This window comes from Petaurus breviceps, unplaced genomic scaffold (genome assembly GCF_028583685.1).
Source record: "Petaurus breviceps papuanus isolate PSGF00001 unplaced genomic scaffold, PetGlider_PUasm1.0 90847, whole genome shotgun sequence".
Classification (NCBI taxonomy): Eukaryota; Metazoa; Chordata; class Mammalia; order Diprotodontia; family Petauridae; genus Petaurus; species Petaurus breviceps.
Window position 1 is genome coordinate 15673668 of NW_027187360.1, and position 72089 is coordinate 15745756.

At 38.4% G+C, this 72089-nt stretch overlaps 1 protein-coding gene across 3 annotated transcripts; it reads left to right on the plus strand.

Moving 5' to 3' along the window:
- Nucleotides 1-9082: 9082 nt before the first annotated feature.
- On the plus strand, nucleotides 9083-49812 carry EDN3 (endothelin 3). 3 transcript variants are annotated; one of them, XM_069072496.1, is made up of 6 exons: nucleotides 9083-9253; nucleotides 9381-9658; nucleotides 10559-10874; nucleotides 39831-40007; nucleotides 41874-41965; nucleotides 46132-49812. In XM_069072496.1, exons 2-5 carry the CDS (start codon nucleotides 9607-9609, stop codon nucleotides 41932-41934), a joined length of 606 nt encoding a protein of 201 aa, XP_068928597.1. In that variant the 5' UTR covers nucleotides 9083-9253; nucleotides 9381-9606; the 3' UTR covers nucleotides 41935-41965; nucleotides 46132-49812. The 3 variants fall into 3 exon arrangements, with proteins under 3 accessions (XP_068928597.1, XP_068928598.1, XP_068928596.1); XM_069072497.1 differs by lacking the exon at nucleotides 9083-9253 and having other exon boundaries at nucleotides 9290-9658; nucleotides 46137-49812; XM_069072495.1 differs by lacking the exon at nucleotides 9083-9253 and having other exon boundaries at nucleotides 9291-9658.
- Nucleotides 49813-72089: the final 22277 nt, after the last annotated feature.

Genomic DNA, 72089 nt, shown 5'->3' on the forward strand with positions numbered 1-72089 from the left:
CACACACACACTCACACTCCATAAAACAACTCTGTGAGGGAGTCGTAGTGAACATGAAAACTTGAAAAGTAATTAATATTCTGAAAGATCTGTGACTTTATCATTGTTAATTCTTTTATCTCCTATTCAGATTCCCACTCCCAACCCTGGGTATATTAGCAAATGATGTTCATGAGCTAATGTGACCCCCAAAATTGACTTTCTGGTGTCCAATGCTCTGGTGCTGGGTATATAGCTAAGTCTGTATTTGGAGCCTTTTCAGTTTGGTAGAATTGACCATGGCTTCAGCTTAGCTGCCATAGCCTTACAGAACTCTAGGGTCACCTCTGTGCCAAGATGAGACCTCAGGCGAGGACCTTGAACAACAAGGGATGTTCATCTAAGGTAAAATTCAGGAAACATTCTTAAGAAAGTTGTTTTTAGTCAAAGTATATGAAGGTACTTTTCACAAAGTGTCACTTGTTGACTTGGGGGGGAGAGAGACAGAGACAGAGAGACAGAGAGAGACACAGAGAAAGATAGATCTGTAGAGTCTTGTGGATGTTAAAGCTTGAAGAAACTTTAAGGACCACTTATTCTATTACTCTCATTTTACAGATGGGGAAACTGAGACCCAGAGAAAGGAAGGAATTTGCCCAAAGTCACACAAAATGTAGTAGAGCTGAGATTAGAATTTAGGAGTCTCTTGAGATCTACCGAGTCCAACACTTTGGTCTCTACCCAAACAGATGAAAAACAGACTGAAACATTTGCCTCTTTCTAAAAATAGAAATTCCTGTAAACAATTCATTTTTTAAGTGACTAGGTGGCAGAAGTAGGTAAGGATTAGTTTATTTTCATTTTAGAGGAATTAAAAACTACAATCAATTATATAAATCGCATATGCAGAAAGATGATGTATGGACACGTAATCTATTTTGGAAGGGTTGTAGTAGGATAGCACACTAGTGCCCTGTTGGAGATGCTGTGAACTGATCTAGTCATTCTGGAAAACAATTTGGAATTATGAGAAAAGTCGCTAAAATGGCCATACCCCTTGACCAGTGGATCTCAATGCTGGGCACACAGCCCCAAAATGTCAAAGACATAAAGAAAGATCTCATGTATGTTGAAATATCCATAGCAGAACTTTTTGTGGTAGTAAAAAACTAAAAACGAAGTGAATGACCATCATTGGGGAATAGCTGAACAATTTTGGGAAGAGAATTTGGTGTGATAGTACTACACTATAATAAATGACATAAATACAGAAAAACTTGGGAAGATTTGTATGAATTGATACAAAGTACAATAAGCAGATCCAGGAGAATATATATACATACATATTGTATGTATATATATACATATATATTGTATATATATATATATATAAAATTACTGGATTAATGTAACTGAAAATAACACTAAAAGACAACTGAACTAAGATTAAATACAATGAGAAATCTTGCATCTGAAGGACAAATGATGAAACACATTTTCTTCCTCATGTTAGAGAGGTGGGGCATTAAAGCTATAGAATGTCACATACATGGTCAGATATGATCTACTGTATTGGTTGGCTGTGCATGATTATCTTATTCCGGGGGGGGGTTCAGTTTTATATATATGTATTTATGTATGTGTGTATATATATATATATATATATGAAAATAACTGTTAGGAAAAACAAAATGGCAACAAAAGTAATTCATGAGACTGAGGATTCAAAGAGAAAGAGGGGATTGCTAAATTGTGGAACTATATATTTTAACAGAAGAATTCAGAGACAACAATTATGATGCTTTAATTGAATATATAGTAATGTGTCAGATGTACTCATGGATTTTCTTTGAGTATCTATGGTTAAATTCAGAAATCACATATGATATCTTCCTAGAGGAGAGACAAGTTACATCCTACAGGATTTGGAAAGATTAAAACCTTTTTAAAAATCATATTTTAAAAATGTGTCCTATCATTTTGCACTGTGACCTTTCATCAAAGATTATGGGAATGAGGGAAGTTAGTAAATTAAGAAGATAATTATTCTTCATCAAGATGCAAGAGAAAAAAAAGACTGGCAATTATTAACAGTTAAATCTGTGCTCCTGTGTCAGTGCTGTGTTATTTTAAATCCCTAGTTCTGCTAATTTGGAAAATATATTGAAGTGCGATTTGTGTGTCTGGTTAGAAGCCAACTCACCTAAGATAACACACATGTACTAAAAGGTTTTTGAAGGAAGAAAAAAAAGCTGAGAATGCAAAGGCTATGGGGTCAAGGCCTATGAATCTATTAAGAAACAATTACTAAAGTCTATTATGTACAACGCCCTTTGAGTGACAAAGATGCATTAAGACATTCTTAGTCAATAGAATGTAAGCTTCTTGAGGGAAGGGATCCTTACATTTTATTTTCTGTGTATCCCCCAGTGCCTAGCATAATGCAAGCTCTCTTTCAACTTTGTAGTCTATTTTCCATTGTCTACATATATATGAGAAGATAACTACAATGGAAAACTATATATATGTGAAGAGTTTGAGCTGAGCAGAACAAACAGGAAATATTGTTTAAATTCAGAAGAAGGAAGAGTTGAAGTACAGTTTTATGTACCAAACAGAGCCTAACATCTGTCCCTTTGAACCTGTTTCTTTTGAGTTGGTGTTGTCTTTGGTTCTTTTGCTTACCTGTTACATTCAATCAGTTATCAAGACCTATTGATTCTGCCTTTTGTTTTTTTTTTTTTTTTGGCTTTTTGGAGGGGGGAAGGTAGGGCAATTGGAGTTGTGACTTGTCCAAGGTCACATGGCTAGTTTTTGTGTTAAGTGTCTGAGGCAAGATTTGAACTCAGGTCCTCCTGACTCCAGGGCTAGTGCTCTATTCACTGTGCCACCTAGCTGCCCCTGATTCTGCCTTTCTAAGAACTCCCACATCCCTTCCACTTTATTCCCAGTTTCTATCAATCTAATGTCAACTCTGATTATCACCTGTCTGGACTATTGTAATAACCTCCTAAAAGGTCTCTCTACCCCTATCTTCTCCCCATCCATCCATCATATAGCAGTTGCCACACTGATCTATATGCACAGAGTTGTATGTACCACTCATCTCTTCAAAACCTTGTAATGACTATAAACTACCTACTACCTAAATTTCAAAGTCATTGGCCTGTAATTCTATGTTCTTCATGGCCTAGTGCCTCTTCATCTTTCCAGCATTACTGAACTCCCTAAAGTTGCTTGTACATGACTTAAACTTCTTTACCTCTATATGAACAGAGCATCTCTACTCAGACTTTTCCCTATCCTTCTCTCACTTCCTCTTTCTGTTCAATTCCTCTCCATCCTGTAAATCTCAATCCAGATATCACCTTCCTTGATAAGTGTGTTCTCCATCTTGGACCTCTCTTAGCATTTTGCTATGACCTTTATCATTTATCATTTATTTTGTACTATTAGTATTCAATAAAGAAAGTATTTATTGAATGCTGCTATGCTAGATGCTGTGTTGCAGCTTGAGGATCCAAAGACAAAAATGAAACAGTTCTTGTCCTTAAGGAGCCCACATTCTAATAGGAAAAAACTGTATTTATACATGTAAGCATATGCAAAATTTATGTAAAATAGGGCCATTTCCTCCCTGTGGTATGATAATAAATGTTTAATAATCAACTCTCTGTGGGGGTGGGGGCGTAGGAGCAGGGAATGTGAGCAGCATATACTTTTAAGCTTAATCTTCATTATTACATTTTCTCCATCACTTTCTTAAATCCAGACAACCAAAAAAAGATAAATTAAATCCTGAGCTGTAGCATTTGCTGAGTTTTAAATGCCCACACTGAAAATTTAACAATGGGATTTCTCCAGGTGCCTCCAGTTTTTCCTCTCATAATTCCAAATTGTTTTCAGAATGATTGAACCCACTCCAGTCAGTCAGCATTTCTGTCTTCTCACAGCCCCTACAACACTGATTCCCTCTTTTGACATTTTTGCCCATTTCCTAGATGTGAAGTGAAACTTCAGAGTTGTTTTAATTTGCATTTCTCTTATTGTTGGCTATTTGAAACAATATTTCCTGTGGTTAACAGTTTGAAATTTCTCTTTGGAGAATTTTCTTGTATACTCTGACTACTTATTTATTGAAAAATAACAGTTGGGCTGTCCTTTATTATTACAGGGAATATAATTCCTTATAACCATACTTTTAAAGGCATTAAAAACATTATCTTACTTAGTGCTTATGATGATACTTCATAGTGGGTAGACAGGCATACCAAGGTAGAACAACTTGCCTGAAGTCATATTGTCATTTTGGCGGACTAGAACTTTGATCTCAATTTTGCATGCCATGTTTTTCCCTCAAACCATGCTGTTTTCCTTAACTGCAATCACATAATTATTCTGAAATAGAATTGAATGTACTTTTGCCTCCCTAGCTAAAATCTTCTAGATAATTTATGTTTAAAATGATAAAAGTGACTTAGTTTGGCCTGTACATGAAGAGTTCCAATTGATTTTGTCTTAAAATTTAGAATTTAGCACATTCATTTCAAAATTGAAGAAACAGATCAAGGTGAAGTAACAGAACTGGAAGCTTTGCATTGGAGGCTGTAAGGGGAATTAAGGAAGGCTAACTGCTTAAAGGCAAACCAGGTCTGATTCTGAATGACATTCATTGTTTATTGGAAAGGTCCTCTCTCAATGACTAATGTGAAGAAATAACTTTGGGTTGCAGGACTATTATAAATTGAAGAGGATATGGGAGAAAAAAAGAGGGAGGAAGAGAAGTGACAGTGATTGAAAATCAAATAATCAATTTGACATGTAGCCCTTCAGAGTTTGCAAGTCAAATCGCTTCACATGCATTGCTATGTCTGCTCTTCTCAATGATACCATGATGTAGAAATTGAAGGTATTATCATGTCCATTTTATAGATGAAATTGAGGTATAGAGATCAAATGTTCTTCCTAGAGTCACAATGAATGAAAAGAGAGCTAACAGTAGAAGGCAATATCAGTTGCCAAATGAATGATATGGCCAATAAGGGAAACACCATTTTCCTCAGCACTCTCCCTTTGTCTCTCCTCTGCCCTGGGGCAAAGCCCCAATTCATTCCCCACTAATAAACTTCTGCCTGTTACCTAATAGGAATGTTACTAGAGTCAATGAAATCATAAAAATAGAATTCTAGGCAAATCAGAGCCAAAGAGGTAGCTAATTCATTGGTCCTACAATGTCATAGATCATGGCCCACCAAAAAGACTGTCAAAATTTTTTCTGTGTGTTTCTGATATGGAGAAGTGTTTTCTGGACATACTATCCCTCAATCTACTTGGATCCCAGCTTCTTCTTGTCCTCCTCCTCCCCCCCACTCCTCCTCCTCTTTCTCTTCCTCTTTCTCCTCCTCCTTCTTTCTCCTTCTTTCTTCTTCTTACTTCTTCTTCCAGCAAGGGGTGGGAAACAGGAAACTAGGCAGAGGGATGGAGAGTCACAGGGTTATAAAGTTAGGAGACACCTTAGACTTCATTTAGTATAACCACTCCCCCCGCCATTTTACAGCTGAAGACATTTAGGCCCAGAGAGGTTAAACAGCTTGTCCCAGGTCATATTGGTACTGAGGGACAGAGATTAGATTCCAGTAACAGGGTGTTGGTGAGACCACAGGATTTCAACGGGAATTGATAGACATTGGGGAATAAAAGGGCCAGGCTGCGTCATCCAATATGTTCTCCTTCAGTGAAGTTATTTTCACTACTTCCCTTCCTTTACCTTCTTATACCTATAGGTAACCAGGCAAGCAGAAACTAGAGAAGGTAAAATCCAACCAAAGGTTTTGATCCAAGTAGGCATAGCCATGGGAAAACACCACTCAAAACTTTCAGTATTTCTGAGTGAATGTCTTGGAGAAATGTTTCTCAGACTATATTTTTCCCCTTCAGGAACTCACAGCAGAAAGAACACTAGACTGAGCACTAAACATAGGCTCAAATCTCAGCCATACTACTTATTGGTTATATGGTCAGTAAGATACTTAATTTGGGCCTCAGTTTCCTTAACTGTAAAAATTATAAATAATGCCAGTATTACCTACTTTAAAGAGTAGTTGTGAGGATCAAATAAGATAGTGTTTTAAAGCTTTTTACAAATTTTAAATTACTCTATTTAACAATTATTATGTGCCAGCTGGGTGGCACAGTGGAGAGAGTATTCAGTCTGGAGTCAGAAAGACTTGAATTCAAATCCAACCATAGGCACTAACTGTGCAACCCTGGCCAAGTCACTTAACTTCTCACTGCCTCAGTTTCCTTAACTTTAAGATGGAGGTAATAATATAGCCCCTTCCTCACAGGGTTGTTATGAGGATCAAATGAAACAATATTTGTAAAGCACTTAATGAATGCTTGTTCACTTCCTTTATTCATTATATATATAATATATATATATATATATATATATATATATATATATATATATATATACATATCACTATTAGTGATTTTCCTAAAGGATAGGTCTGACATATCACCTCCCTAATTCAATAAACTTCAGTTGCTCCCTATCACCTCTAGGTTCAAATATAAAATCCTCTGTTTGGTATTCAAAGCCCTTCATAACCTGGTTACCCTCACCTTCCCAGTCTTTTTACATCTTAACCCTATCTCCCCTCACCACCAATGTACTTTTCAATCCAATGACACCAGTCCCCTTGTGTTTTTCAAGCAAGAAACTCCATTTCCCAACTGGATATATTTTTACTGACTGTCCCCCATCCCTGTAATGCTCTCACTCCTCATCTTTGCCTCTTGGCTTCTCTAGATTCTTTCAAATCTCAGCTCAAATCCCACCTTCTCCAGGAAGCTTTTTCTAATCCCCCATAATTCTAGTGCCTTTCTTCTGTTGAATATGTCCAATTTATCCCATATATACATGTATACATGTCTGTCTATCTGTCTATCTATCTATCTATCTATCTATCTATCTATCTATCTATCTATCTATCTATCTATCTATCTATCATCTATCTATCTATCTATCATCTCTCTCTCTCTATCTATCTATCTATCATCTATCTATCTATCATCTCTCTCTCTATCTATCATCTCTCTCTCTCTATCTATCTATCTATCTATCTATCATCTATCTTGTTTGTACTTGGTTGTTTGCATGTTGTCTCCACTATTAGACTGCTAGCTCCTTAAAAAAATGGACTGTCTTTTTGTCTTTCTTTGTATCTCTAGAGCTTAGCATAGTGCTTGGCAAATAGTAGGTACTTGATAAAAATTTATTGGCTATATAACTATTATTATATGAATTCCACTATAGCATATGCTTGTCTGTAACCAGATAAATGCATTTCTTGGAGTTATTTTTTCTTGGGGTAGGGGTTATCATGAAGAATACTAGTAAGTGTGGGAGGCAGGATTTGAATACCTCTACTCTTTGACACTAAATTCAGTACACTTAACCATATACCAGGTTAAAAAGAAAAAAAGAGAAGTTCCTTTCCCTATTAGTACACATATTTAGAAGTGATCAGGAAAAAAAAAAACTTTCATTCCTTCACACTTTCCAACTTTTAAAAAAAAATTGCAAAAAAGCCAGTGGACTTTAATGACTTTGCATGTTTATGTTTGCTTATTGTGCCTTAAGAATCAACAGGCAGAGAGCTGTTTCAGTTCTGTTGTCTTCAGCTTCAACTGGTCTTCTCAGTCATCAGAGGCATGCTTTGTTCTTGCCATGTGTGAAAACGTTGATTCACAGCAGGGCTTACATTGCACGAGACCCATCTGAAACAGACAGAGGTACAGTTTTTCTGAGTTGTGTGTAACAGTTGCTTTATAACCACTACTGTGGTGAGAACAAAAAAAGTACATAAAATCCCAGAAAAATCAGAACCATTTACCTGGTTAGAACAGTGACTGGTACATAATAAGTACTTCATAAAGCACTTGCCTTGCCTTTATTATAAGCATATTATGATATTCAGTTCTTGAACTACTTCCTTCGGAGAATTTAGAACAAAGTGCTTTGTAAACCTTTACACATTATCAAAATGGGAGCTACTATTTTATCATTATTTTTTCACAGATTCTCAAAATGGAAAGCTAGTTTTATGCTTGTTTGGATAAGTATGAGAAAAGGTCTAGCAAAGGGTTTCTCATATACTATGCTCTTAATAAATGCTTGTTGAATAAATTGAAAAGATGATACAGGCAGGGGGCAAAACACCAAAAGCTGGGTATATTTCACTCTTGCAATTTGGATTAACTCAATAATCACTTGGACAGAATCTATAACTTTCTTGGAAATGTGGAGATTCCTTAACAGAGATTCTTAACCTGACTAAGGAGTCAGTGGAAACATTTCTCACTAAACCTGGAACTTTTAATATCTTGATAGTTGTATTTCTACTGGGTTCCTTTGTGATCCTATGTATTTTATCTTATGCATTTAAAAACATTATTTGGAGGAGTCTGTAGGCTCCCTCAGGCTGCCAGAGGAGTTCATGACACAACAATGATTAAGAACTCCTGCCCTAACCATAGTCTGTGCCTCTGCTTTTTCCCTAGCTGAACCCAATACCTGTTAGATGACTAACCTTAAAGACTTCAAGGGCCTTTTGAAACTGTCAGTGCTGTATGTAAGCACATGGTATGTCCTCAGAGAAAGAGGTGAACAAAGAAATCTGCTTTTCTTAGGTCTGGAGTTCTATGTATGACACTATGCTCCAAAATCTCAAACAAAAGAGGCTATACCTTAGGTTAATACTAGAGCATCACATTAGCAGGGAAGAGGGCAGGTTCAATAACTGAATGCTCTAAACTTGGGAATCAGCAAGGACAGAGCATTGCATCTGGATCGAGAAGACCTGGATTTGAATCTCATCACTTCAACTGCTTGGGCCTCAGTTTCCTTATCTTTAAAGAGAGGTTGGACTAAATGATATCATAAGTTGCTATGAACCAGCTGAATCTCGGTGTGTGTGTGTGTGTGTGTGTGTGTGTGTGTGTGTGTGTGTGTGTGTCCTTCCGGCAGCTGTCTCTGCTCAGACCCCCCGGAGCCCCCGCCCCCTTTCCCAGGCTCACTGTGCAGGAGAAGCACCAGGCCTCCAGTTACTAGTGTTAGCCCTCCCACTCTCCCAGTTCTGTTGCCCTCGTCCGTGCAAGCCCGCCGAGTCCCCAAGGCAGCTGTCCTGGCAAGCTGGGAGGCGGCCGCGGGTGCCCCCGACTTTAAGACTCTGGCTGAAGCTTCAACCCATCCTTTCGGGCGGGGGAGGTGAGGGTGGAGAGGGTGTGTGTTTGTGGGGAGGTGGGTAGGGAGGGACGGAGGGAGGGGGGTGGGGAGAGAGGGAAGAAAAGAAATATTTGCAGAGCGGCGAAGAAATGAACAACTTCTTCTGAAGGTTTCATATGACGACTTCAGCGCCCTCCTGGGTTGATTCTGGACTTAGAGAGACTGCACATATCCGTCTTCTCCGGACTGGCTCTAATCACATCTGGATCCCAAGGGCATTAGTGCGCAGCGGAGCCCCCGGGAGCTCCGCAGCCTCCTGCAAGGGGCAAATTCCTTCAGTCCGGGGCATATCCCTCGCTTCCTCTGACTTTGTGCCCATCGGCTGATTTGGGTTCATGGAGCTCGGGTTGTGGTTCCTCTTTGGACTTACAGTGACCTCCACCGCAGGTAACTGGACTTAGTGCAGCTTGCTCTCTTATCCTCCTTCCCTCCCTCCAATGCATACACAGGGACAGCAACCCCCAAGCCCTCAATCACCTCGGGTAGCCCGGGTTCATTGCTGGGAATGGGACCTGGCCGCAATGGGGCAGGCAGAGCAGACCCCATGTGGAGAAGGATTCCTTTTAGTTTTCCAAGAGGCGCCGAATACGGTTTTGTTTGGTTTCAGTCTACTAGGCTAGTGCAATGCTGCAGAAACTTTCTTTTGGGTGGGAGAGGAAGATCGAAAGGGAGAGGGGATACATACACAACTGCTTTCCCACCTACTCTGTAGCCGGGAGCCAGACTGCTCCCTGAGGTCTCCTGGAAAGAACCCCTCCCCCGTGCGGCCAAACCTGGAAAAGTTGTCAAAAAGTCTGAGGCCCTGCGGGCAAATTGATTAGGTTCTGGGAGCTGTCCTCCCGCTGGACCCGGGTGCTTGGGGACTGAGGTGGGCTTGTTCCCTGTCAGACAGGTGGGAGCAGAACACTCCCCGGAGCTGGAGGTCGGGTGAAACCCCTGGGAGGGGGAGAAGCTGCTGGGAGAAAAGGAGGGCATAAGATAGGAACCTCTAGGGGGATAAGGTGAGGGGAGAGAGAAGGGCTTAGTCTGGAATGAGTTTTGGGGAGAAGGAAGAAGATGGGGAGAGAGGGGAGGGGGAGAGAGAGAGAGAGAGAGAGAGAGAGAGAGAGAGAGCTCTAGGGGTTATGAGATAGAAGAGGCTGAGAAAGTGTAGAGCATAGGTTGGAATCCCTTGGCTGGGGTCGAAGATATTTCTGGGAGAGAGCAGGTCGTAGGTGGCATTCCCCTCCGTGGTAGTAAAAGGATCATTCTGGGAGCCGCTCTGCAGGCTTTCTCTCTTTCCTGCAGGGTTCTTGCCTCCTAGGGCGCCTCTCCTGGAGGCAGCGGCAGCTGGAGGGGGCGGGGGCCCCAGGGTTCCCGAAGCCCGGGAGAGCGATGGAGAAGAGAATGAAGCAGCGGCCGTCGCGACAGTCACGGAGCTGAGCCTGAATGGGGCCGGGCAGAACAAGGGCTTGGGCGGGCCCAGGGAGCCCAGGCAGGCATCAGTCGGGGCAGGAGGGAGCCCTGCGCGCAAGAGAGAAAAGCGCTGCACTTGCTACACTTACAAGGACAAAGAGTGCGTGTACTATTGTCACCTGGACATCATCTGGATCAATACACCAGAGTAAGTGGGGGGGGGGGGTGCAGGTTTGGAGGACAAAGTGGGCAACCTTTGAAGGGCTGGCAGCGTAGACTGAGGGCCCAGACTTCAAGTTCCAATGTTCATGCCCCTGTTATGCCTCTCCCAAACCCCCACCAAAAATAGTTTGAAACAGAAACAAACTGTTTGCATCCTTTCCCCTTGCCTGGATCTCACTAGAAGCCCTGCACTCTCTTCTGTATGGGATCTCCCTCCAGGCCCTGAAGCACCTACCCCTATAAAGAGTCTGTCCTACTTCAGGTCCCATGTGTTGTGCCCTCCCAATGGTCCTTAGCTTTCTGGCAGGATCAGGATCACTGGGGGCCCAGAAAATACCTCCTTGCTATAGTTGGAAGCTTAGACCCTTCCCTTATTCATTTGGGAGGCCCCTGGGTAGCCGAAGAGAAATTCAATCTCCAAGTTTCTGGTCCAGTGGAAGGGTGAGACCTGCCTTCAAGTGAAATGAGACTGAGCAGGAGGGGGTTAGATACCTGATAAGTCCCTCTAAGCCTCTTTTCTGAGAAAGAGGAAGTCCTGAAAGCTATCTCCTGTCCCAGAGGGTAAGTGGTGCCTTCACCACTCTTGACCCTGGGGGAGCTCAGATGGTTTTTGAATTCTTTGAAAGGCAGCCAGCCTGCCATCCAGTGCATGGAGTACAATCAGGCTGGTGGCCTGGAAGCCCAGGAATGAATCTAAGTTAGCCAGCTAGCATTCTGGATCTCTAAGTGTGTGTTACACAATCCGGATATAATTCCATTAGAGCATCTGGATGGCCTTATATCCAGGCTAGCCACCTTTTTTCAAGAATGTTTTTGCTTATATATAATAAGATGATTGATTCAGAGTTTAGAGATCTTAGAAATCATCTACTTCAATTTAATTTTATAGATAAATCGAGGCCCAGAGAGGTTAAGTGACTTGTCCCAGGTGACACAGGTAGCAAGTAGTTGAGTTTGGATTCAAAACCATGTCCTATGACTGCAAATAGTCCTTCCCATTACACACACTGTTCTGTCTTTAAGTCTCAAATAAGTCACCAACAAGGTAGCTCCCATATGGTTCATTCATTCAACAATTATCTATTAAGTGACTGTGCCAGGCACTGCAGATACAAAGACAAAGATAAAACAATATTTTGTTCTTAAGGAGCTTACACACTATTGGAGAGAAATACAGTATACTTAGAAAATCAAACGCAAATTAGACATAATGTAATTCCAGGGGAAGGACACTAGGGTATGGGGAGAGAACAGCATGCTATGACCAATATTGTACAGAAGTTGAAAGTTGCCAATGGTGGAATCTAAGGATTTGTCTCAGTTTTTCTTTTCTTGGTGTTGTAAAGAAAACCTGTTTTTAGAATCAGAAGTCTTGGCTTTCAGTCTCAGCTCTGTGTGATTGGTAAATCTTTTGACTTCCCTGGGTTTTTAGAATCCTCTTCAATAAAATGAGGAGGTTGGTATTAATTAACTCCAAGAGTTTGCCAAACACTAACATTCTATGATTCTGTTTTTCTCTTCAACACTCATTGCGTTTTCCTAGAGTTCCCAAATATTGAAGAGTTAGTTGGATTGCCTTCTGTATGACTTTCATGGTTGAAACACGGGAAGATTCTATGTCTGAGAAAGTCCGTTTATTGTTCTGCAGTTCATATTTGCTTATTGTTCAAAATATAATATAATAGGCTACAAGCATTATTAATCAGCTCATTTTGTAGATAAGAAAAGTAAGGCATGTAGATTTATAGATGGCATAGTCTACCTGTTAATTCCTTAGCTTTGAGCATAATAATTGTACTACACTATCTTCTCTATGTGAAAGCTGTGGGAAAAGGGACAGTAGTGAGTTCAATGCCTTCACCCCACTGGCTCTTCTGTTATTCTCTCTCTGCCTTTGTATCTCTGTCACTCTGTCTGTCTGTCTCTGTCTCTCTCTCTTGGTGGGGATGAGAATACTTAGCATTCAAGTCCAGCTTTGCAGAAATATGCTTTCTTGAATACATAGAATTTTCCCGAATCTCCTTGGGACCTTTATTTCCTCGGTATAACTAATTATCTTTGGAATCTCACCTGTAAGAGACTTTTCCTGCTCTCTCTTAATTCCAGTGCCTTCCCTTTAAGATTATCTCCACTTTATCCTGTATCTATCTGATTTTTGTATAGTTGTTTGCACATCATCCATATATATTTGTTTGCAATCATCTCCCCCATTAGATTATAAGCTCCTTGAAGGCAAAGCAGGGATTTTTGTTTGTTTGTTTTTTTGTAAATCCAATATATAGCCCTGTCCCTGGCACATAATTGGAACTTAATAAATGCTTGCAATCGACTTGACTTAATGATACAACAACAGCAACAGCAACAACAACAACAACTACTACCACTACTACTACAAACTACTATTATGAAGGCAAAATGACAGAATGATTACAGGGCTGGATTTGGAGTCAGAAAGACCTGAGTTCAAGTCTTGTCTATGACATATTTGAGTTGTGTGAGCATGGGCAAGTTATATGACCAAGTAACCCATGCAACTGAATTTATAGACAAGTTGCTGATCTGTATCAGTGGAATTCTATACCTAGGATACATGTTGAAATCACAGGTCTAGACACTATACCCACTAATACCCCCAATATTCTCACTGTAATGTGAAGATGATTCTCTTGAGTCTATATTAGTGGAGCATGAGTTCTTACAAGTTCTATCTAATGGGGGAGATGATTACAAACAAATATATATGGATAATGTAATGATAATAAATCACATTTTTAGGTTGTATTTTTGTTCAGTCATATCTGACTCTTCATGATTTTATTTGGGGTTTTCTTGGCAAAGATACTGGAGTGGTTTGTCATTTCCTTTTTCCAGCTCATTTTGCAGATGAAGGACTTCAAACTGGGTTAAATGGCTTGCCCAGGGTCACATAGCTAGTAAGTGTCTGAGGTCAGATTTAAACTCAGGAAGATGAGTCATCCTGACTTAAGGCCCAGCACTCTGTCCACTGTGCCACCTAGCTGCCACATTTGTATAGAGTTTTACAATTTACAAAATCTTTGTGAGGCAGAAAGTGCAACATTTTTATCCGAACCCTTTCTGCTTGGGCAATCTCTTCCCTTGCCTTCTATGACACTACTTTTTCTAGGTTCTCCTTTTTCTCAGCCTCCTTTGCTAAATTTTCATTTAGCCTCTGCCTTCTAAACATGAGTGTTCCACAGGGCTCTCAATTCTACTGTCTTCTCTTCTCTCTGTTCATACAAGCTCCCGTGAGTTCAAGTACCATTTTTCTGTAAATGACTCCTAAATCAAATCTAGGCTGCTACTCTCTCTTGAACTCTAGTCATGTATCTCCTCCAAGACATCCCAAAGGCATCTCAGACTCAACTTATTTAAAATGGCATTGTCTCCCCCTGCAAACCTATTCCTCTTTCAAACTTTCCTATTTGGGTTGAGGGAACCACCCAGTCACCCAGTTTAATAACCACAGAACACCTGTCTTCCTCACTACCCATATTCAGTAAGTTGACAAGTCTGGTCAATTCTTCTTCCATTATATTTCTTGCATATATCCCTTTTTTCTCCAATCAAATAACTCCTACACTAGCCCAGACCCCTATCACCTTTTGTCTATACTCCTCAAGTAGCTTCCTAATTGATTTTCTTATTTCCAGTATCTCTCTCTCTCTTTTTTTTTTCTTAAGCAATCGGGGTTAAGTAACTTGCTCAAGGTCACACGGCCAGTTATTTCTGGGTGTGGTGCTGAGTATCTGAGCCCAGATTTGATCCAGATCATCCCGACACTGGAGCCAGTGCTCTTACTCGCTGAGCCACCTGGCTGCCCCTCTCTCTTTTTTTCTAATTCATCCTCTGTTTAGCTGCCAAAATTCTTTCTAGGCAGAAGTCTGACCATATCATCACCTTACTCAAAAATCCTCAGTAGCTTCCCATTTCCAATAGAATAAGATGCATTTTCACAAGCATGGTATCTAAAGGCCTCCAGAATTTGGCTCCCTTCTCTCTTTGTAGTCATTTTTATATTATTCCCTTTGATCAACTCTACTTTCAAGCTGAATACACCTAGAATACATCCTTTTCCTTTACCAGACTTTCTAGGTAGACCTCCTTATTACTTTCTCGTCAAATACACCTAGAATACATCCCTTCTCTTCTCTACCAGACTTACTAGGCAGACCTCCTTACTACTTCAGAGACTTCTGGAAATTTCCCCTTTGACTGTATGTACTCCAGACTTCTTCCATTGTGCCCCAGAATCCTCTTTATCCTGGAATCTCAGTCAGCACTGGAATTCACATGTTGGAAATACCGGCTCTTTGGCCTCTCCTGCTAATTGAATGGATCCTTCCAGAGACTCTATTTAAGGAAGGTACCCCAGTCAGCCAGGTTTTGTTTCTCTCCAGGTACCCTCCAGACTTTTTCCCTCCTACTTTTCAGCTTCCTTTTATATGTTATCTTCTTCCATTAGAACTTAAGCTCCTTGAGGTCAGGGACAGTCTTTCTTTCTACTTGTATTTTTTTCCCCAGTACAATGCCTGACACATAGTAAGCACTTAACAAATGCTTATTGATTGTTGTTCAGTCTAAATTCTCATTTTTGTTCAAGGGTCATCTCAGATTCCACCTTCTTCATGAAGCCTTTCCTTATGTCCCTGAATTATGAGCACTTTTCCCCAGTGGTTTGGGGGTCAGTAAGCTGTATATAAATAGCTCTCTGGGCTACAGATTGACTTAGAAAACCACATATTAACATCATCTGTTTTATTATATTTTTATCTATTTTGTTAAATATTTACCAATTACATTTTAATATAGATGTGGCCTCAGAAATATATTTGATACCTCTACTCTTTCATGCCTTAATTTACCTTCATTTTACTTATGTGAGTACATATTTTATCCTCCCAGTAGAATATTAGCCCTTGAGGATAGGGATGGGTTCTTGCCCTCAATCCCTGACACAATGCCTAATAGCAGGTGATTCATTTGTGTTTGTTTTATTGACCTGACTTGAATTCTCCTTTTTGAGATAAGGAAACTGAGTTTCAGAGAGGTGAAATTACTCGCTCAGAGTCACACAGCTAGCAAAGTGATGGTGCTCTGATCTCAAAACCAATCACTTGTCTACTTTATCACCCTACTTTCCCATGAGTCTCAGCCAGGACCTTCTCACTTAGCATATCAATTTGAACTTTAGTAATTAAATATGAACTTGTATTTGATAGTATGAGAAATAATCTTAAAGGGAGAGAAAGGCCTAGTATTTCAATCCAACTTGAAGCCCACCTTTCTTTCCTGAGTGAAGGAAATCTCTTAAATATTACTCTATCATCCAACCCATATAATTTTGCTTCATCTGTGAAGCCTTCCGTGATAACCTAAGCAAAGATTGGTTCTGCTCTTCTTTCCCCCATTCAACTCTCAAAGCCCTTTTATCTACCTTTCCTCTGTGTTCACACTCTACATTGTGTCATATATTTGTGAAAAAGGCATATGAACAGAATAGCTCTAGGTTCTAGGTCTGGAAAGAGGAGCTTATCTATTTTTTCAGGTACTGGGCAATAAAATTATTGGCAGTGATATCCGGTTTGATTATCAGAAAGTTAGGCATCTCCAGCCCCTCCTAGCAAGGGTACACAGTCTATTATACCCACTGGGAATATTTCTGTTGCCCTTTGGGTCACCTGAAATCCTGATTCCTAGGAACTCCTGATGTTCCAATGGTTTACAGCACTATCACTTTACAGAGCGCAATAAAATATTTCTATAGACAAAAATAGCTAGAAGAGTTAATGTTATATTTCAGCTCTGATAAAAATTTATTAAAGTGCCTGTTGTGTTCTAGGTGCTATTAGAGATTGTAGTTCAGTTTTGTCTGACTCTTTGTAACCCCATATCATGCCAATCCTGTCCATGGTGCTTTCTTGGAGTGGTTTCCTTCTTCAGTGAATTAAGGCAAACAGAGGTTAAATGACTTGCCCAGGGTCACATAACTAGTAAGTACCTGAGGATGGATTTGAACTCAGGTCTTCCTAACTACAAGTCCAAAGCCCTATCCATTGGATCACCTACTTGTCTGCTGGGAAAAATACAAAATTTGAATGACATAGTCCCTGCCTTCATGGGGCTTATGATCCAGGATGGAAGTTGACATACATGAGTAACTATGTTGACACAACTATGATGATACAAGTTGAGGGGAAAGGTTGTTATTGATTTGGGCAGAGACAGGCCCATGCATGGGTCAGCTAAAGCTTCTTGAATGAGTTGGGATTTGGCCTTTAAGCTCAATATTCATTTGTATAATATTTGCATTTGCATGAATGCCTAGTGCCCTTATGTTATAATGATTTGGGAGACCCTTATTACTTATAGCTTAGGACCAAGAAAGGTCCTTGACCTACTGGAAGGTAGGGGAAGAGAAGGAGGCTTTGGGGCTTCTCTCTCCCCACCTACTACCCCCTTAAAATGGCCCAAGGCTGCTACATTTATAATTCTTCTTTCAAACCCAGATTAAATCTGCCTCCTGGCTCTTTTCTACTTCAAGGTTCCCTTTGATTTTCATTTTGATCTGATTTTATTGCACTTTCAAGGATTAATAATTTCATGTAGGTGGATAGTGGATACAGCACTGGGTCTGGAGTCAGGAAGACCTGAGTTCAAATCTGGCCTTAGACACTTACTAGCTGTGTGATCCTGGGAAAGTCATTTAACCCTGTCTGCCTCAGTTTCCTTATCTGTAAAATGATTTGGAGAAGGAAATGGTAAACCACTGTAGTATCTTTGCCAAGAAAACCCCCAAATGGGGTCATAAAGAATCGGATGTGTCAGAAAAATGACTAAAGAACAGCAACAACAAAATGTCCTCTCCAGGTGTTAGTGACAGTCCTATGACCATTAGCAAATTACTTAGCTTATACCTAAAATAGGGTTGGTGATATTTATCTCATAGTGTTTATGTGGTGTTTAAAGGAGATAATATATATATATATATATAGTGACTGTTATATCAGTTGCTTGTGCTGTCATAAGAAATGCCACCAGTTTCTCATGGGCTGTTGCTATAGCTGATTTTTTTTAACCCAACTGCCAAGCCTCCCTAAACTAGACTGGTTCTCAGATGTGTACTCACTTGCTAGGTCCTGCCAGAGTTTTTATTAATGAGTATAGTCTTCAAGAGCCCTGGATTACCCTAATCCACAACTGGAGAATAATGTTAGCAGAGGAATCTAATTACCAGCATAGAAATGTTGGGGCATGGGTAGAATTATCCTAGACTGTCCTGTCCTTCCTTAACAGAAACACCTCCCTTTCCCAAGGGACACAGGCAATCAATCTAGCATTAGTCAATACTTGTTATGAGCACTTCTGTATACAGGCAGAGTCAGGAGCTAGGTGTTTGGAAGAGGAATCCTAAGGCTAGGAGAAGGGATAAGAAATTAATCTATATTCATCTGAATTCTTTACTGGTCTTTACATCCAGTAGAACTCACCTACAGAGGAATCAATCATTTTAATAATGTCAAAGAGAGTAAACAAATATACAATAGTGTATTTGAAATCTTGTTTTATCATTTCAAGATATCTTCTTTTCCTGAAATGAAATCACCAGTCAATCAATAATTAACAAACATTTATTAAACATCTACTCTGTGCCAGGCACTATGATAGGCACTGTGGAGTTGGTTCAGAAAAAAGTTTATTTACCTCTGCCCCCTCTCTCCTTCTATTTAAATATTGAGGAGTAGCCACAATAATAACAGAATCATTTACGTAGAATTTTAAGGTTTGCAAAGTGCTTGGCATATTGTCTCATTTGATTTTCACAATATTCCTGTGAGGAGGGTACTGCAGATATCCCCATTTTACACAGGAGAAGACTGAAACTGGGAAGCTAAGCGACTTGCCCAGTGTTACATAGCTAGTAAGCATTTGAGGTAGGATTGAACTGGGCTGTCTCTACTAAGCCACCTAGAAAATGATCAAAAAGTCACCATTAGCAAATGAGCTTCTTGGCCAATAGAACTATAGTAGTTTGAGCTCAGTGTTTTGAAATGAGATAGTCACTTCTATCAAAAACCCTCATTCTCAATGGTTAGTACTCTGTTTAAGGCAGTGATTCATGAAGTAGGTAAGGACCTAGCCCTGTCCTTAATATCAGTTACAAGAGAAGTTACTGATGCCAATAGGACTCAGATACATAAAGGGATGGACTGAACCTCAAGTGTCATTAAAAGATTGTTGAATTGATTAGGGAGCCATTCTCTTTCCTTTCCCCAAAGCCCCTCATCTGTTGTCAGATAGTCATTCATTCTTAGTCATTTACTTTGGTAATGTGCTAACTTTTGGGCAGGATGTTTACCAATCTATCAATTTGGGTGCATTCTCTTATACAGGATTTCTTAACCTGGGGTCTATAAACTTTTTTTTTTGGAGGGGGAAGGCAGGGCAATTGGGGTTAAGTGACTTGCCCAAGGTCACACGGCTAGGCCGGATTTGGACTCAAGTTCTCCTGACTCCAGGGCTGGTGCTCTATTCGCTGTACCACCTAACCACCCCTGCTCTATAAACTTTTAGAAAAACATTTTGGTTACTTTCAATACAATTGGTTTCTTTTTTAAAACTTATGTACAGTTACCCTCTTCACAGTGTCCCTACAATCTGGAAAATTCATATAAAATTTTTTGGCCCTTCATACCAGAGAAGTTTTAATTTTTCTTTTTCTTTTATGGGGTGTTTACATTACCTTATTGTAAAATTTGGGTTAAGTATTTGGGCATAGGCTATAAGTAGGTCAATGTTAAGTAAAAATATTATGCACATATTTTATGCATTTCTGAGTTTCTAAACTTTTTCTGTGTCACATGCTGGCCTTTGCATGTTGTCTGTAGCTTCTGCAAAACATTCCAAAAATTTCCATTTAATTTCTTATGCCAACCTGCAATATATTGGAACTATGATGGGAAAAGTCATGATGTAGGAGGGATAATTTTATTTTGTTTTATGAATTTATTCTGAGAAGGGATCCATAGTCTTTACCAGTCCGACAAAGGGCTTCAGGATACACACAAAAAAGATTAAGAACTGTCTTATGAGATCTTGTTAATTGTCCCCCTCCCTTTTCACTGTCTCCTTCCCATACCCCCTCTCTCCCTATCTATACCCTGTATCCCCTTCTGCTTTTCTGTCCATTTCCTTTACTCCCACTTTGGCACATTTCTTTTTTATCAATTGTCTTAGATCATGGCTCCACCAGTAACTTGCTGCTGTGAGCTTGGACAAGTCCTTTCCCTCTTTTGGCCTCCATTTCCAACCTATAAGATGAGAGGGCTGGTCTAGGTCATTTCTAACTCTGTCAGTCTATGATCTAGTGAATGAAGAAGACAGAGGTTTAGAGTGCTCTATGTTTGATGTTTCCAACAGGAAAGACATTTTGTCTTTTTCAACAGAAAAATAAGAAAAGAACCTCTCTAATAAAACATGTGTAATTCTTATTTTAAAACATTCTCCCACAAAATAACTTCCTGCGTGACTGTCTTTTCCATGTTGTGCTGTCCTACCCTAATCTGAAGTCAGTGATCAGGAGGAAGAAAGAAAAGGAATCCTTTCTGACAGCGTGTAGGACACTGGGCTGAGTTCTAGTTTAAGTGGCAAGGGTGGCAGAGCCCTAGCTGATCAACTTAGCTCTGAAATTTCACTCTTAAATTCATTCCTTTGGGAATAAAGACCAGAATTTTCTTCTAATTAATTACCTCCTTATTTAAGCAGACTAACTCAGGTAGTACCGGGATTAGAGCATAGTTGCTGGGGGAGGTAGATTTGAAGCTACTGAACATTTTCTTTTTTTTTTCCTTTGCTTTTTGGAGGGAGTAGGGCAGGGCAATTGGGATTAAGTGACTTGCTCAAGGTCACATCACTAGTAAGTGTGTCAAGTGTCTGAGGCCAGACCTGAACTCAGGTCCTCCTGACTCCAGGGTGGGTACTCCATTCACTGCGCCACCTCGCCGCCCCACTACTCACCATTCTCTACTGGATACTCTCTTGTTTCTGGGTTTCTGTCACACTGCCCTCTTGGTTCTCTTCCTATTTGTTTGTCTTTCCTTCTCAGTCTCCTTTGTGGCACCATCACTCATATTGTGTCTTCTAACTGTGAGTGCACTCCAACTCTCTATCTTAGATTTTTTTTTTCACTTTTTACACAGTCTCTCTTGGGGACCTCATCAGTTTACACAGGTCTAATTATCATCTCTCTTCCAATGAATGCCATATATATATCCAATTATAATCTCTCTTCTGAGCTATAGATCCACGTTGTCAACTGCCTATTGGGCATTTCAAGCTGGATGTTCCGTTGCCATCCCAAACTCAGCTTGTCCAAAACAGAAATTCTCATTCCTCTTACCCCCATCCCCAAATGAATCCCTCTTAAAAACTTCCCTGTTTTTGTTGAGGTCACCACCATCCTTCCAGTCCTCCAGAATTGCCTCCTTGGAATCATCCTTGACTTCTCACACTCTCTTATCTCACCTATTCAATCAGTTGCCAAGTCTTTTGGATTCTACCTCCACAATATTTGTCCTCACCACTCAAACAGATACAATGCAGGCTCTTTTCGCCTCTTTTTTTTTTTTAAAGCAATTGGGGTTAAGTAACTTGCTGAAGGTTACATGGCCAGTTATTTTGTGTGGGTGCTAAGTATCTGAGACCAGAACTGATCCCGGGTCTTCCAACCCCAGGGCTGGCTGTCTTACTCACTGTGCCACCTGGCCACCCCTCTTTTCACCTCTTGTCTATTGTAATAGTCTTCTAATTGCTCTCCCAGCCTCCAACCTCTCTCCTCTCAATCCACATTCCACATATCTGTTAAGGCAATTTTCCTATTCCTTTTACTAGTAGGATAAAACAAACAAACAAACAAAAACTCCTATGATATTCAAAGTCCTTTACAACTTTCTAGCTTTATTATACATTACAACCCTCCACAAACTCTTTGGTCCAGCTAAACTGGTCTTGCTGTTCCTCACATATAGCATTCTATCTCTGGTCTCTGTTCCTTTTCATTGACTGCTCCCCATACCTGGAATGGACACTTCCTTCATCTCTCCCTCTTAGAAGTCCTAGTTTCCTTAAAATCTCAGCTTTGGTGCTACTTTCTATATGAAGTATAGCTGCTTGTATTTTCCCTATTCTATTTCTCTGTCTCTATCTCTATTTTTTTCCCATAAATATGTATATACAATATACATATGTATATTCTTACATGTATATTTCTAATATTTTAGATATACTTACATATGCACATTATATTTCTCCTGATAGAATTTGAGCTCCTTGAGGGCGAGACTGTTTTATATTTGTCTTTCTATCTCTATGCTTAGCACAATACCTGGTGTTTTAGAAATCCTTGATGATTGATACAAAATGTACCAATCAATGATACAAAGTGAGCTCCATAAGGACATGGACCTCACAGTCTGGTGAGGGGTAAGATTCAAACACAATTATAATACATAATACTGTCTAATAAAAATTACCCTCAAAAGAGATAACACTTGAAACTTCTAAGAGGCTGTCAGAGAAGAGAAAGGATAATAACTAACTTAGAGAAATATAGTCTAGTGGAAAATTAAAAAGTGGGAAGCCATATACCAAAGGCAAATTCCATGACTTCAAAGTATCATTTCAGGCCACCCTTGCTTCTAAGCATAGTGTGGTAATAGAAAGAGACTTTCTGCTTTCTGGTTCTGGTAATTATAACTATGTGGTCACAGACAAGACATTTAGCCACTCTGACTCCCCCTTTCCTCAACTGTAATGTAGGCCCCAAAAGATTTTTAAACTACCTATCTTAGTGACTTTAACAACAAAAGCGGCTTGTTAAATTATGAAAATGCTATAGAAATGAGTTAGTATTGTATGTTGCTAGGAAATATACAGGGTACCTTGCTAGGTACAGATAGTATATTTGCAGAAGATATGAAGTTGAAAGATATAAATCTCAAAATAGATCTCAATGATATCTCAACAGGTTAAAGCAATGAGTTAAATATAATAGATGGAATTTAATGGGGATAAATGTAAAGTCCTTCCTTTGAGTTAAAAAAATCATTTGCCACAACTGATATGAAAAAGATCTGGGGGATTAGTGGGCTGTTAGGTTCATATGTATCAGCTGTATAGTGTGACATCCCCCCAAAAGCTAAAGAGATCAAAGGCTGCAGTTAATGGTGCCTGCATGTTGTCTAGAAAAAAAAAAAAGATGGCAATAATCCTGCTGTACTCTGCCCTGATAAGGCTGTACTTGGAGGATTACAATTCCTTCCGGCACCACAATTTCGGGAAGTACTTTGATTAATGAGAATAAGTCTAGAGGCAAGCCATAGGACAGTAAAGGATCATGTACATGACATCTGAACATTAATTGAAGGAGTAGGGGTATGTTTAACCTGTAGAATAGAAGATTCAGGGGAGAAGTAGCTGTCTTTAAAGTTTAGGATCATAGTTCTGAACTGGAAGAAATCTCTGAGATTGTCTCATCCAATTCCATCATTTTGCAGATGAGGGAACTGAATCCTGGGGTGGTTAAATGACTTGCCTAAGGTTCCACAGGAAATAAACACCAGAGGCAAGATTTGAATCCAAGTCCTTTGACTTCAGAAGCAATGTTCTTTCCACTGTTACCATGAAAGGCAGAAAGTTTCAGGGGACAGATTCTGCTTGACATAAGGAAAGCAGTTTTCCAACAATAACAGCTGTTCAGAAGAGGAATGGACTGCCTCAGGAGGTAGAGCTGTCTCTACCACTAGACAATTTCAGAGCATGGATACTGGAATACCCTGTGTCAGGAAAAGAAGCCATTCCTGCCTAGGTATGGGTTGGACCTTATTTCTTCCAAGGTTTCTTCCAGTTCTAAGATCCTGGAATTTACTGAAATCTTGATAGGTACTTGGTAGATATTTGATTGATTTTTTTTACATGGGAACAAGAAAGGGATTATCAATTTTGTATTGCAATTATATAAAATTTTGTGTACATTCACATAGACTAATCCGATAAGGAAAAAAAAATCTACAATAAAACCCTAGTATGGCACCTGCCCACAAAATGTATATTGTATAGGGTCAGATATGACTAATGTTCAGGGTGATATTTCTAGGACTGCTATTAATAACAACAGTAAAATCTAACAATTATAGCACATTAAGATTTGCAAAGTGTTTCACATATATTATATCATTTGAGTCTCACTACAACCTTAGGAGGTATCTTGATTTATTAGAGCAGAGGGCCAAGGAGGCTTGGGACAAAGATTGTAGTCCCCATTATTCATGTAAATCCAAATTTTGTTCTCAAAGGTTTCTAGGCAGGAGACTGCAGGTGGATAAATCTAAATCTATATCTACTGAAAGCAAATGAACAACAACAAAAATACTCTGCTAGTGCTAGACTGGCAGTGTCATCTTTATCCTCAGTATCACAGAATCTCTTTGTGGTAAGGGGATTTAGAAGGCCCTCTAGTCTGGCCTCTCATCCCATGTAGGATTCCTCTCTGTAGCACCCTTGCCAGGTCTTCTGACCCCTGCTTGAATATTTTCAGAGAGAGGAAGCCCTCTATCTAATGAGATACCTTGTTCCATTGTTGGACAGTTCTTGTGGGTAAGCATCCAGAGGAAGGCAACCAAGATTGAGGAGACCATGAAGTTCATATCAGTGAGGATCATTAAAGGGAGCAGGGATGCTTAACTTGGAGAAGAGATAGCTCAGTGAGGACCTGAGAACAATTTCAAGTAACTGAAGATCTGCTACATAGAAGAGGGATTAGAATTCTTTGATTTGGTCCCAAATGTTGGAAAGGCACAGATTTATGTTTGACATCAGGGAAAACAACAGTAACAGTAATAATAACATCAAAACTTCTTAGCAATTAGGGCTACTCCAGAGCTCAGTGGGCTACCTGGAGAGCCTCACAGGAGGTGTTCAAGCAAAGGCTACGTGATCACTTGTCTGGAACATTGTACAGAAAATTCTCTTTTATGGTATGAGTTGGACTTTTAAGGTTACTTCTAACTCTGAAATTGCAGGTTCATAGATTTAAGGCTGAAAGGTACCTTAGAGGCCATCAAGTTGAGCCCTTTAATTTTACAGATAAAGAAGTGGAGACCAAGAGAGATTTGCTTGTCTCACAGCTAGTAGGTGTCTTTGAGGAAGGATTTGAACCCAGATCTCTCTGATTCCAAGTCTAGTTCTCTAATCATTCTAAATCCAGTGTTTTTCATCAGCTACAAGATTTTGTGACTGAGTATATTGAAAGATCATCAAGGATAAGAATTCTGAACATTAGTGAGCAAGGGAATGTAGATGCACCTTATTAAAGGGATGAATTGTGGGAATATAGAAACAGAAATCAATATGGTTTCATCAGAAATAGATTATATCAGACAATTTCCTTTTTTGGGGGGAGAACAGGTGATTAACTTAAAAAATCAGGAGAAGGCCTTAAATAGAATATTTTAATTTTATAAAAAGATTTAAAAGTCTCCCATCATATCCCTTTAGACAAGGTTGAAAGATGTGGACTAGAGGACAATACAGATAGGTAGGTTTGTCACTGACCGAACAGTCAGATGGAAAGAAGAATAGCTATGGACTGACATTAACCCATTTTTGGTGAGAGGTCTCTGGCGGAGTAGCACAGGGGTTCGGTTGGACTTCATGCTGTTCAGCATTTTAGTTGTTTTACATGAAGGCATGGTTATAAAATTTGCAGATGATATCTATATCTATCTATCTATCTATCTATCTATCTATCTATCTATCTATCTATCTATCTATCTATCTGTCTGTCTGTCTGTCTGTCTGTCTGTCTGTCTGTCTGTCTATCTGTCTATCTGGTATAGCTTTCATTTAGATAATAATTAGACTCTAAAAACTCTTTACAGATGGGAATTGTAGCTTGGCTGTATCTATACACACACGCACATAGTAAGTCCTTAATACATACTTTTCATTTATTCATGTGTCATCTATCAAGATAGCTTTTAATGGGGACAGATGCAAATGTAAAATCCTACATGGCTTCCAATATCAACTCTAAAGTACAGCATAGGGAAACATGTCATTAGAAACAGCAGTTTCTATGAAAATTTTCTGGGGTTTGTGGTGAACTGCAAACTCATTATGAGTCAACAGTGTGACATGGTGGGCCAAAGGATAATTGTTTTGACATTGAAAAATTAGAGGGAGCCTGTGGAAAGATGTTTAAGATAGGAAAAAAAAACTAGAAACCATGCCATACAAGAACTATTTGGAGAAAATGGGATTTTTTTTTAGCCTCAAGGAGTGAAAACTTGGGATGGAGGATATGATACCTTTCTTCAAGTATTTGAATTTCTGTCGTGGAGAACAAATAGTCATTTGATTTGCATGTGGTTCCAGAGTGCAAACATAAGTACAAATAGGAAGAAATTATAGAAGCTAGTTTGGGATGTAGTAGGAGTTATATGGAAGGATATTGTATTGTTTTTTATTTAGCTACAGTTTGGAGCAGATGACCTCTGAGGCCCCTTCAGACTCAGAGCTTCTGTGATTCTTTGATAGATGTAGACACAGGAAATCATATTGAGTATATGGTGACCTCAAGATGCTCTGTAAGACAGATTCCTGATATGATCCTTGAATAGATCCTGGATAATTGTAGGCTTTGCTTAATTGAAGTTGTATTGTACATCACAGTGAATCTTACTCCTGCAACCTACATGACTCCTCTTTCTTGCTTAAGAATATGGAATTTAGTCTGTGATTTGGAATTCAAGGCACCATGGTGCAGAGAAAAAGAAATCAGTAGGCTTACATCTTGGTTCTAACATTTATTTAGAAATGCCTGCTGTGTGACCTGAGAAAAGCCACTGAAGGCTCTTAAATGCCTCATTTTCCTTGTCTACATAATAGGGATACTAAAAGTGCTATAGAAATAGGAGTTTTAGTTAATATTACTTATGACCCATCACGAAGTGCTATTTCCTGAAATTATAGGCATTGTTGGTGGTCATAATTGCAGCTTAGAGGTGATGAGACTTTAGAGTTCATGGGAAGGCTTCCTAATGAGATTACACACTTCTGTTTTGGATCCCATAGACTTAAAACCTAGTTCTTTTCTCAGTTCACCATAATTAGATCTGGAAATGCTCAGGAGCGAATATGAAGCTTGGCTCCAATACAACAAGTTCAACATTGCATAATAGTAACTGTCATTTGTATAACACATTATGGCTTACAAAGAGCTTTACTTAAGTTATTATTTTGTTTGATCCTCAAAACAAACACAGAGGAAGGAACTGATGCTCAGATAAGTGAAGTGATTTGCTCATGGTTACACAACAAGTCAGTTGCAGACCCAGAATTCAAACTCAGGCCCTCTGCTTTTTAGATTATTGTTCTAAATTAGGCAGGAAAGCAGTTTCATGAATTTAAGGAAAACCTAGCCACAGAGGTTAGGAATGATCATGACCTCCAAAGGAGACTTTGGCTCTCTCTTAGCATGAAAAGAAAATTGGCAGGGAATTAACTTGGCCTTAGATCTGAGGTCAAATAGAAGATTCTGGTAGCTCTTGTGTGTTTTGTTCCGGCCATCAACATTTTAAGACAAGGGAAACAAAGCTTCCTATTAAATAGTCTTGTAGTTCTTGCTCGTACTAGGCAACAGCTTTCCTTTATGTTGTATTACATCCTGTCATGTGAAGGGCTCAGTTGTGGAACCAAGCAAACTGATTTAACATTAGAGCTCATCTTTTTAAGTAATATTTTATTAATTGGCTTAATTTCATTCAAATGAAGGAGCTACATTAATTCTGTGCTAGTATTTTTCTTTTCCTTTTCTTTGTCTTTTTCCTAGGTTTGAATCTGAGCTCTGGAACATATGAGGTATGTGACTTTGGTTAGATTACTTAGCTTCATTGGCTTCTCTATGTGCACCATGAGTGGGGTTGGACCAGGTGATCTTTAGGCTCTCTCCCAACTCCCAAATCCTCTAATTCTTCTTGTTTGCCACTGTTATGATACAGTTTGATCCGCACACTAGTTGTAGTGACTTTGTGACTTGAGAAGACTATCAGGATGAATATTTTCTTTGTTGATGTACTTGGGGCAGAATTAATAATAAATGTCCAATAAATAACTGTGGAAGAAGAGGTAAAGAAAAGACAGAGTTTTAACTAGTGATTTGTGTACCTGGGAAAGTACAAAGCATACTTGGAGTATAAATCATAATCTCTGTTGGTGGGAGGGACAGGATACTACCCAATGAGAGGGGACGTATAGATCCTGGGATATTAGTAGAGGGTTCAGGAGACCTAACTCCAACCTGCTATCTTATAGTTTTCTATCTGAACTATTTTTTTTGTCTCCCTAACTTAATGTTCAGCTCTATTATTTCTACACTGTGCTGTGGATGCCCTCTAAATTTAGCATCTGGGGACAAAGTGTAGTTCACCCCACCTTAGTTCCACCTCTGCCAGACCCAATATGCTACTTTAACAAACAGAAGTTAACCAACCAACAAGCTATTATTAATGCTTATTATGCACCAGTCATTGTGTTAGGTGCTGTGGATAGAAAGACAAAATGAAAAAAATTTTTCCCTGGAGAAGGTTACATTCTATCAGAAAGATATATTTCATTGAGAAAAAAGCCAAGAAAGTAGAGTCTTATTTATTAAAGACCCTTTAATTTTTGTTACCTCCTTTAACTCACTAACTGAGTCAATGCTATAATTTATTCAGACCCACAAGTGTGAGAATGGGATTTTGTCACTTTGTCAAGAATACAAAACAGAGTAAAAGAAATAATAATTTTAATGGCATATTTTGGAAATTCTATTTTTTTGTTTCTTTGTGGCTTGGCATAAAGCCTAGTTCTTCCACATGGACATGTTTTGTATGAATTGAATGTGGCTAAGTGATGAATTTACTTCTTTTTCTCAACCTCTTTCCATTCCTAGTTTTCATCATTGCTCAGCTCAAACACCTTAAACATGAAGTCTTTTTACACCAAATTTCCCCAGCTCCTAGAATCTTTTCTCCAAAGCTACCTGCATTTGTTTTGTATATATGAATACATATGTCCCTAGATTATAAACTCTTTGAGGGCAGGGCCTTTTCCACTTTTGTATTTAGTTCTGAATAAAGTATCTAGCATAGAGTGGTGCTTAATAAATACTTGCTGATTGATTGATTAGAATGCCAAATATAAATTACAAAAGAACTAGAACTTTATAGGATTTTAGAATTGGAAGAGATTTTACATACCATCTAGTCCAATCTCTCCATTTTACCAATAAAGAAGCTGTACCCCAAAGAGGTCAAGTGACTTGCCCAGGGTCATGCAAGTATGATTTGAGTGAGGTTTTAAACCTGGATCTTTTGTCTTTAATCCAGTGCTCTTCTCGCTGTATCGATTACATGCTAAATCATGATCCCAAAGCTCTGGAATATATCTATCTTAAGAGAGAGAAAAAACTGTAGGATTTTTTGCTTCTATTTGATTTTCACTTTCCATTTGAATGATTTAAAAAATTCATGATGGGTTTCCTAATATTTTTAAAGAACGTTTATCTTTTGCAGAGTCTTTAAAATGTGGCAGTATGGTAGTTTATATGTAGCCCATAGAATAGTGCCCATATGGTTTCATACTCATCCTCTAAAAAATACCTGATCCCCATATTATCCTTTGTTTCCATTTCTGGGAACTATTTTGAGCTGCATCTGTCTGCAGCTTTGCATAAAGTTATAATGAGGCCATACCAGATAGGAATGAATGTACATGCTTATGTTCGACCTGGAATTCTTAAGGGTCACTGGGGGTTGGGTAGAGAAACTTTAGCCCAACTCACTGGGCTGCATTTATATCCTAGCAGATGTAAGGAAAAATCAATTAATCTGTAGAATTCAGTTTCAGGGCAATTTTAGAATTCCTTCTCCCATAGCTATAATTATGTGTGTGTGTGTATATGTGTGTGTGTGTGCACGCACGCACGCACGTGCTTGCTTGTATGTGTTAAACTTTTCTAAGTTGTAAATTATCAAATAATTTCACGCTATAGGATGAAATAGAAGCTTTTTAATATTGTTTATGTCTCTTGTGGATCATGCCTGATGTGTCTCTCAGTTGTCCTTGAATGGTCTCTAGTGTTCATATCCCTGGGTACCAGGGAGTTAATAGGATATTAAATTCTGTGACTAAAATATTTTCACATTCAGTCACAGAGGTCTTTGGTAATATGACAATGTAGGCAATAGAGGTTAAAATTTCCAAATATAGGAGTGAGGCTTATGTGGAGGCCATCCCTGGGAGTGGGTTAGAAAAGCAGTATAACCTCACTCAGTCATGGCCTTTGGTGTCAGAGAGGTTTAGGGGCAGTCCCTTCTGTGAAGGTTCTGTCAGTGGAAGATTCTAGAATAATAATACTTGAGTCCAATTCCTTCTAGTTAGAACTTGGCCAATGAAGATTTTTCCGTATCTACAACTTACTGGTCTGGAATACTGTTATCATGCTGCTTCTGTCAAGAGGTATTTCATACCTCTATTCAAGGCTATATTGAGGCCAAATTAATCTCGGAGACTCCTGGAAAGCAGGTGAACGTTAAGAAATTAGTGACTCTTTCAGTTACTATCATAGCCTATATATTTGGACATTTTAATATGAGGATGGGAAAAGTGAGCATTTTGTACCCCTGCCCCCATCTCCTAACTGATGAAACTCTCTAGCATTTCCTTCTGGGACTGAGCAGACAAGGCCACAAACAGCAGGGCATTCTCTAGGTCTGTTGTGCCAGGAATAAAGCTTTTTCTGTTTTATAGACAATACAATTTCTGACTCACATACTTCATTAAGAAAAAAAACAACAATTTTTTTTTCAGACTAACAGTGATAGATACAGGTAATTTTTGTTAGAAAGCTATTTTAAAAGGTACTGATTTTGCATAAAGAGCAAAAGAGTAAGAGGTTCCAATTTTGTGATAGAGTAGCATGATTTGGTTGAATGGGATGAAGAAAAGGCAAATCTGTTTTTTGAGGGAGTGACTGGGACACAGTATCTTGAGGATGTAGGAGACAGCCAGTTAAGTCCAGTTTTCGGGCATTGTCTGCTTAGAGATGACTGAGTTTCTGTTTAGCATTCTAGGTACAGTGCCCAGGTTCCCAGTGAGGAAGAAGACTCTGCATGTCTTGATTTCTCAGAAATGAGCACTGAGTATAGTGAAAGGTTGTCATTGGTGGGGCAGCATGGTACGGGGGAAAGAACAGTGGCTTATGAATCAGAGGACCTGGGTCCAAATCTCATCTCTGATGCTTAGTGCATGTATGATCTTTGGGAAGCTACTAAATTGCCTTGGGCATCCCCCAACTCATTTCTAAAATGAGGAAGTTGGATAACATGCTTCCTGTGGGCCTTTCCAGTTCTATATTTGTGCCCTATAACCATCATCAGAGGAAGCTCAGCAGGGTATAGCAGTGGGAAACCTTGGATGGTACTACACAGATAGCGAGGTAGGGCAATGGAGAGACTCCTGAACCTAGAGTCAGAAAGACCTGAGTTCAAATCCAGCCTCAGATGCTTACTAGCTATGTGACCATGGATAAGTCACTTAATACCAGCCTGCCTCATTTTACTTATTTGTAAAATGAGGATAATTATAACCTCTACCTCCCAGGTTTTTTGTGAGGGTAAAATGAGATATTATTTACAAAGTGCTTTGCAAACCTCAAAGTCTTATGTAAATACTACTTTGCTGTTGTTGTTGTATGTAGGAGATGGTCCAGAAGTTTCTGTTGATTTCAAGGCAACTGAAAAAAAATACAGCTTGGGCTTGTGGGTGGGAAGATGCTGGCTGATTGTTTGGATACGAAAGCAGATCGAAGGAGGCTGGTGTCTGGAGAAAGCTGGCTGATGAAATAAAACTGCTGTTTGCAAAGAGATAGTGTTTTATGATAGAGCCCAGGCAAGAGTTGGGTGAGGCTTATGGGTGTGCCTTAGTACTGTGGTCTCTTTGGATTAGGCTTTGGACATTTTATTCTCCTGTGCATTTTTTGGGCTCTGTTGATCACTTCTCTGGGGAAGGGCAGTCAGGGGAGTTGAGGTATGTGTCTGTAGGGCATTATGTCACCATGTTGTTTGCTGCCTTAGATTTTCTGAACATTTTCTCTTAGAGTTTAGATTGTGATAAAAGATATTGACAAGTCCCTAAGGACATTATCTGAACCACTCCCCTCCCCTAAGGACTCACCTGTGCCAGAGGTCACTGGGCCCAGGCAGTCAGAGGTTGAGATGCCCTGGCAGGGGATCAGAAAAAAAGTTTACCCTTTTCCCTTCTCCCATTCCCCATGATTACAAATTTCTTTGTAGAAAGAAATAAAAAGGATCCTTATATTATTCTATAGTGTAGAGGAAAGAATACTAGATTTGGGATCCTAAGACCTGGGATCAAATCCTGATTCTATCACTTTCTAGCTGGGTGATCAAGGATAAGCCACTTCACTTTTAAGAGCCTTAGTTTTTTCATCTACAAAATGGGGATAATAATATACTCTATATTTCACAAAGTTCCTGTGAATAAAGTACTATATAAAAGTGAGCTATTTTATGAATATACACACACATATACTTTTTTTTTGCCTTTTTTTTTTTTTTTTGGAGGGCAATTGGGGTTAAGTAACTTGCCCAAGGTTACATGGCTAGTTTTTTTGTGTGGGTGTTAAGTGTCTGAGGCCAGAACCGAACTTGGGTCCTCCTGACTCTGGGCTGGTGCTTTACTCACTGAGCCACCTAGCTGCCCCACACACATATACTTTTAAGAAGAATTTACAGAATCCTAGAGTTGGAATGTACTTTAGAGATTGTGCTTGGAAAAGAATTCACCTCTATAACACGCACTTGAGAAATGGTCATCCAACCTTTGCTTCAAGCCTTCTAATGAGGGCAAATCTTCTATCTCCTGATGCAGCCCAGCCCAGTCTAGATAACTTTAATTGCTAGGAAATTTTCCTTACATCAAGCCTAAATCTATCTCTTTGCAATGTGTAACTGTTAGTACCAGTTCATCCTGTTGGGGATGAACAAACCTAAATCTGTCTTCCACATGGCAACTCTTCAAATACTTGAAGACAGCTAGCATGCCCACTCCCCTCAAGTTTTCCCTTTTACAGTCTAAGCATCTCTACTTTTTCAGACATCCTTTTATGGCATACTCTTAAGGCCCTTCACCATCCCAGCTGTCCTCTACTGGCTCCTCTCTAGCTTATCAACATTCTTCCTAAAATATGGCACCCAGAACTGAAAACAACATCCCAGATGTGGCCTGACTGGGGCAGAGTGTGGTGGGACTCTCATTTCCCTGGTCTTGAGGCACTGTACCTTTCTTGATGCTGCCTAAGATTCAGTTAGCTGTCTTGGCTGCCATATCACACTATTGATTCATGCTGAACTTGTAGTGTCCTAAAACCTCCAGACCTTTTCTCAGATAAACTATTGTCTATCCATGCCTCTGCTAGCTTAGGAAAAAAAATACACTTGAGCGATTTGGCCATGGAAATTTACCATGTGTGTTTAATAATATTTTTGTTTGACTGGGTGGCCTATTTTAGGAAAATTCAATAAAAGGAAATTTCACCATTCTCATGAATTAAATAAATTAATTCAAAAATAGCATGATGTAGTGGGGGAAAGCAATGGATTTGAATTCAGAATTACATCTAGGTGTAAATTCTGACTCTACTATTTAATACTTATAAGACCTTAGACCAGCTACTTAGTTTCTCTGGGCCCCAGTTACCATTTTAAAGTGAGGGGATTGGACTAGATGACTTTGAAGGTCTCTTTCAACTCTTAATTTTGACCTAGTATGTCAAATGACCTAGAGTTGTCCATAGGGGGACACCCTTTAGAATCCCTCTCTGCTTTACTAGACAGTCTGATAATCTTTGTAAGTTATTGGTCAGCCCTCCGATGATCAACCTTTCTGACCATAGTAAGGATGGGCTTTGGATGACAGAAATGTGTTCAGTTTCTAGGTTTGGCAAGCATTTGGGTATGACAGAGCTAGTATTCTGTTGATACAGTCAATGAGAACCCAAGGTCACCTTGATACCACAAGGAAACATCAGGGCAAGATATTAGTGATGAAAGATGTCTAATAATTGACAATGAAAGATAAGTTTCATATATATGTATATATATATACATATATATATATCTACATAGTTGTCTTCTCTCTCTCATCTCTTGCAAAGTATTTATTTTACATGGTCTTTTGTTTGACTTTTTTTGCTCGTTTCTCTTTTTCTGCTATTATACCCCGGATACAAGTAATCCTGAATTTGAATAGATACAGACGATACAAGACTTTACAGTCTTCGCACATTCCTAAGCCTGATATGATAGGGCAGATATCGTAATAAGCAGCATGGGGTAAAGAATAGGATTTGTTTGTAGTTTAAATTCCTACTCTACCACTTACTGTGTGACATTGAGTAAATCACTAGTAGGTATTTATAAATAACACACATCTTTCATTGTCCATTATTAATGATCTTCCACCTTCACTAATATCTTGCTCTGATGCCTCCTTGTGGTGTTCAGGTGACCTTGGGTTCTCAAGAGCTGCACAAGCAGAATGCCAGCTCTGCCAGATCCAACACTTCAAGTGTTTCCAGGCCTAGTAACTGAACATGTTTCTGTCATCCAAAGATCGACCTCAACTAAGGTCAGAAGGGTTCATCATCAGAGGATTGACCAATAGCCCATAAAGATCATTTAACTGTCTATTAAATCTCTGGATCTGTTTTCTCTTGTGTTAAATTAAGGGGTTGGTCCAGATACCTTCTGAGGTACCTTGCAGCTCTGGCTCTATTTAGTCCCATGTCCTAAAAATGGGCATGCCCAACTACTTTAAATGGCTGGTATATGCTTGCAGTTACCTGTTTGACCACTAGGTGGTGGTTGGACCCTGGTAAGGGGAAATAGTATTGGCATTGGAGGCTGTGGCTGTTCAATTAGTAAAGGGAGCTTTTGGGGATCAGGAAAATGAAAAGTGGTGAACAGGGACATGTCAGATTGTGGGATTTGTTTTATTTTTTTGTTTTTGTTTTGTTTTGTCATTCAATTGTTGAGTGAATGGAGTGCAAGATTTGGATTTAGGAAGAACATAAATTAAATCCTATCTCAGACACTTCCTGTCTGTGTGACAATGGGCAAGTCATATAACCTCTCTCAGCCTCATTTTCCTCATCTGTGAAATGGGGATAATAGCACCTATTTCATATAGTTGTTCTACAATGAAATAGCATTCATAAAGTGATTTCTAGACCTTAAAGTGTTATATAAAAATGCTAGTTATTGATAGTAATAATATACACAATTGGTATAATTCTCACACCTTTGAAGTGCCAACTATTTTCTAAAGATGTTGCAATGGATTAAGAATGATAGGATTGGAATTTCTAGTAATATCCTCCCTTTCCCAAAGAAACTCTTGCAGAGCTAAGATGCATTTGAGTCCACAGGAAGCCATTTATTGGTTTAAATATTCTGAGTTGACAGTCAACCAACAAATATTTGTTGCCCACCTATTATATTCTCAGCTCTGTGGCAAGTGCTGTGGAAGCTACAGATGGAATTGAAGACATGGTAGTCTCTTGTCCTTGAGAAACTTGTAATCTTGGATTTTTAGGTCAATTTTTAGGCCTCTTTAGGTCAATGTTTTTTCTTCTCTTTCCTTAGTTGTTCCTAACTAGAGCTAGAATAGTTCTGTGCACCTAGTAGGTGCTTCATATGAGATGTATGTTGAGTGATTAAATGAAAAGGTCACAGGAATAGTGTATGCTTCATTTTTTGAAGCTGTCAGGAATAAAAGGGATTGCTTTTATAGACTTTGGAGCTAGAAGGGACATTAGAGAATATTAGGCTGATTCTTTCCTTTCATCGATGAGAAACTGAGGCCAAGAGAGAAACCAAGAAGCCAAGAGAGAAGAATTAACTTTTCCAAGAGAGCATAGTAGCCAAGTTAGAATTTAATTATATGTCCTCCAATTTTAAATCCATTACTCTTTTCATCACCTCATGATTTTTTCCAGTATGATTTATATGCAACCACTCATTTGAATATAGTTCATTTGCATTAATGAGAAAATGCCAAAATTGTCTATATTAATTAATAGTATATTTCTTGTTTTTTTTTTCTTTGAAACATATGAAAGGGTTTTATTCAAGTTGATCAGCTCTAGACTAGTGTTTTCAAAGTTGTAGGCCTCTCTGCTGATTGAAAAATGGGTGCATTGTTATTCCCTTTGTGAGATTTTCACCTGGACATGGGGGGGGGGACTAGGTTTAATGTCAACACTTAGAGATTTAATATGACCCTATTACTGGAAAAATATATGTTTAGCCAAACCCTGACTCACCACAATGTCTTCATTGTTCCACTCTTCCCTACCTTGCTTAGCCTTTTCATAGGGAAAGGAGAGTTTCTTAGCATAGGCCCAGGGCTGAACAGGACCCATGTTCTGCTTTCAGTCTCCATTTTAGGATCCCAAGATGTTACGCATCTGGAGCTTGCCTGGGTCAGAAGTTCACCCATTATAGTCCTAGTTCACAATGAACAAAGTGGGAGGAAGGGGAAAAAGTGTCAAGTTGCCTCAATTCCATGACTTGAACCCCGATATTTATGACACCAAAGATGATCCTCTATCTCCCAAACAAACATAAACACACATGCATGTAAGTACACACACACCTAGTATGGTTGAATAGAAAAAGTACCGGAATTGGAGTTAGACATCATGGTTTGGAGGCCTATTTCAGCTACTAGCTCTTTGGCTTCCTTCTCTAAAGCTTTGCCTGGGGATTTTGCCTCACCTCCTGGGAAATAAATCATGTCATCTCTTTGTGCTTCAGTTTTCTCATCTGTAAACCAGCAGTATTAAACTTGCATGGCCTACCTCACAAAGCTATGAGAAAAAATATTTTGTAAGCCTTTAAGTATAATATAAAAGTGACCTATTATTATAAAATGAAAGTGGGGGGAATATGATATAAGTGATTTCTACCCAGATACAGCTTGTACAAAATGAGCTCTAAGGTCCCTAGCAACTCTGAGATTCTATAAATTCAGTTTAATCTTTCCTTTCCTTTTTTTTTTTTTTTTGACACTGGGTTTTCCTATCTTGCCCAGGCTGGAAGTTTGGTGGCTACTCATGGGTTCATCCCAACCCTGATCAAAATGGAGCTTTAACCTCATCTATTTTTCCAACTTGGGAGGGTCAGTCTCTCCTTAGGCAGTCTGGTGGACCTCTCTTCCCCTGGGGGCACACTATGTTGGTACTAGACTTAGTGCAGACATCAGTTTTAGCTCTGCTGTACCTCAGAAGTCTCAAACTCAAACAATCTACCATCCTCAGCCTCCCCTAGTAGTAGGAATCACATGTGTGTGCCCTACCACACCAGACTTCATTTTATTTTAAGAGGCAGTGTCTTGCCTTGAATATGTTATTGAGCCAATGTAAATGCCAGGAAGACCAGGCATTAAAGTCATGCCTGTGACACATATTGACTGTGTGACTCTGGGCATGATGCAATGTCTCAGTGCCCTAGGCAAGTTTCTAAGACTTTGTAAATTGTAGAGAAGGTGCCAACCTGTATTGGGAAAGGTAATTCCCTCCTATAGGAGTTTCCTATAGTGATGAAATCACAGGTCTAATCCCTGTCCCTTATCTCTTATCACCTTGAGAACATTTGGAGAATTTAATGAAATTTCTTGAGATAATTTGAGATATTCTAGAGTGTCACAAAATCAGGAATGGGAATCCCTGGTAAAGAAAAGCAAAATATTTTTGGAAGAGCCATTTCTGACTTTACAGCCCTCCAAATTATTAGCAATTTGTCATGACATCAAGTCACATCCTTTCAAAGCTAAATTAAATTAAGCAGCATATGATTTAAACATTTCTCCACTGAATAATTTGGCAGTCTTTTCTCTTGTGTAAATATTTTGTGGCTTGGGCATGAACTATAATAGCTAGCAACTGTTATTAACTATCTTATTGCATTATATAACACCAGCATCTATGTACCAACATGTACCATCAGCTGGATCGGTAAGTAGGTCAGGGTTTTGGGCGACAAAACTTTTTTTTAAGACCAGTTTTCATGTTGAGCAAGACGCGATCACCCACCAGTCAATAACCTCAAAAAGAAAGATAAAGTAAGATCTGATAAGTAAGTCTACTGTGAGACATGTTGGCTTGAAGGCCAAAATACTTTTTTTTAGAATGACTGCAGTTGGATTTGTTTGATCCCTTTTAGCCTGAATGATAGCCCAACAAAGGGCAAACCTCTTAGAGGGGAAAAAAAATTGCCCATATGGCAAAAACCACAGATGTCTGCCAGCTTCTGGAATTTATAAGGAATTTTACCCCTATAGCTTGGCCATTTCACAGGTGTTTGGGGGGGCATGTAACCTCTCTGGGATTAGCAGGCCTGTCAACTGAAATGTCCTTGTGACACATTTTGGGCTGTTCTTCCCTCCCTCTTTGCGAATTAACTCAGGAATATTAACCTCTGGACAGCCAGCTCCAGTTACTGGTAATTACTCCTCCTGTTTCCAGGGGGAGAGGAGGGAAAAGCCCCAGGCAAAAGTTACAGAAGGAAGCAATAGAAGTCTGCTGAGAAAATTGACTTGAGATGTTGGGGGTGCAGGCGGGAAAGGAAGGAAGACTTAGTGGAACCACATCTAGGTTTTCTCAGAGTTGTCTTAGCTCTGGCTTGAAATAATTAGAAATGTAAACACAAAAGTTTCCTGGTACAGATGGTGTGAGAACGTTGAGACCTTTTACACGCGGAAGCACTTACCTCCTCCCTAGTCCCAGGCACAGGAAGTTGTGCCATTAGGCAAAGAATAGAAAAGATAAGTGTATTGAATGCCCAAGCCCACACCAGGTAGTGTTCAGTTATAATTGCTCAGAGTAGAAATTATCCCAATTCTGGGTCAAGCTTTTGCAAAAAGGGCCCCTTGAACCTAATTTCCCCCATAACACTTTCCAAGCACATCCTAACGAGAGATGCCTCCCCCTCTTCATGGAACTCCAATCACTGCGAGACATAATTATGTCTACACTAGCTAGACGGCTGGTTGTACATACAGTTCAATTCAACCAATGTTTATCAGATACTTGCTGTGTGCAGAGCACTTTGTTAGGTCCTGGGGATACAAGCAAAAATGATATGCCCTGCCCTCGAGGAATTTATATTCTGATGGGGGGGGAACACAGAAAGATGGCTCAAACTAGAACTAGCTGATTTCTAAGCCCCCTCATTTTACAGAAACAGAAACTGAAGCTCAGAGAGAGCAAGTAGAATGGGCCAAGGTCACATGATCTTAGTTGCAGAGCTAAGAAATAAGATTCAAAACCAGCTCCCTTGATTCTCCAATGTACTGCTCTGGAAAGAGCACTGGCCTTGGAGGCAGGAGATAGGGGTTCAAGGTCACCTTCCACTAGCTGTTTGGCCTCAGGTATGCCATTTTACTTTTCTGAGCCTTTGTTTCCCTATCAGAAAAAACAAACAAACACCTAAGAATTACGTGTAGTGATCTTTATACCATCTTCTTCACGAGGCTCAAATGAGACAATGAATGTAGAGCTCTTTGTTGTCAGAAAATACTACCATGTGATGTGAGTTTTCCTGGTAGAGACAAATAAGCTCATCCCTGGCACTTCTGGCAGCAGTTCTCTTGTGGTAGTTGTCAATCACCACTTAAAAATACACCAGGCAACATCTCTTATCTTTTTTTTCCCCTTGGTGTAGCACTCAAGTATGTTGAGACATTAGTACACATAGTGATATGACGACACATGTTCTATTTTTCTCCTAACCCTTTACAGACGCACTGTACCATATGGGCTATCCAATTACCAAGGCAGTTTCCGGGGCAAGAGATCTGCAGATCCTATACGCAGGACTTCACCACCATTTGAAGGGCCACGGAACCGATGTTCTTGCACAGAACAAAATGATGATGCCTGCATTCATTTTTGCACCAGAAGTGAGGACAACAGAAGGTAAATGGCCCTCTAGGAAGTTTTAATCATTCAATGAAAAAGTGATTGTTTGTTAGCGGCACACTTTAGTAAGACGTTAAATAACACTGTAATAATAGTTAAAATTTATATACCACCTGCTATGTGCCAGGCACATAGCGCCTTTACACATCTCATTTCATCCTCACAAGCAGCCTGGGAGGTAGATACTATTTCTATCCCCCTTTTACAGATGAGGAAACTAAGGCAAACAGAGGTTAAGTGATTTGCACAGGGTCACACAACTAGCAAGTACCTTAGGTAAGTACCTGAGCCTGGATTTGAACTTGGGTTTTCCTAACTCTAGGCCTGACACTTTATCCACTGTATCACCTAGCTACTTATTACAGAATATAAACAAAAAGTAGTTAATATGGTCCTTTGATGGGTATGTGATTTCATCAGTGTGGATGCTTCTTCACCAGTCCAGATGGCAACCTACTGGATCTTCTTGTGTGATTTTGTTCATATTTTCCCATAAATTCACACATAATTCAGCATCAGAAAAGGATAGGATTTTATCAATGGAAATGGTATTAAAGAAGATTTATTACCATCTGTTTTGCCACTGTATCCTACACAACATGGGGTCTTTCCATTGGACTTACAACTGAAACTGTCTATATTTGTCTTTGCCTATTAAAATGTTAGTGCCTTGAGAACAGGGATTGTCTTTCTTTTTCTATTTGTATTTCTGGTGCATTATCCATAATAAGTACTTAGTAATTGCTTTTTCATTTGTTTATTTATTCATTCATCCTTCACAGAGAATCAACCCATCTTGCTCATGGCCTTCCTCTGGTTCTTTTAGTGTCTCAGGCTTGGATTATCCATTGTGCATTGATTATCTGCCATGCTATTCCATGACTGGTCCATCTCTTTCTCCAGTCACATGTCATCAATAATGCCTTTGGTATGCCCTGGGCTTTCACACTCTTAGAGTTGTTAGCATACCATGGAAATTTAATGGACCAGGTATCTGGCTGAAGGCTAAGAAGAATACCAACTATTCCCCATATTCTACTGGTCTTATTTGTGATCTTGAATGGACTTCTAAAAAAAAAAGTCCAAGGGAGAACTGGCATTGCTTGCGTCCCAACAGAGAGAACACTTTGCAAAAGCACTTATAAGAACTTCCTTGATACCTAAAAAATAAAATTAACTAGAACATGAATTTTCAACTGAGCTAGTAGTTACTTAGAATTGTTTCTGTAAGTAAACTTGAAAGGGGGAACATAGAGTTTCAGAACTGGCAGGTGTCCCATAGATAATTTAGTCCAAATCTTTTGTTTTATTGAGAGTAATAGTTGATCTTTATGAAGTTTTAAGGTTGAGGTCCAGAGAGATTGCTTATTGCTCATGATCACACAGCTAGTTAAGTAACAGAGAAGAGATTCATCAGTCACTCAGCTTGAATTTATTAAGCACTTACTATATCCCAGACACTATGTTAAGCACTGGATTGGGACTCAGGTCTCCTGACTTCAAAACCAGAGTTTTTCTACTACTGAATATTAATGAAAGTAAACTACTCGTGCAAACCAGCTTCAAATTTTGCAAGACTGGAAGTTCCATGTTGACTATATATCTTCCCCTCCTCTCCCAGATGACCTAATGGTCTACATACAAAGATATGGTAGTGTAATATTGGGATCCTTCTTGACTAAGAGTTCAAATAATTGAAAGGCATGAGTACATTTGCATTCTAAATGTACTGATGTGAACTTCACGCATGAGAGCAAAGAGTCATTATTTATTGCATTCCTAAAAATCTTAAGCATTTTCTAGAAGACAAATATAGAGTGCTGCAATTTGGGTTGATTATTGAAACCAACCTTCTCTTTATAGTAATTCAAGGACAGTAGAAAAACATCAAGACATAGACATGGAACAGCTTCCTGAAAAGTAGCCCTGACTGCACAAATGCTGCGTGAACAGAGGTGAGTTGAATTACTAGGCATATCATTTATTACATAGCTACTAGGAACATTTGAATGTGTTCTTGAGCATTTCTCTAGTCAATGGATGTAGTCTGATCCCAGATAGAGTTACAAACCTAAGAAAGAGTAGAGGTGACTTCTTTTTGTCAGTTGGATTCTTGGAATCAAAATAAATAAGTTTGATTTTCCTTGTTTTAAGATCATATATTTACAGGTGAAAGTTTCCTTAGAGATTATGACTTCATTTGACAATAGAGGAAACTGAGGCTCAAAGAAATAAAGCGAATGGCTTAAGATCACAGAGATAATAAGTTGCAGAGCCAGAATTTGAATCTCTTCCCTTTGACTCTCAGTCTAGTCTTCTAGTTATATCACATTGCCTCACAAACCAGACAGTGTCAGAAGACCAACTCATTTGGGAATCATTTGTTTCAAAGTTCATTCTTTGTAGTCTTCCATAACTTTGATCACCATCTGTTCATTCCTCTCATACTCATTCATTCATCATATGAAACTTCATATGAGTCAAATGAGTTAATTAAATGAAATAATGGGATTAATTGATTAGTTAAAGGTAAATATGGAAGCTGGGAAAATTGGGGCCGATTTAGTGGAGAAAGTTGGAATCCCAAATGTACACTCGCTACAAGGTGTTTCTCTTCTCCCTGCCCAGCTTTGAAAATTGTATCTCTTGTGTGTTGTCTACAGGAGATTTTGAGCCTTTGGTAGATTTTTTTTCCCCTTGGTGTAGCACTCAAGTATGTTGAGACATTAGTACACATAGTGATATGACGACACATGTTCTATTTTTCTCCTAACCCCAAAAATTTGCCTTATTACAAAATAAATACTTACACGTCATGGAAAGTAGAATTTCCTGGCAGTAAAATATATGTATTTATAAAAAAAGCAATATAAAAAAATGTTCCCCCTTATGTTGTGTCCTTGGCAGCTATCTTCATTGAATAACCTGGCTCCCAGGTCTACCAGGATGTGGTTCTAGTCAATTCATGAACAGGTACTTAGTAAGAGCTTACTATGTGCTAGGCCCTGGGGTAAACTGGGAATACTAAGATAAAATAGCCCTTGGCCTCCAGAAGGTCACTTTCTAATGGCAGAGAAAAAATTTTTAATACATATTCCTCAATACATGCAAAATGAACACAGATTTGGGGAGGGAGGGCATTAGTTGGAGTGAGGATGTAAAAAAAAAAAAAGATTTCATGTAGGAAGTAGTGCTTTAACCAAGATTTGAAAGAAACTAGCAATTCCACAAAGTGAAAGTGAAGAGGGAGTACATTCCAGGAATGGAGGAATGTAGGCATGAAGCCTGTGCCAAGGCATGGAGACAGGAGATGAAGCATTCAGCTTTCTGTCATATCTTCCCTTTATTCTAGCCAAATCAGGATGCTCACTGTTTTCCAGTCTCATCCTGTCCTGTCCAAACCCATTTGTTTTGCTTTCCATAGCTGGGATGGTGTCCTCTCTCCCCTTGCCCCATTTCTACTTGTTGAAATCTTTCCCTTTCCTCAAGACATTACTCATGTGCTACCTCATCTATTAAACCTTCATTGGTCCTCTTGGCTACATGATCCCCACCTTCTTGAATTTTTCAAGCCACTCTGGATCTCTCTTACGTATGAATAATTTTATAATTTGTATTCTAATATTTGTTCTTAACTCCCTGATTTGACTGTAAGCTCCCTGAGGGGAGGTGCTGTATTCTGTTCAATCTATATATTCAATGCACAAAGAACAATGCTTTGAACATTGTTATTGTTCAATCATTTCAGTCACGGGCTACTCTGCGACCCCATTTGGGGTTTTCTTGGCAAAGATATTGGAGTGGTTCACCATTTCCTTCTCTAGTTCATTTTACAGCTGAGGAAACTGGGGCAAACAGGGTTAAGTGACTAGCCCAGTGGCATGACTAGTAAGTATCTGAGTCTCTGAGGTCAGATTTGGACTTGGGAATATGAATCTTCCTGACTCTGGGTCTGACACTCTATCCACTCTACCACTTAGCTGCCCCTCTGCTGGTACCTAAATCTTTGTTGAATTGACTAAAACTGAGTTAACTGTTTCTGTGGATATGCGTATGTGTACGTGTGTGTATGTGAGTGTGTGTCTATAGAATTTCTGTATTCCAGAGGATCTGTGATTTCATCTCTGTGGTTACTATAGAAAAAATTGCAATCCACCTACACCTTCACATTCTATGATATTATGGTTCATACAATGACCACTCTACTTTGAACATTCATCTGACTTCCCACATGGATTACTGCAATAGTCTTTAATTGGTGTTCCTGCTTCAAGTCTCTCCTCATTCCAATTCATCTTCCACTTAGCTGCCAAAGTGATTTGCCTAAAGCCTAGGTCTGCCCATGTCACTCCCCTACTCAATAAATTTCCATGGCTCCCTATTACTTCCAGGATCAAATATAAAATCCTTTCTTTGGGATTTAAAGTTCATCGCAACCTTGGTCCTTCTTACATCCTCCCCCCTACATTCTGTGATTCTTCTACAGTGGCCCATTCTTCATACCTGATACTCCATCTCCATCTCTCTGCCTTTGCATTGGCTATCCCCCATGCCTGGAATGTTTTCTCTGCCTCTTAGCTTCCCTGGCGCATTTCAATACTTAGTTCAAATCCGACCTTGTTCTGGTCTTCTCAGCTACCTTTTCCCTTGAGATTACTTTCTACTTTTATATAACTTATGAATACTAGTTATTCACATGTTTTCTCTCCAATTAGAATGTAGCTGTAGCAGGATCACAGAATGTGCGTGTATGCATGCGTGCGTGCGTGCGTGCGTGTGCGTGTGTGTGTGTGTGTGTGTGTGTGTGTGTGTGTGTGTAGGATGTAAGAAGGACCAAGGTTGTGAAGAGCTTTAAATCCCAAAGAAAGGATTTTATATTTGATTCTGAAAGTAATAGGGAGCCATGGAAATTTATTGAGTAGGGGAGCGACATGGGCAGACCTAGGCTTTAGGCAAATCACTTTGGCAGCTAAGTGGAAGATGAATTGGAATGAGGAGAGACTTGAAGCAGAGCCTTTTCTTTACCTAAAAAAACCTTTTCTCTCGTATATTCAGCCCTTTGCAGTCCTGGCACATGATAAGCACTTAGCAAATGCTTATTGACTAACTGAATTCATGTATTCACATAAATTCTCCTTAGAGGGTCTATCTGACTTATTATCTCTGAATAGGGCATGGACACCAGTGTAGTCTTCAAGATCTTTTATCATTATCTCTTACTCTTACCATGTAATTAACCATATATGACCTCAATTGTTCTTTTTTGGACACTTCTTTTATGTAAGTCCTCTTTGTGATAAGCTATAGACTATTTATACTCAGCCTATCTTTCTATTGACCTTTGTGTCTTTTGCAATTTTGACATCTCTGTGATCATTAGGATCCATCATGTGTAATAGTATTGTCAGGAGAATTTTGGTGTAAAAGATAGGCTGTTTTTTAAATCAAGAAGTAACTTAGGGTAATTGAAAGCACTATGACATTTCTGAAGAACAATCCAGTCCATTCTCATTTTCCTATAACGATTTTGGGCCCAGCTTGTCATCCATCAGAAGATGCCTGTCCAAGACATTTATCCTAGTTGACTCACTCAGTAGTCTGTCCATCTAGCTGCATTTAATCATCTGGAAAATATGCGTTCTTTATACAGTTGATTTTGCTTAGGCGAACCCCTTTTGAGTGAGTAGATTGACCTTTAGAGTGAGTGTGAATCTCATCGAGAAGGCACTATGCATAAGTTGGGACTGGATTAGAAAAGGGGGAAGATCAAACACATACACATATGGTCAGTCACTCAGTCAATAAACATTTATTAAGTATCTATAATAGGCCAGGCACTGTGCCAAGCATTGAGAATATGAAGGAAGGTAAAATATAGTCTTGTTCTCAAAGAGCTCACAGTCTAATGAGGGAGACAACCTGCAAATAACTATGTCCAAATAAGATATATATAGGATAAATAGGAAATAATTAGAAGAGGGAAGGCAGAGTTGTTAATAGTGATCAGGAAAGGTTTCCTATAACAAAACTTGTTCATTACATATATTAAAGAATTGTTTGTTAAATTGAATCATTCAATATATATTTTAAAATAATGCTCTTTTTTTCTTATGTTTCCAAGATTAGTTGAAGGTAAGGGGAAAAAAATAAACGAGAAGACTGTATCTGCAATAAGAGAAACAAATGAATGCTTCAGGCAGCCACCAGACTTCACCGTGGGGTGTCCCTGCTTTCGTGCCATTCCAAAAAGAAGTGAAAGCTGCTGAAGAATTTCCCATTCTGTGACACCTTGTTCTCTCACTGCTCTGATGACTGGGACACACGGATTCAAAATTCCATTCTTCTCAGCCAAAGGAATGAGTTTCACTCAGAAAACTAGTTTCTTCATCAAAATGACATGTCCTAATCCAAAGAGTAGCAAAATAAAACTAGACAAGTTTCTCTAATGGATAAAATACTCCCAGATGTGCTCTGGAGGTCATGGCATCCAACAACTCTGGTTTCAGGGAGGAAGTTGCATTTGGAGAAATATAGCAAGTTAGAAAGACGCTCACTTGCAACTATACAACAGACTCACATCCTAAACAAGTAGATAGCAAACTATTTACAAATGTAAACAAATGCCCTTACTATCATAAATGCCAAATATCTATGCAGAAAAATCACAGCTGATAACTTGTATCTGAAAATATAGCAGGCTAGCATTCTAAGAAATTAATCATTTAGTAAGTTATCCACATTAGACACAAATCAGATCTACCCTGGTGGTTATGATTCTGAAGCTCATAGTACTTAATGTAAAGAAATCTGGGAGCAGTATTACTCATCAAAAGAATGTATCTCACTGGTAAAATTGCATTTTGGGGACATTAAGACAAGCAAATTAACAATACAATCTTTCAACTATGCTAAGCTCCACATGTAGCTCATTCATATTCGACTGGCTTTTCCATTTTCATCTTTCCCAATACAAAGGTGGTCCATTGGAGGATAATTTAAATTCCCAGCATGAGCACTCTTAGAAAACTGACTATGAAGGGGGGACCACCATGTTCAAATTCAATATTTTTTTAAAAGGATCTTCTGGGGATTACTTCAAAATAAACTTCCTCTCCCTACTCTACCCCTTCTTTGTAAATTATGTAAATTCATATTTAACTATATAATTGAAAAAAACAGCAACTTGGAATTGTAACTTGTGGCTTTGTCTATTCTGTTCCCTCTGGACCTTACTGTAAGCTTCTTTCTCTACAAGCATTTTAAAATGGAACTTTTGCTCTATAAGATGTTTGGTGGAGGATATTGAACCCCTACTACACAGTACTGACTTTGGAGTTGGTGTCGAAGTGGCTACAGTGGAGACAGTTAATGTACTGAGCAAAGGAGGGTAGGTCTTGGCTAAAATGTTATATTCTATATGAATATTATGTAAGTTATTGTAGTTGTAAAAGTAAATATCTTTATCACAAGTAAATGGTAAGTTTCTGATTTCATAGCAGATTTTGTACATTTTAGAAAAGCAGATTATTTATTGTATAAACTATTTACTGCAACTATTTCTTTTGGTGGATTTTTTAAAAAGTAAAGTCACTGTATATATATATTTTTAAAAAGTGTGTTTTGAATAAAAAAAAGCCCCAGTAGATCACAAATTATTTTTTTAAAAATGCATATGTGCCATTTGGCTATATGCTGTCTTTGGAACAAATCCTTAATGCTATCAATACTCAGAACATGGGAATAGTCAAATGCACAATAAACTCTCCAAACATTGTCCTGCTATTTTGATTATTGTAAGTTAATATGTTAATATTCATATATTTCATATATTTTACTCCAGAGAAGAAGTAGCAAAGCAACATTTCAGATCAAGACCCAATTGCAAACCAAGATGAGGAATTGTTTGGATAGTGGAGAAGAAGCCAGGGGTTGTGACCATCAGAGGAAAGGGGTTAAAAAAGCTAAGACATTCGTGAGTTAAATTTGAGAAGGGATTCTGCAGGGGGTACCTCTTCCTTGTGATATTGTATAGCATTCTTCACAACCAGGCAACACATTTTTCTCTAGAATCATAGTCAAATAGACCATAGGATTTATAGCTAAAAGAGGCCATACAGATCATGTCCAGTCTCATAGTATGCCTTAAGAACCATATCAGGGGGTGCAGCTTCTTTTAACTTCTTTAATACTTAACTGTATAGTTATTCCTTCTACATCTCAAGGGTTAGGAGCACAGTACCACCATGATCTAGAAAATTCACATGAAATTTTTTGGCCCTCCCTTCATACCAGGGAAGAAGTCTGAATTTTTTCCTTTTTATGGGGTATTTACATTACCTTATTGGAAAATTTGAGTTAAGTATTTAGTCATAAGCTCTGTGTCACCTGCTGACCTTCACACATCATCTGTGGCTTCCACAAAGCTATATCAACTTGCAATGTATCAAAATGGCAATGGGGAAAGTTGCAATGTGGGGGGGATAACTTTACTTTTTGAATGAGTTCTCCTTCTCCATTTAACATATTAATTACATTGATATTCTCCCTTTACTGCTACATTTTCAAATGGGAGTGTAGACTTCTATCATAGTTGTCTAGAATTAATAAACTTTAGGTGCTATTTTTCTTTCCCATCAATTATAGTGTTTCTATTTCTTCAAAACCAGTTGCTTGCTGTGTGACCTTAGACAAGTCGCCAACTTTTTTGAGTTTCCGTTTTCTGTGAAATTGAGAGGAGGTACTATGTGACCTTAAAGGTACTGTCTATCTCCAACATTGTATGTTCTAAGTTCCTTCCTGACTTTGCCATTCTATGTATCTAATGACAGTCTATGTTTTAAAGGTTTTTCCAGCTCTGGTGTTCAATGTTCCAAGGTTCATTTCAGCTCTACCATTCTCTGACTGTGTGTAAGGCATCTATGTGTATCAGAAACAAATTTAGTTTCTTTAATGTCCTTCCCTCCAACTTTTTTATGCCAAGTAGAGAACCAAGTCATCAGATGAGGAAATGAAAATCTAACATTCTAAGGTGGTTTGATTATTATCTAAGAAAATAAAAAAGTGTCCCTTATTCTAATAAAAAATTTGCAAAATTGATAAATCAGGGTACTGATTCATCTTATATTTTCAAGCCTAAAGGCTTGAATTTTGGGAATCTAGTAAGAATAGTCCAATAAAGCAAAAAAGAAAAAAAAGAAAAGAATACAGCTTTTTGGGGTGGCTAGGTGGAGCAGTGAATAGAGCACTGGCCCTGGAGTCAGGAGGATCTGAGTACAAATCCAGCCTCAGATACTTAACACTTACTAGCTGTGTGACCTTGAGCAAGTCACTTAACCCCAGTTGCCCTACCTTCCTCCCTCCAAAAAGGAAAAAAAAAGAATAATCCAATAAGAACATGTAAGGCCCATAATCCAGAGGCTGGTGGATCAAAATCACCCAATATGAACCGTATTTTAAAAGCTTTAAGGGAGGTTGGATTATGTAACAGATGGAAAGTTGGCTTTTGATTGAGGGGATCTGGATTTGAATCTTAGCTCTGCTACTAACCTCCTTGAACACTGCTTATTGGGAAGGATGAGACTGTTTGACTAGAAAACTGCTAAGGTTCCTTTCAGATCTTAATCTCTGATTTTGTGAATGTTCAGATTGAACCAATTCCTATGTTAAATGATGACACAGTACAGAAAAGCACAATTGTGACTTAGCTCTTTTAGACATTATTAAATATCCAAATTTAAAAAAAGAGCTCAAAGCCCAGGAACTGTGAATGTGAAATTAAAAATGGAGGAGATAAACAAATAAACGTTTGGGTGCAAAGCCTCTTCTGTGTTCTATTCTTGCCACAGTGTTCTAGAGGACTTCATTTCAGTAAAAGCTAGGAGGGATCAAAGGAGAAGGACAATTATCACCTTCTGTGCCTGGGCATTGGAGTCAGATACAATCAAGAAATTTTGTAAGAATATAGAAGAATTAAAACAGACAAGTCAAATTAATAAACATGTTTTAAAAGCATGTTACCATGTACCAGGCACGGTGCTAAGCACTGAGGAGGCAAATATAAACAAAAACACAGTCATGGCCCTCAAGGAACTTACATTGTAATAGAGGAAGACAATAGATAAATGAGGGATAAAGGGGGCAAGGTTGGTGAGAGAAGGTACCTGTACAGGAACATGGTAGCAAAGTCTAAAGAATGAAGGATGGCTTGGCTGGGCTCTTCAAATTGGAGGCCCTGAGGAAAGCTTAGGTAATGGGAAAAGAGAGCCACAGGAACAACAATAATAATTAATAATTACATAATGTTTCAAGGCAAAACATATGTAGAATTAAAATAATTGGAGTTTTAAGCAAATGAGGATATTCCTTATATTGAAGATAAACAACAACAGCTATATTCCTTAGGCAAGCCTTTAAAGGCAGAGGCTTCCACATATATACCAAAAAAATTCAATACAGAATTCATAACACTCCAATTTATGACACTATTGATTCCTATTGAAGTTTCAATTTAACAGGCATTTATTAAGTACCTACCATGTACTGGAGTGGAGAAGGAGATGGCAAGCTGCTTCAGTATCTTTGCCAAGAAAACCCCACAAACACTATGGTCCATGGGGGTCATGAAGAGTCAGATGCTACTGATAGACTTGAACATCACCCACAACCATGTGCTTGACTCTGTATTATACCCTTTCAGAGCTTATATTCTGTGGGGATGTAGGGAGGGGTAGGATATGAAATGTACATAGATAAGTAAACATAATGCATATCTGTATATGTATATATATTAATCCAAAGTGTTACTTGAAATAAATATTTTTGAGACTTCAGGGCTCCCTAGAATTTTTCCAATTAGTCACAGAATTTAGGGGAAAGGGCAAATAATTCTATCTAAAAGGTTATTTTATAAACTATGAATCTAGAGAAGGATGATATTAAGCAAGCTTTTTGATGAAAGCTTTGTAATTTTTTTGACAATTAGCTAGCATATGTCAAACCTAGTGTTTAACCTAAAGAGGTTTTATGAAGTATTAGAAAAATTTGTTTTTAAGAAGGATATAGGAAGAAGTATTAGAAAAATTCCCTGTCTTCTGTGGAGTTTATTATCTAATTAGGGATATAATTTATGCTAAATATTTTAATACCTCTCTGATTTTATTAATGTGGGTACTCTCTCCACTTATCATAACCCCATTGCATGTTAGTACATAGTCTTAATGAGTTGCTATAGCCACAACATTCATCACTTGGCCAACATTCTGGTGATGACCCTCCCTGAACTTAGCTAAGGTGGTCTTCAAATAATAGTTACCATCTATCACCAGTCCTGAACTAAAACATTTCCAGCTTGGGAAGATGTGCTAATGTTTTAACTCTACCAACACTTTGTACATGGCATCTGATCTCTCACTTTCATGCCTCTGCATAAGATGACTCCTTTGCCCAGAATGTGCTCTCTCCTCATTTTTGACTCTAGAAAGAAGGGAACCCCTACCTCACTTGAAAGTTCAGTCCAAGTACCATCTCTTTCATAGCTGTTCCTGATTTTCCAAGCTTGAATCCATTCCAAATCTTCATTCTATTAGTCTATCCACTGAGGGAAATGTACAGCCTGTCTGGGTCTTACCTGTCCTCCAGCATTGGGAGGTTTACCACCTAATAATTTCTCTCAGCCTTATTATTTGCCATCCTGGGTCAAGCAAATCTTATGTAAATGTACCCTATTTTATTAATGTTGTCATTATCATCATTATTACTCAATAAAGTCAAATTGCTTGCTTCATTGCCTCTGCATGAAATCCATTTGCTACCTAAGGTTAATATTTTAATAATAAGTTGAGTATAAAATTGACCATATTAAACCACATATTGCCCATAACTCTAAGACACTTCATGGTGTAGTGCAACTGCTGGAGATGGAACCACCTTTAACCAAATGACCATGAAGAGGTCACTTAACCTTTGAACCAGGGGCAATCTTCTAATAGCCAATATGCATTTATTAAGCACTTACTTAAGTGCCAGGCACTGTGCTCAACAATGAGAATGCAAATATGAACCTAAAGAAAAACAGTACCTGTCCTCAAGGGGCTTATATTCTAGTGGGGGAACACAATACAAAAAGGAAGATGAAAGAATGAGGAGAGGAATGAAGGTGGCCTGTGCAGAGAAGCTTAGTAGTGAAATTCAGGAGTCATAGCCTGGAAAAGAAAGAAGAAATAGTTGATCTGGATGCCCTCCTTAAGAGAATCTGGAAGGAGCCATCAAACCAGAGGGAGAAATTGCAGGGATGAGGGGATATTTCCAATGTATGAATTCCAGGGCCATAGTGAGCTTCAAAGTCAAGAAGTTTGGGGGTATACATAAATAGTAGGGAAGTACAGAGTTCAGGGTGGAAAGGAATGAGCCATAATTAATTAATACTATGAGTAATATAAAGCCTGCTTGTAATTTGAACATCGACGGAGGGAATTTCCCCTACATTGAAATCATAGGTAGCAGGTAACTATTGCTGAATACTTTGCTACATCTCTTTCCCTAGAGTTTTGAGGTATTAGTGTTTTCTCTCTAATTTGAATGTAAGAGAATGGGCATCACATCCACTTTGTAAGTTATGAGTGTTAACTTCATTTAGAAGTGACTGAAAAGTTGTCAATTTGATATGAATTAGCAAACTAAATGGGCATACAATTAAAGATGTCCCACCTCCAGTTAACTTGATCTGTTCAGATGTTGTCGATTTTGCAGGTAAATTCTCACAACTTTTATGGAAACCAAGTGTAATTAAATTTTTGAGAGGTGACAAGGGAAGGAAAATTTGACCAGACTCTTGTGATCTACTTTTGAGGGTATAACATTTCCTTTTGCTCCCCTCACTCATGTACTATGATGGTAGAGTTGTTATGTAGCTAAAAATGAGCTAAGGACCTTAGGAAAAACTGTGTACATGTAGAGAAGACTTTCTATGGAGAATTATGATGTGCTTCATTTTCCTCTATAAATGAGAAATCTGTGATGACAGCCAGTATTTCTGAATATGACGAGTGAGCCTAAGCTCTTTTCAGACTGCATTGCCATGGGCAAAGTCTTACCTGGTGTCCTCTCTCTTCTTAGGTCAGTTCAGCATCAGGTGATGGATAGGACTTAAGAGTTGATGAGATGGAGTAGACTACAAGGTCTTGGGAAATGAGGCACTTTAAAATTAATTCCATTTGTTACATTAGAAATGGAAAGTTTTTGCTCATAAGGAAACTTCTAGGCAGTGGTACTCAAGTCCAGATGGTGGGAAAATTTCTGAAAAGTGTGAGTTTGGGTCTCTGCAGCTGAGAAACAGCTGTAGGATTGGCAGCAGAATCAATCACAGATGTTCCCACCTGTTCCATTCACCAATTTCTTACTTTGTTTCAAGGCTAGTTAATTCACTTTCTAAGGTGCTATAGGTAAAGTGGAGAAAGAATTATTGGGGCATATTTGTTAAAAGAATTTTGTCAGCATGAGTCTAATAGGTTCTAAACTTTCTCTTAGAGTCTCAAGGCTAATCACCAAATAGATTCTTAGTGATAGTGAAGTCCACATTCCCAAGTCAAACTACCCCTTAAGGACATATTTTATGTATTCCCAACTCAGAACACTTTAAAGGGGCTTGACTAATCAGAATTTGTGCTAGAGGCTGGTCTATATTTTATCTTTGGTCTGTGCAAAAGCATATGAATAATGCAAATAGACTTAATGGAGGATGCTTAACTTATATAGCCGAACAACACTTTGAAAACAAGTTAACAGTAGCTATTAGCATAATCAAATAAGCAAATATTCTAGGTATAGATGATTCTCACATATTTATCAAAGCAACCCCCTCAGTTGGAAATACTGCCAGTTAACAATATATTTGAAATAGGTAAATTAAATTAATAAATGAAATTCTCTTAGTCTATTTACTTATTAGAGTTGCTTTCCTTCTAGTTAGTTAAACTTAATTGAGGGGATAGGATAGCTGTTTTTGAATAGCAATTGATTAAAAAAGTATTTATCAAGTATTATATTAGGCATTGTATTAGGCATTTGGGATACCAGTACAGAGTATTAAAGAATTGTCACTTACAATGAACAATGGAGGAGTGAATATAACATAATGTATTTATACAACATATTAAATAACAAACATAATACATAATAAAATATAATCATATGATAAATACATATAATTGAAAGTTAATAAATATCTAACATATACATATACACACAGTAGCTAAGTATAACATGGTTTGGGAGGGAGGGCACTAGCAGTGGGAATTATATTTGAACTGTATCTTAAAAGAAAGGGAAGCCTTTTAAAAGTGGAAGTAAAGAAGTAGTAAATTCCAAGTATGGGGGGAGGGTGTCCATAAACATTTATTAAGTGCCTATTGTGTTCCAGGAATTGTGCTTAGTGCTGGGGATACAAAAAGAGGCAAAAGTCAATCCTTTCCCTTTGGACCTCATAACCTAACGGTTAAGCAAGCAACTGTGGAGCTCATAACATAGCAAACAACTATGTACAACCAAACTGTACATGAGGAAGATGGAAATAATTAAGAATGAAGATAGATTGGGAAAGATTTCCTGAAGAAGGTGGGATTTTAGGTGAGACTTGAGAGAAAACAGGGAAACCAGTAGTCAGAGATGAGGATGGAGGATATTCCAGGCATGGGGGCAGCTCAAGAAAATTCCCTGAGCCAAGAGATGAAGTGTCATGTTTAAGAACAGCATAGCCATTGTCACTTAATCAAGAGTATGTGGCCAGGAGTAAGGTTTAAGAAATGACACATTTGCATTTTAAAAATAATTTGTGATCTACTGGTGTTTTAGAAATTCAAAACACACACAAAACACTGATTGACAAAGATCTAATTTTAAAATTCTCTTTATGTTCTAGTTATATGACGAGGATAAAAAGGTTTAACTCGTGTTGAATCGATCTTGAATAGAGAGTACCTGTCTGTACTCTGGAGATATGAGATGGAGCTGGAGAAGAATGTTAAGGTTGGCGGAGCAAGAATTTTAGCCTGAATTGTGTCATGGTCTAAATATCTCAGAACAGTGTTCATTAAATTCCTTGTGCTGAAAGAAAACTTAAGAGCAATGTTAATGAATAGGGTCATTTATGTGTGGAGGAAATATACCTTGGAGCAAGACAACATCTGTACTCAACATGCCTAGACACAGCAAACTTACTAGAGAGGAGTCTGGGCTAAGGCAGTGGAAGGAAAAATGTTGATAAAAATAGGTACTCCCAAGACTTCCTGTTAAGAGGTGGTAAAGATAACAACAACAAAGAAGAAGGGTGATGATTGTGATAACTCACACACACATATTGCTTTAAAATAAAAAAAATACATTCATTATTACAATGGGTCCTCACAATTTTCTTGGAGGTAGAAACACTACATTTGTCTGCCAGTTAGATATGTAGGTTAAGTGAGAGTGAAGAGTCAAAATGACTGCAAGGTTGTGAATTTAAATGGCTAAATTAAGGGTGTGGTAACTCTGGATAGAACTAGAAAACCATGGTAGGTTTAGGGGGAAAAGAAAATAATAATATCTGAGATGCAGAGCACAGCCCATCCATGTCTGCTTGTCCTGTGGCATTCACTACTCTGATCCACCTCAATGCAAAGAAGTTGCATCAGCTGAGCAAACTGATGTGCCATCTGCACATGTGCCAGACTTCCATTACATTATGAATTGCGCTATTAATCTTTGACCACAGTATTCAAGCCCTTACCTATTTTCTCAAGCAAGCCTGTGCCAAAGGTTGCAAGACTTCGATAATTGTGAAGTGGAAGTAACCCTGAGTTTTCAAAGTTTGTGCCAGGAGAATGCATGCTTTGGCAGGTCTGCCAAGCTGGAAAGGATTTGAATATAGGGCTGGCAACAGATTGTGCATTTGTTATCTGAAGACCAGCCTAGCTGATTCACAGATACTCATTATCAGAATGTTGGCCACCAGCCCTTGAATTCTTTTGGTTATAACAAGTCATAAGGCACTTAATAAATTCCTTTATTTTATTCATTTACTAAGTTATAAAGGTGTTGTGATTTGGACTGGTGGAGGGAATAGCTATACCGATGAAATCAAAGTTTCCTGAAGTCTTAAAGTAAGTACAAATAAGGAAAATGACATACAACAAATATAGCATTTGACTTGGAAGATAATGGAAAAATACAGTAAAGCATTTTTAATACTTAATTTGTTCATTATCCTTGAAGAGACTTCTTCATGAATATGAAGCTAAATTATAAAGTGACATTATAGACTACGGAGAACTTAAGCTGGTTGTCTATACCAACAATGGTTCCATAAAACATATGGAAAAGACTTTGGGCACTAGCCCATTACAACATTCTCCCATTAGAACATAGGATCCTTAATGTTTTACATGATTACACATATGTAACCTATTTCAGGATTGCTTACCATCTGAAGGAGGGAAGAAGAGAGGGAGAGAAAAAGGGATAGAATTTGTAATCCAAAACTTAAAAAACCACCAAATGTTAAGAAATTGTTATAATATTCAATTAGGGAAAAATAAAATATTTAAAAGATAGGCTCCTTGATAGCAATTACAGTCCTTGCCTTTCCTTTGTATTCCCAGCAATTAGCATGGCTCCTGGTAAATAATAAACATTTAATAAATCCTTGTTGATTGATGTAGTGAAAATGACAGTCCAAGGGTAGGGCTGAAACCACACCCATTTGACTCTGATGTCTTTATTAGGCAGAACACTTTTTGATTGAATCAAACAATCAGAACAGAGTAAACAGGGCCTGTACACCTTGTTGAATCAATCAAAGTCATTGTTTCAGAAATTGAACTTGTAGTCTAGATGACATCAGTTTCAGTTTTGCTTCTGATATTTACTAGTTTCTCTTGGTCTTATTTTTCTGAGGATGACATTACCTACCTCAAAGGGATATTGTGATTATTAAATAAAATAATATATGCACTTAATAAATCTTAGAACATATACAAATATTAGTTATTATTACACAAGTACCTCTGAGATACAAAAAAAGAGAGAAGGTTTCTGGAATATGGAACATCTCTTCTACAAAGAATTTTTTGGAAGATTTATGGAATTTTTTGGGAAGAATAGCACAAGATGAAAGGGTATAGAGGAGCTGCATTCTGAACCATTAAGTATAGAATGTGAAGAGATTCCTGTAAATATCTAAATGAAGATGAATCTAACTGCCTAGTCAATATTGACAATAACTATTCCTATGTGCAAAAGGAATTCTGATTCTCACTGAAGACTCTAGAGTTACTTTCCAGAGAAGAGTTATTAGGATGATTTTCCAAGTGTCAGGAGTAGGGTCAAAGATCCATATGGCCCTTTAACTGAATCCAAACTTTACAAAACTAATCCCCTTAATTAAAGGATTTGTTCTGTAAAATTTGGACTCAGTCAAAGGGCTACACTGAAGGACCTAGAGGGCCACATGTGGCTTGGAGGCCACAGGTTTCCCACCTCTGTACCTAGTCAAAAACCTCTAACCAAACTTATTTCTGAGCCATCTTTGCATATCCACCCTTGGAACCAGCCTAGGCTCTGATAGGTGAACTCCTGACTTATCTTGCCCAGAACCTGGCCTCAAGAATCCTTCTGTGACATTTCTATGCTGTGTCACAATGTGAATACCCTGCCTTCCTGCAGTCTTTCTAGTTCCCCTTTTATGCAATGTCTTCCTTTATCAGAAGGTAAACTCTTTTAAACTAGGGACTGTCTTGCTCACTTGTATCTGTATCCCTAGCACTTAGCATAGTGGCTGGCAGATAGTAAGCGCTGAATAGATGTTCTGTTTATTTAATTGATAATAGTCATACCTTTTCCCTTAATTCAGGGAATGTAGTCCTCTATGTTACCACAATGGTCTCTTAAGTGAGGACTGGGGATCCCTGGGGTCCATGAGGTTGTTTTTTGTTCAGGCATTTCTGTCATGTTCAACTCTCCATGACCCCATTTGGGTTTTTTTTTTTGGCAAAGATACTGGGGTGGTTTGCCAATTTCCTTCTCCAGCTCATTTTACAGATGAGGAAGCTGAGGCAAACAAGGTTAAGTGACTTGTCTGGGAGAGTGGGAAGGCAGGTCACATCTTACACTCCTCTCAATAGCCAGTTGTGGAGCTTCTCTCCAACGCAACACAACTAACTCTTATTCCCTCAATAATCTTCCACTCCTTCTTCCTCTTTTCTCTGCTGTGCATACTCTCATACTACCCCCTTCTGATCCTGACATCAATCCCTCCAAGCAGTTTTAACCTGACTGCTACCTGGGCACCCACAGAAGCAGCTGTGCAGATATTGTTAGGAAAATCCCACCTTCCTTCCAGCATACACGCTTCCTGTCCTCCAGATCACTTTGTGGCTGCAGCTGGTAGGATGCTGCACTTCTGGGAGTGATGAATGAAGAAGAGATTCCCCTCCCTTGCCTTTTATGTTTTGGGTGGGCCAGAGTGTACTTCACAGGAGGAGCAGGCATAGACGGGTTGGAGTCTGCATCCTAGATCTTGTCACTTTCTTTTCTCCCCAAAGGTACTCTTTTAAACTTCCCTGTTTCTGACCAGTTACCATCATCTTCTAGTGACTCAGGTTCACAACCCTAATGGTGTTTTTGACTCTTCACTGTCACCCCACAAATCCAATCAGCAGTCAAATCCTGTCATTTCTACTTTTATTATCCTTCAAATGAATCTCCTTCTTTCTGGCTCACATGTCACACCCTAATTCAGGACTGTATCACCTATCACCTGGGCTATTCCAAAGCTTTCTACTTTGGCCCCCTAATTTCACGTCTCACTCACCCTCCAACCTCTTTTACAATTTTTTTGCTTTCATAAGAAAATATTTACTCCAATATATAATCACAAATATAAATGTGGGAGGCATAATCCTTCCCCCTCTTACACCACTTCACTCTGGGGAGGGGAAGGGTATTAAGTTCACAGTTTAGTACAGTTTCTATAGAGCACAAATCCCCCTCGTTCTGGAGGCCTAGGCACCCTCTCTTCCTAGAGCTTCAGATGCTGAGGTGGATGCCTGCACCATCCCTCCTGCAGCCCTGACTCCAGAGTTTTCATGGCTCAAACACCCATGGTGACACCTTGAAACTGAGAAGGAAAGACAACAGAGAACAGAAACAAACACCCCAGGCCCATTCCTCTGAGTTAAGGTAAAAGAAAGAGAATGGGAGAAGAAAGTCCTGCCCCCATCACCTGTTTAGTTCACCATAATACTTGCTGTGGGTGAATTGGAATCTTTATCCTCTGGGAAAAACACCAAAAAGAAACTAGCATATTGAGTAGCTAGAAAGAGCTCCAATATATTTTCTACACAGCTGCCAAATTGATTTTCCCAAAACACAGGTCTGACCATGTCATCCCCCTACTTAAAAAACTCCCTAATGACACAAGAATCAAATGTTACTTTAATTTTAATTCAGCCTGTTTCATTCCTATTATTTTTGTACACATTTTATAAAGCACATGTAATGGGGTACTGGTGCATGCAACAGGGTGCCCAGCTGATGTAGATTCCTCCACATGGGAGAGGCTGGAATACTTGCTGCCAGAAGAATTGTGAAAATGTATGATAAAAAGGTTTTGGAGAAAACAATGGAGCATGTATGGCATTCTTCTACTGTTTTTGGTCTGCTATTCGTGTAATTGGGGCAACTAGGTGGCACAGTAGATAGAGCTCTGGACCTAGAGTCAGGAAAACCTGAGTTAAAATCTAGCCTCTGACATTCGCTAGCTGTGTGACCCTGGGCAAGTCACTTAACCCTCTTTGCTTCAGTTTCCTCATCTGTAAAGTGAGCTGGAGAATGAAATGGTAAACTACTCTAGTATCTTTGCCAGGAAAACCCCAAAATGTGGTCACAAAGCATGGGACACAAACGAAATGAATGAACAACAATAACAATCATGTAATTAGAAACCTTTTGTGTGGGGGAAGAATTTAAAAGGGACAAGTAATAAGGATCTTGGGCATTTTGTTTCTGCATAACCTGCTCTTAGTTTGCCTGCTCGCTGATAGTGTCCAATGAGAGGCAATGCCCTATGCAGACAGGCCTTGGGGCCTTCTCCACTCTGAAACCATGTGACATGGTAATTAAAGCTTGGTGTTTGGCCTCTGCATTTGTTCTTTTACATTCTAGGTGAAAGGATCGGAACCTCTGATCTTGTACATTTTGAAAGGTCAGGACACCAAGTATCTGGGCATCCCCGTGCCTAGGTTTTGCAGCTGGCTCAGCATTGGTATTCAGAAGATCAAGGAGTGACTTTCAGCACATAGTGGTAGCTGAGATACCTTGAGAAGCTACATTTGGACTTGAACTTGGTGGGACCAATGTAATGTATGAACTGAACTAAAAATGAATCTACTCTCCCCAGAGACCAAAATGAGAGAGGGAAACGTGTTCTGAGATACGGAGAAATTGTGTGTGTGTGTTTTTGTTATTATCATTTCTTCTAGGTAAATACCCTTTCATAAAGGCTAATGAACATGAAGTGGTTAAATGGAGCTGCAGTGATAGTCACTTGCACTAAAGAGTGGGAGAAACATACTAGGGGCTCAAACCAATTGGAGAAGAGACACTCCCAAAACTATTAGGGTACCTCTTAGAACCCTAAGAGACAGATGCAGCATTCCTGGCTCTGGGAAAGTGAGGACAGAACATATCAGCTACATAATTATTAGTATAATAGTGTGGCTATATGATTGGGTAAATATACACATTGGGGCATCTAGGTGGCACAGTGCCATGTTTGGACTTAGGAAGAGTTGAATTCTAATTTGGTCTCAAACTTTACTAGCTGTATGATCCTGAGCAAGTCATAATGTCTGTTTCCCTCAGTTTCTTCATCTGTAAAATGGGGCTAATAACAGCACCTAACTCCTAGGGTTGTTGTGAAGAACAAATCACGGAATATTTGTAAAGCACAATGTCTGTTACATAGTAGGCACTATGTAAAAGTTATCTATTTATTATTGTATTGTGATCAGGCTAATTTTTTCTTAAAATATAATTTTGTTAAATATAGAAATTGTTATATTGAATATATAAATTTTATTAAAAATACATAGGTACATAATCAAAGTTTGGAGACCACTTTCCTAGAAGATAACCTGGAGTCACATAGAATTAAGACCAGAGTGTTAATTTTCACTTTCCTCCTACAGAGTTCATAGGATTTAGAACAGGAAGATACTGAAGAGTGACTCTGGTCCAATTATCACAATGGAGATGAGGAAACAGTGACCCAGAAAGGGGAAGGTACTTGTTCAAGGTCACACAAGTAATAAAGAGCAGAACCAAGATCACGGGATACTAGATCCAGAGAAAAAGAGAACTCAGAATCCATCGGGTCTATTTTATTTTTCAGATAATGAAGTTGAGGTCCAGGAGAATCACGTTATTCAGGTCTCCTGACTCCAAATCCAATATTCCTTTTTGTTCTATCAAAATGAAAACAAGGTGCTTTCTTAATAAGGAATAATTAGGAATTAACTCGTAGACATGCTTTGAGTTATCAAAGGTTTCAGAACCCTACATGGTCTTATTTGAAACTGATATATATGGGACTCTTTGGAGACAGTTCAATCCTGGCCCTTCTCTGGGGTCAATGTGCATTTTTTTTTTCAGGGAGGAGCTGAGATAAGTTCTCATGGTTCCTCGATGCCCTTTGAATGTCTAGAATTCCCTGCCCTCCACTCCCCTGCTTTACTCCTCTCCAGCTCTGTGGAAGCTAATTCACATAGCTTATCAGTTGCTGGGCTGGGTGCGTGTGCCTCAGACAGGCAGGAGGCAAAGTTCACTCAGAAACTCAAACTTTAACATGCCTTTCTAATCTGTATTTTGTTTCACTGGCTCGACCTCAAACAGAGAATGTGTGAACTTCATAAGGTCTAAACAAGCCTTCAACACCTTCATGTGTTACTTTATCAAGTCACGGGTCATACACGGGTCAGATTATCTAATGCTTTAAAAGTTCTGCAAAGGACCAGTTCATTCATTCCCTAAAACTTCCCAACGTGCATGGGCAGGGAAGGGAGACCCCATATACTGCACTTGCTTTGTCAACCCCTTATCAGTTGGAGCCCTTATCTTTGTGTCTAGGTGAAGTTTGCCTCTTTCTGATAGAGTAAAATTTCCAGTTGTCATCTTTGAAAATAGCCTGGGTATTTGTAAAGAAATAAAACAAACTTCCCTTAATACACTTAATGTCTCCTGGTACTCAAATAACTCATTGGTAGCATATAAACTGCTTCAGGAAGTAGTATTATTGTAAACCACCTGGCTGCCTCTCTGTGGTCCACCCTTCTTCACAGGGCTCTTAATAGTCTGAAGGGAACCTGGAAAATATAGATTGCAATCCCAGGATGTAATCAACACCCTGAGAGAAGTTGACTGACCTCTCATACAAAGGGTCAGAACAGGGGAACAGGAATGGAGAAATTGTGGTTATAATCTCAAGGGAAACATAATCACAGTGAACTGGAGATTTGGTAGGGGTTGGGGGTGGGGAAAGGATACATTTGACTTGGTTGACAGGAGGGCAATGTTAATAAAGATCTGGGTACAAGGTCAAGGGTGCATTCTTTGTGTCAGTCACAGATTGTACATTGCTGGGCTGGGCGCCTTAACTAGAAGGCACCATGGAACACAGACTAAGATCTAGAAGGGGCCTTAGAACATGAAAGTATCTTAGAACATGTAGGACAGAATTTTAAAATGAAAGGAAACTTGCAGATGATTTCGTCTAATTTGCTCACACTATAGGTGAAGAAATTTTGACCTTTTGCTTCTTTCTCTTTGAAACTGGATTTGGACTAGGTGATCTCTAAGATGCCAGACTTCACGGTGTGATTCTTGGGAATTTCAGCCAACTACAAGTAGAGAACAAGTGTTAAAATCATAGCTCATTAGATCCCATATAACATATTAAGGAAAGGTCCAATTCTATGCTTTTAATGTTTCAAATACAAATGGGTATTATATTTTGTCAAAATCCCTTTCTTCATCTATTTAAAATATCATATGATTTTAATTGTTTTTTAGTCATTAATTTAGTCTTATGTTTATAATTGGTACCTCAGATGCACAGTGGATAGAGCACAGAACTGGAAATCAGGAAGACATCTTTCTGCATAAGTTCAAATCTGGTCTCAGACATATGCTAGCTGTGTGACTTTAGGCAAATCTCTTACTTCTGCTTGCCTCAATTTCTTCATCTATAAAATGATGAGCTGGAGAAAGGAAATGTCAAACTACCAGCATCTTTGCCAAGAAAATACCAAATGGGGTCACAGAGAGTCAGGTATGACCGAAACAACTCAACAGCATTGAGGAGTATGGGGTGTTCAGTGATGACCAGCATCTCTGGTGTGAGGGCTTGCTCAAGACTCTAAGAAGCTATGACATGGGCAGAAGTCACACCCTGGTAAAACTATCTGGGCAGATGGACTAAACCAGGTTAAGGGTAACACCTGTCAGTGAGTTAGGGGATATCTAACCCAAGTATGTGAAGGATTCCTCAAGCAATAATAAATGGATGAGAACAATTTATTTCAATGACCATGAAGCAGGCATTGTGGAGTGCTTAGAGCTTGGTCAGACACCAAACATGCCAATGTCAGTTACTGCGTCCTGGGCCATCACCAGTCCTCTGGATTTTTGTCCTGCCACCGGACTTTGTTGGCTCAGGAAGAGAGAGTGAGACTGATGACTTTGTGCATCTCTGCCTCACTTAAAGCCAATTCCAGGGTGAGTTAAGGTGTCACTTTGTGATGTCCTTGGTCCTCTTTGAAATGAAGGACAAATAACACGTTTATAGTTTTTATAATAGTAGTTTTAATAATAGATTCCTTATAAAAATCTAACCATTCACAGTTTATCTTCTTTTTGCTATTTTCTTCGATATTTTTGTATCCATAATCATCAGAGAGATTGGCTGAGAGTTTTCCTTTCCTACTTTATTTCTAGCTGGTTTAGTTTTCAGGTCTGTCTCATAGAGCACTGGTAAAAAGATTTCTTTTTCTTTTCTTGCAAGCTGTTTATGTAATTTTGGAGATAATCACTCTTTGAATGTTTGATACAATTCATGTGAAGATCCATCTGGGCTTGGTTCCCCCCCCCAACTGTTTATTTATAGTTTATTAATTCTTTTCCTTGCAATTGAATTATTTAAATTCTCTATTACCCCTCTGTTAATATAGGTATTCATGATTTTATAAATATTCATGTATTTCATTTATCAATGTATTGGCACATGATTTGGGAAAAAATTTTTTCTGAAAATGTCTCTTTTGTTGTGAATTACCTTTCCCCCTCCCAGTTTTGAATATGGTAATTTTGACTATTTTTTAAAATTGCATTTCTGTTCATTGATCTGTTCTTTATTTTCTGTTGGTAAAGGATTTAGAAAGACAAAATTTCCCCTAATAACTACTTTGATCGTAGCGATATGCTTGAAAGTATCTGTTACTTCTTTAATTTGTTCATTTACTATGCTATTTAGGATTATATTGTTTAGGTTCCATTTAAATTTGAATCCTTTCTTCAAATGTCTTTTATTGATTAAAATTTTTAATGTGTTGTAATCAGGAGAAGGATGTGTTAATATTTTTTTCATTTTTTATTTATGGATTTTTAAATAATTTAGCAAATAGTTAATTTTTGTAAAGTTGTTACAAAAAAGCTGAGAAATATGTATGCTTCTTTTGATTCCTCTTAGTAATAACTAGAGAGTTGTTACATCAAACTTTTCTAAAATTCCATTTTTTTCTTATTTTATTCTTTATCTTCTTATTAAATTTTTCTAAGTCTGAAAGAAATACATTGAGGTCCTCAATTATTAAACTTTGGTTTCTCCCTATAATGATATTAGTTTTTTCTTAAACTATTTAGATAGCATGCCATTTAGAATATATATACATATATATACATATACATAATAATACACAAACATATATAGGTATGTACGTGTATGAATATCTGCATACACATACACATACATAGATACATATATGTGATACAATTTCATTATCTATGGTTTCTCTAACCCATAGTTTCCTACCTTTTCGTTTAGCCATTTTCTTTTCTTTTCTTCCTTCCTTCCTTCCTTCCTTCCTTCCTTCCTTCCTTCCTTCCTTCCTTCCTTCCTTCCTTCCTTCCTTCTTTCCTTCCTTTTTTCCTCCCTTTCTTTCACTATCAACCTGTCTGATATTATAATTTCTAGCCCAGTTTAAAAAAATTTATATAAAGCATAATAAATTCTGCCTCCAATCATTTTTATTCTGCACATTAAACCCTTTATGATTAAAGTGTATTTCTTGTAAACCACATATTTTTGAACTCTGGTTTTTGGAGGGCAATTGGGGTTAAGTGACTTGCCCAAGGTCACATGGCCAGTTTTGTGTTAAGTGTCTGAGGCTGGATTTGAACTCAGGTCCTCCTGACTCCAGGGCTGGTGCTCTATTCACTGCGCCACCTAGCTGCCCCTGAACTCTGCTTTCTAATCCATTTTGTGACCCTCCTCTCTTTTACTGATGTATTTATCCCATTCACATTTACAGTTGATTGTGCCTTTTCCCTCCATCATGCCCTCTTATAAATTTTCTTCTCTTTGCTTTCCTCCTTTCTCTTTACAAAGAAAACAAAGTTGGAGAAAGAAAAGGAATAGGATTAACACTAGTTAATCTATGATCCTTCTAATACACTGTCCATCTACTCTGCAAAGTTGAAATTTCTTTTGCTTGTGCTTTTTTTAGCCTCCTCTCTCCTTGTCCCCTGTTTTTTCCCTGTTCAACATAATGTACTTTCTACACTAAATTCTATATGTAACATGTCTTCACCTAGTCTTTTCCAGGTTTATATATGAATGAACATCACATGATGTCCATTCTCTCTACCCCTTCCTTCATGTTTATTTAATCTTGTTTAAAATGTTTATGAGAAGGTGGCTAGGTGGCACAGTGAATAGAGTACCAGCCCTGCAGTCAGGAGGACCTGAGTTAAAATCCGACCTCAGACACTTAACACAAATACTAGCTGTGTGATGTTGGGTAAGTCACTTAACCCCAATTGTCCTTCAAAAAAAATGTTTATAAGAAATTGCAAAATTATCCTCCTGTATATTTATTCTAATATATTCTTTTCCTCTTCTCTTTTCTGTTAAAGCTAACAAAAAAAAACCTGATACTAATGTTTGTATTTCTTTACTCCCTCTGTGAACCTTGAAGACCATGGGGTTCTGAAGGGATACTTGTGTATTCTCCTCAATTTGAATGTAAGCCCTTGATTGTCAGTTAGCCTCTTAAAATTTCTCAAATATAGTTGCCTTTCTATGTTTCTCTTGTCGCTTGTGTTTACTTTCAAAGAATCTTGCCAGTTCTGTTTTTCTAAGCATTCCTAATGAAAAGTTCACAGTTCTATTAAAGGTTCATTTTCTGCTGCAGAATTATATTCAATTTTTGTTTTAGGATAACTGTATATTTTACATTTTTTTGCCTTTTGGAATTACTGTTGAATCACATAGAAATAAGTTGTGGGAATTTCTCAATGAATATTCTGCTTTTCGAGGCTAGAAGCTTCATGAGTGAATGAGTGGTTGAATGAAAATTTATTAAGGTCTATACACCACATACTATGAGCAGGAACTTTGTGTCTCATTCACTGTCTTATTTTCTACAATACCTAGTACAATGAGTGGTGCATGGTAAAGTCTAAGTAAATGTATGTTGAATGACTGCCTGACTACTATGAAACTGGTAGCTTGTGAACTTTTTACACACCACTTCTAGCATGTTCCATCTACCTAGGATTTACCTTTTGAAGAGAAATCATAAGGAAGAAAAACTGATTTGAAGATTTAGCTGGCATTGATTGCCTAAGACTTGTTTTTAAGAAATAAAAAAACATGTAAAAGGAATATTGTATTCCAATATTTCCTCTCCTTTATAGTAGTTGTAGTAAGTCTTATATGACCCTGATTGTGGTTTCTTGCATGGAAATTTTTATTTCTGACTGCTTGTAAGATCATTTCTTTGTTTTCCCTGGAAGTTATTGTTACTGTTATCCTCCTCCTCCTCCTCCTCCTCATCTTCCTCCTCCTCCTCCTCATCTTCCTCCTCCTCCTCCTCATCTTCCTCCTCCTCCTCCTCATTATTCGTCTATGACATACCTACATATATTCAATTTTTTTTTCTCCAGGAGGTATCTAGTAGATTCCATTTTCATTTTGCTTTCTTGTTCTAATAGAACAGGACAGTTTCCATATGTAATTTCTTGAAGCACTATAAACAGATTTTAGGTGATTTTTATTACCTTATTAACACAAATTATCTCTTGACCTATTTTTTCAGTTGAATTGTTTTGGTGAGTATATAACTTTATGTGTCTCTTCTCAGAGTGGCTACATGCCTTTGGTCATTTTCTGGCATATCCCTGCACAGGATGCAGGTAGCTTTGGTCTTACCATACATTATTGGTGACTTTTAAAATTTAGCTGAGGTGTCCGTTATGGGATTCAAGCTTTTTAAGAAACTTTCACATATCCATCTTAACTAGGAACCACTTTTAAAAATCATACCCCTCTACTTATTTAATAACTACCATTGTTTTGCACTTTCAGGTTTGCCAAATGCTTTACAAATAATATTTCCTTCTATCCTCACAACAGCACTGGGAAGTAGATGCTATTATTATCCCCATTTTACAGATGAGAAAACTAAGACAGGCAGAGTCTAACTGACTTGTCCAAGGTCACACAGCTAGTAAGTATCTGAAGCTGGATTTGAACTAAATTTTTCCTGACTTTAGGCTGTGTGATCTATTCACTGAACCACTTAGCTGTTTCAGACAAGAGCAGGGTTTTACTTTGGGAGTAGAGAGAATTCCACTGCACTGAATTATCCTTTGACATTTTCCTGGTTCATGGAAATTCCAAGGTCATTCTTGGTGATAGAAACCTGACCCTCCCAAATACCAATGGCCCTCAAAGCTATAACAGCAAAGTGAGAAGTTTCAGGCAGCATCCTGAGAGGGAAACGAGGGAATGCATTTGATAGCTATCTCAACAAAAGAAAAATCTGGGTCGTTTTCTTCAGTTTAGAAAAATGCCTTTCCTTTATTGTATTTTAAATTCTTTTTCTTGATAATTTATCCTTGATGTCTTCAGCTTCCAAGCAGTGCATTTTAATCTATCCAATTGATATTTCAATGTAATTTAAAAAATTCTGTTCTTGAGTTTCTATTTCATAGTTAATTTTTGCTGGGAGGAACAAGATTTAAACTTTTTATAGGTTTAATTTATATTTTTCATTTATTTTTAAGTAAATATTTTATTGCCTTTTTATCTTTATATTTACTGATTTATTTCTTCCCATTCTAATAGCACTCTCCTTTGCAAGAAAGAAGTAAACTTAAGTAGAAAAAAAACCTTAGTCAGGAGAGAAAGTGTATGATTCTTTCTGTTTGTAGTTCACCATTCTGCTGAGGGAAGGGAAGTACATTTGATGGTCAGTCCTCTGAATCCATGAATCAGCAAACATTTATTAAGCATTTACTATATGCTTTTTTGGGGTATGCAAATGAAAAGAACGGAATAGTCCCTGTACTCAAGTGTGGGGAAGACAATATATATCTTCATAAATATATATGGCAATTTTTTTTTGTAAGGTGGGGGGAGGGTAAGGCACTATATCAGAAAGTCTCTGAAATCAAAGTTGTTCACTATACTTATCTGATTTCTAGTGCCTTTCAATGTTTTTCTTTGCATTATTGTTATCACTACATAAATTGTCCTTTTGATTCTATTTATTTCGTTCTGCGTCGGATGACACATATATTCTTTACATGTATTCTCTAATACATATATTCCTTCTCTGCATGATTCTCATTCATGGTTTCTCTACATCGAAATAATATATGCCACAAATTTTTCAACCGTTTTCCAATTTTTGGAACCCATCTTGTTTCTAGTTGTTCTTGTTTTGCTACTACAAAAAAAAAATGCTATTCTAAGTATTTTTTGCATAAGTTTTACCTTCTAGCTGGCGAAAGTACCAAAGTTAGATAAGTCTTTTGCTTTTGAGAGGGATCCAAATACAATCTGGACGAACAATTAATGGGAAAATACAATGAAAAGGCAAGACTAAAGATTGGTTGGGGCAGAGGTCTTAGGGATCTGGGGACATTTGTCATTGTTTGCACACAAAAGCTTTCCATCATAAACATTACTTCTGTTTGTAGCAAAAGTTTTTTTTTTTTTTTTGCACAAGCTAGTCTATTTGATAGCAAACACTTTAAAAAACGCCAATATCTATGTGTCTGCTGTTAAGTGGGCCACCCACAAAATAAGCTCACCTTTTAGAAACTCAGAAGAAGAAAGAAAGCTTCAGAAAGCATAACTTTACAGGAGATTTTCTTTTCTAGGCATTCCTGATTCACTTTAGAAGGAAGAACCACTGAAAAATCACCCATGTGCTGAAGTTAACAGTTTTACAGCCATCATCCTTTTCTTTGAATTCCTAACCCTGAACCAATAAAAGAAAAGTAAACAATCATAATAAAAACTGAGCCTGTAGAACACCTTGCTGGGTGGTCCTTCCATTTATCAGTGAATTAGGGCTTCCATTGCACTTTGAGGCACTTTAGGAGACTAATACTTCAAGAATCCCTGCTGGCATGAGTGCTGGAACTTTTGGAGCTAACACAGATTGAAAGCCCCTCTTTCTTAGCAGACAAACCATTTCAATTGCTGTGGCTCCCCAAATTTATCACCTCATGATCAACCTTCTGATGGCTAGTTTCCCTAACTTAGCTAGAATTAAGCCTCCAGACTCTCATTTGTTCCTGTAATATCATTAGGCCTATGTTTAAAACCTTTTCAGTTCGGCAGGATGTTCTGTTGGCATAGCCTTTGAGAACCCAAGTAAGAAGAGTTATTGGAAGACAGATTGTGGTGTATTAGTATAACATATCCCAAGGAAACGGGTCTAGAAAAGAAATGGAAAAAAATCCACAAATTATAACTAATTAGGAAAAGAAGTTTTCTTTGTTCCTTTGAGGATATGGAACACATCTAGTACTTTTGTAGTATGGGATAAGTGACACTTTCCCTCAGGTGGGAGTATAATATATGTGTATGGGGGTAAGTGGTGGTGTAGGGTGGAAATGGTCTTAGGTCCTTAGATCAAGGTTATTTGGGAATGTTAATTATTCCATCTCCCCTTCCAAATCTGTGCATTTGTTTTATTGACTTTGTTGTTTATATAGGCTTATAGTCACTACGTCATTTGTTGTTCAGTCGTTTCAGTCATGTCTGATTCTTTGTGATTGCATAAGGGGTTTGTTTGTTTTTGGCAGAGATGCTGGAGTGGTTTGCTATTTCCTTCTCCCACTCATTTTCTAGATGAGGAAACTGACGCAAACAGGTAAAGTAACTTGCCCAGGGTCACATAGCAGGCTAGATTTGAACTCCATTCTTCCTGACTCCTAGCCTGGCACTCTCTCTACTGTGCTGTTGTAGTCACTATATCTGTCCTTATTTTCTGATCTCCCCTGTATCAGTATGGATACTTTTTTCTCTTCATTTTCTTGTTTTCTTTATATTTATACCTTTTTTAATGGCACTGTAGCATTCCACTATATTAGTATTATAAGCCATTCAGCTATTTTGTCAATATTGTATGTTCTGACTGTTGTTTCAAGTTTGTGTTTTTTTTTACTTTTACTAATAAAGTAGCTAAGAACATTTTTTGCCTACATGCATCCCTTTTTTTTTCTTTACTAATATTCTCAAGGTAAATTCCTAGGAGTGCCTTGATGGTCTATTTCTTCCTTCTTTACCTAGGATTTTTCAGACCTCAGGTAATGGCAGTAAGACTAAAAGTCAAACTTTTAGGGTATGCCATCACCAATGGGACTAAGCTCCAAGAACAGAGATCTGAAGAAAAATACACAGCACCTCCTTCCAAAACTACAGCATCATCTCATCATTCTGAGTACTACGTAGAAAGTAGGTGGTTTAAGCTTCCTTTAAACTTCTCTCTCTCTCTCTCTCTCTCTCTCTCTCTCTCTCTCTCTCTCTCTCTCTCTCTCTCTCTGTCTGTCTGTCTGTTTCTCTCTCTCTCTCTCTCTCTCTCTCTCTCTCTCTCTCATCTGTCTCTCTATGTCTCTGTCTCTTTCTCTCTGTATGTGTGTGCACGTGTATGTGAACAATGCTGTGAACATCTCAAAATGGCTCATCTGAAGATGTAGACACAATACTTCCACTTTCTTCAACCTTTGAGATTTGAGTATGTATTAGCCCTCTATGAACCATGATTTTAGGATTGAATTGGTGAAGAAATGGAGAGTTGTTGCCATTTGAATGAATCTAATTAATAATTTGGTCCTAAGAGGGAAGGTCAGGTCTGGACGCTGGCACAAAGAGGTTGGCTTTCCCTTCTTCAAATACTCCCAGCAGAGCATCTATGTAAGAATATCAGGCTTGTTTTCCTGTTGTGTCTTACCATTTTCTCTTTCAATAGTTTCACTCTTGTTTCTTCAGTTGGAATGTGAGCCCCTTTAGGCAGGGGTGGTGCAGCATACTATCTGTTCCCCAACCTTGGCATTTCTTTTCCCATTTCCCTGCTTTTGTCCAGGCTGGTCTCCATGCCTGGGATACCCTTCTTTATCCTCTCAGCCTGTCAGGATTTTTCTTCTCCTTGAAGGTTCAGTTCGAGTACCCCCTCTTATAGGAAGAATCCACTGATCTTCCTGTTGTTTGCATTCTCTCAAATGATCTTATCTGGATACGTGTTATATCTACCTAGGAGAATGTAAGCTCTTTGAGAACATGGATTGCTTAATTTTTGTTTTTGTATTCTCAGACCTAGAATAGTACCCCACCTTTTTAATTTTTAAAAATTTATTTAATTGATCAATTAATTTATATGTTTGTGTGTATGTGTGTATGTGCCAGATGTGATTTTATTGGTATAGGAATTCTAGGAAATTAACTCTATTAATGTAGATCAGCACTTATGAAAATAA

Coding starts and splice junctions, on each gene's coding strand:
- EDN3 (XM_069072496.1), top strand. CDS start 9,607: ATGGAGCTCGGGTTGTGGTTCCTCTTTGGACTTACAGTGACCTCCACC. Junction 9,659..10,558: donor TACAGTGACCTCCACCGCAG/GTAACTGGACTT, acceptor TCTTTCCTGCAG/GGTTCTTGCCTCCTAGGGCG. Junction 40,008..41,873: donor AGAAGTGAGGACAACAGAAG/GTAAATGGCCCT, acceptor TTCTCTTTATAG/TAATTCAAGGACAGTAGAAA.